This window comes from Adiantum capillus-veneris, chromosome 17 (assembly GCF_014529385.1).
Source record: "Adiantum capillus-veneris isolate H3 chromosome 17, ASM1452938v2, whole genome shotgun sequence".
Taxonomy (NCBI): domain Eukaryota; kingdom Viridiplantae; phylum Streptophyta; class Polypodiopsida; order Polypodiales; family Pteridaceae; genus Adiantum; species Adiantum capillus-veneris.
In genome coordinates, this window is record NC_140947.1 from 72,475,563 (window position 1) to 72,547,651 (window position 72,089).

At 45.6% G+C, this 72,089-nt stretch overlaps 1 protein-coding gene and 1 pseudogene across 1 annotated transcript; both read right to left on the reverse strand.

Annotated features, from left to right (window-relative positions):
• Positions 1–3,977: 3,977 nt before the first annotated feature.
• LOC147437465 (uncharacterized) lies at positions 3,978–9,237 on the reverse strand (annotated as a pseudogene).
• Positions 9,238–11,311: 2,074 nt separating this feature from the next.
• LOC147437466 (OVARIAN TUMOR DOMAIN-containing deubiquitinating enzyme 12-like) lies at positions 11,312–53,808 on the reverse strand. Its single transcript, XM_086487001.1, has 10 exons — positions 53,670–53,808; positions 53,339–53,577; positions 52,966–53,039; positions 52,812–52,866; positions 52,650–52,724; positions 52,331–52,404; positions 12,414–12,462; positions 12,251–12,335; positions 11,677–11,733; positions 11,312–11,578 (listed from the first exon to the last, which is right to left on the reverse strand). The coding sequence occupies exons 2-10, from the start codon at positions 53,540–53,542 to the stop codon at positions 11,523–11,525; spliced, it is 729 nt and encodes a 242-aa protein (XP_086343127.1). The 5' UTR covers positions 53,543–53,577; positions 53,670–53,808; the 3' UTR covers positions 11,312–11,522.
• Between the last annotated feature and the right edge of the window lie 18,281 nt (positions 53,809–72,089).

Sequence of the window (72,089 nt, forward strand, 5' to 3'; positions counted from 1 at the left end):
CCATGTTGCCCTCATGGTGTGCCTAAAGCCTATTGGTTGGCCTCCCAAGGGGTTCGATGGTAAATTAGTTAATTTAATTAATTGTTTTTGCATTTATCAAGTCCTCTCTCTCAAAGGGGAAAGGAGGACACTTGTCCCAAGACTACCTTGTTGCTTGATATGCATTTTGCATGTGATTGGTTGGGCTTGCAGGGGTCCAATGAGCTTCAAGCATGAGCTACAAGGGGGGGTCGACCAAAGCAACAAGAGAGATAGCTTGGGGGGTATACTCTCCCACACACACTCACATACACTCTCATTGTGTGAAGTGCAAATTGCAAGAGCTCCATCTCCTTCTCCAAGCTAGTAGAGAAGTTGAGAGCCTACACCAACACTCTTGGCTATGGAATGCAAATCCAACCAAGAGCCATGCTTCAATGCTTAAGCTTGTCATCTCCTCCATCTTCATTACTATGATATTATCTATGGTAGCAAGAAGAGTGATGATAAGTGAGGAACTATTTCTTTCTCCTATGGAATGATTCTTCTTCCTCTTCCCTACCTTTATTCCCCGCTAGCTCTCTCTACCTTCGAAGGTGTTTGAGGCCTTGGGACTGAGGCTTGGGATAGTTAATGCTTTTTGCAAAAGTCTATGTTATGCTCGTGATGCATGAAGCTTTTCATCTTCATTGCATCACTTAGATCATAATAAACACAAAGATTGTATTGTACCAAGTCTCTCTTTATGGGAGAATCTATAATATGAATGCCTATTGGAGAGGGGACCAACTCCGCATAAATCCGGTCCTCAACTAATGTCATGTTCTCTAAACTCTCTCTCTTGCAAAAGTATTGTTCATGCCAAGTTAACTAAGTACTATGTTTTATGTTGCTACCATCAATTAAGTTTCACCCTCTATGCTCTCAAAGTAATCTCACAAAAATGCTTTTTCTAAGTTTCCTAATTCCGCTACTCTCAAATTACATAGCCCATTTTCATTACACAATCAAATGAAGAATTGTTGGAAGGCATGGATATAAGGATAGTAGCGGGATCATCTACAAGCTATGCCCAATGAGCTTTAGTTGATATTGGGGCAAGAGTCAATGTTATGAACTACACCATATATTTCACAATGACAACAAAGGAAATGGAGCCATTGCGTATGAATTTAACAATTGCCAACACCTCTTTCTGTCAAACAATAGATAAAGTCACATAGATGTCACTGTGGATGGGATAGCTTGTCCACACCTATTCTTTTGAGAATGTGGTTGATAATGAGGTCAAGGAGAAGGGCAAAGAAGAAGCTTTGGTTTCTGAATAACATCTAAATTGGAGCAAAAGTTTAGCTTTTGTTATGCTCTAAAACTTGGATTCAATTCTATGCACTTCAAAGTGTGTAGCATGGGACTACGCTAGGTGTAGAACTTGTAGTTTCCAAAAGGTAGTATTTTAAACCTTAGGAAGGAGGAGATTTGAAAAGATGCTTTACGACTCAAAACTCTATTGAATTCCTTCACTATGTGATTCCCGTATTTAACTGATCTACCAATTATCGAACATGAAAAGAACATTGTCTTGTGCCAGTCTTTGTGTATTGTTATGTGTTTGAGAGAGCATTCATCGTTTCATGTTTTCAATATGAGGGAGATTGTGTTAATGTATTCATTGATGTTCTTCTCAAAATTTAGGAATTTTGTATTCCCGGACATTCTAAATGTGTATTGGTGTTCAATTGTGTATTTATGTGTCTAGCCTTCGAGGCAAGACACAATAGATAGCACCTTTGAATTGATAGGAAGAAACCTAATTCCATCATGAAAGTCACTTTTTTTGCTACCTAAATCATCCATTACAATTCATGATTGCCTAGAAATCTCACATTTAAAATGGTCCTTTACAATGAATTGAGTACAAAGAGAGAAAATAGGGTTCCAACTCCATAGGACCAAATAAGGGACATCTTGCTGATTTTAAGGCTAATATGAATGCTTCTTTTGAAATGTCATATTTGAAGCTTTTGCATCCTTATAGTGGTATACGGTCTAAGTAGTCTAATGGAGGTATTACTTTGTGTCAAACAAAGTACATTCAAATATCAATACGTAGATGTGGTCTTGAGAACTACAAGCCTATTGTTACTCATATGGAGAATGATGCTAAGTTTAGTCTCTTCATGATGCTAAAATTACTTTGATGTCAATCATACCAAGAGGTCCTTGGTTGACTCGGTAACACATTTATCATAAGGCTAGATGTTCAACATGTAGTCTCGTAGGTGAGCAAATGTACGCACGGTCTAGGGTTTAAGCATTGGAAGGCAATCAAATCTAGCTTTCGCTACTTAGTAGTACTGGGTTGTTTTATCCCAAGGGGGGGGTCATTTTGCCATTGGATATACATGCTTTTTTGCATTGGGTTGGATTGGTTCGGTTGTTATGATACACGAACCTGCTATCGGTTATAGTAGACAATTCTAGTTGTAAGGTTGATGTATGGCATCGTTTACAAGTTGTCTTAGATGCCTCATGGACTTACTTTGGTCTTGGATAACAATTTTGGACCGCTATCTTCAATGAGGCAATCAAATGGCATTGGTAGTTGTAAGGACCCCAATGTTCCATGCTCACACAAAGCACATTGAGGTGCATTTCATTATGTCGAAGAGACTCTACAAGGGAGGTCAGCACGACCTACGTGCCTATGTAGGACAGCCTACTGATCTTTTCACAAGCTTTGCCTCGTGACAAGTTTGAAGCTTTCAGCTTAGTCCCCTTTGTGCATTAACACACGAAGTTCTAGCACCCTTGCATACATGAGTGTCAACTCATGTTCATTGCATCACTCAAGTGGGATTTGCTACAATATTATGGTAGTGATTTGTGTGAACATGCTTATTACTTTTTCTATCTTTAGAAGGGTTTCTCCTTTGGCTTGTATATATGCCCATCATTCTAGGGATATCCTTATCTTTTATTAGCATACTCATTAGTTGAACTTCTCCTTCATCTTCTCCATTCTTGTGTGCATTCCTACAACCTCATTACCTCAGTGATGACAAAGAAGGACCTAGTGTGTTTCTTTAACCTGTAGAGAACACCTTCATAGATGAGCACATAATGCTATTCATCAAAATCTCTCGAGTACATGAGATCGAGCATGCGGTTAGGTTACTCAAATGAGAAAATGCCCCAAGCCAGCACGTGACATGCAAGCTGAGGTTTCACTGAATACAATGCAAAAGAGATGGTCATGCTAGAATCGATGAGCACACGCAATTAAGCTCACCCTCAAAAGTGATCAAAGACCTGAGGTTACGTACAACAAACACCTCACTATATGCTCAACACAACACAAAAGTTATGGCCAAGGTGTTGTCAGCTAATAAAATCAAGCACCTTATGAGCAAAAGAGTGCATCCCTCGCATGTTGGATTTATGCAAGGGAGGAATTTCGATGAAGCGATACTTGACGTAATTGGAGCTGTGGATTGGGCAGCAGAGCAAAACAATTACGATGTGAACCTTGAAGACTAAAACAAAAAGTAAGCTAGGATTTTTTCCTTACTTCGATAGAGAAGATGGTGTAGGGAAAGGGCATTTCCCTGAAGTCCAGCAGCTGCATGTCGACAAGCAGAGCGGGGAGCGTGAGCTGGCTTTCAGGGAAAGGGGTTTGGACATATGAATGTTTATATGGTGTGAACACTGCATTTGCAATATTACAGGTGAATGGCAGGTGCATCTCCAAAAAAGTTTAAGCTGGCCAGAGGATGCTCACTGGCACCATGACAAATTGACCTTGCGACAAACATTCACCACGAAATGTGGATCTTCTACTGCAGCCACTTATAATGTCACGAAGAGGGCCATTTGCAGGCCGGTTTTTTGTTGATGACAATGGTAACATAGTCAAATATGAGAGAGAGCTTAGCATCTCTAAAGCATGTCTAGAAACAGTTTTGCAAGTTTCTGGTCGAAGATATCCCTGCATGAAACAAATCCCTAAGCTCAAAGCTTTTGGTGGGAGTGATTGCCACGATGAATTACTACAAGCGATTGATGTGACTAAATAGTTGGGTTGCCTGGTGGGTTTAGAGGTAATTGCCGATCAACGAAGCAAAAGGCTCATTTGAAAGATGAGTCAAGCAAGAAGAGTTCCGTTCGGGCACATATTAATAGCTATTCAAAGTTCAGGTATAGTAGCATCTTAGATCACTTAAAGAGTTCCGGCGGCAACTGTCGATAAGAAGTCTTGGGCACTCATTTAGTTGGACAAACTATACTCAAAAAAGGATACGCACTAGTAGAGAATGGAAAGAAGGTGCACCCTCTGTAAATTGAGGTGCATTGCTCGCTGAATGATTAATGGTGGATAATGTCAAACATTGTCGGCGTGAGACAAATTAAACCCGAACACCTACATTATCTGGCATACCGTCAAAGACTGTATGCTGAGGAACCCTAAGGTACACATAGGTGATAGGAAGAAACTTGACAGTTCAAGCACCCTCTGTAAATTGAGGTGCATTGCTCGCTGAATAATTAATTGTGGATAATGTCAAACATTGTCGGCGTGAGACATTAGACCCGGACAACTACATTATCTGGCATACCATCAAAGACTGTATGCTGAGGAACCCAAAGGTACACATAGGTGATAGGTGTTAGGGCCCCTTGTCTGGCACAACGGGGAACCCACAGTACTCCAGCAAATGCCAATACACAAGGGCTTCTCGAGCCCGAGAGCAAACCGTGGCCGGGTCTATAGTGGCCGGCGGCACTAGAGGAGCCAACTAGGCTCAATCCAAAAAGGGAGATACAATCGGGTTCGGAGCCTCAGGCTCACCCGTATGGCTCACAACAAAAATGGGCTCGAGTCTCTGTCGAGAGACCAGCCGAAAGCTTCAGAACCGGCTCGACACTCTGGCTCAGCTGAGACCAGGTGGATATGCAATCATGCCTCGAAGGGCCTCGACGCTCTGGTTCAGTGGAGACCAGGCGGAGCAAAAGTTCCACAACCCACTGCGGGTAAGTTCAACTCCACAGCCCACTGCGGGCACCAACAACAATCCAAATGAATGTAGGGGCCTTGCGCCCGAAACCTTCCAAACTCTCCTGCGTGTCTGCTCCCTGATTCCAACCTGCCGTAGAGATAAAACAACCAAGCACGCAGTCCCCAACAAGGATGACCTGCGGCTACAATGGGCCCCACTCACTGGCGCTGTTCCTGACCTGCTCGCAACCCTTAAGAGGGGGAGGTTCTGCTTATTACCTGCATGCGTAACTTGTATGGATAAGGGCACAGCCCCTCTGTAGGCTGCCCCGCGTGCTGTACCTGCGCGTGTTGAGCACAGCCCTGTCAAGGCGCTGTATACAGTTTCCGAAAACAGCCCCCAACTGAGTAGGAGGCCTGCTGATTGAACTCGAAGCCCGTGCTGGAGGAGACGCGACCCTGAGGACTGCTGCCCCGGTCCTGTTTCGCTGAAGGTGCTCTCGGCTACCCCGCGTCCTATTCCTGAGTATTGATGAAGGGGCTCGTGGCTCCCGCTCTCGGGTAGCTCACCGCCAAGGCAACCCCGCAGGGTGCCAGCAACGCCCGCCTCTGAGCAGGCGTGGTAGTAGACAACCCGGCGCGCGCTCTCGCGGCCCAGGCTATGAAGCTTGCCTGTTTCTCTGTGTCGTAGCCCCTGAACCCGAAGGTTCGATAAAACTCGCTTATGCATGCCTTTGGGCCTTAATCCCTCAGGCGCCTCCAATTTGCCTTCACATCCAGCCTTATCACCTAATCCTCTTAAAGCCACCAAAGGGCGTTCTCGCGCATCAGCCCAAAGCATGTACTCGGTGCCCCTCTCCACTAAAGGGCCTTCCCACACCGGGGGCCTCTCGTCGGCTCGGAGCCCTCGAGGCCTCGGAACAAGAACTTGAGTTAGTCTCGAGAAGCCGAAAGGAGGTGGAGGGTCCGGGAATGCTCTCCAAGGAAGGGACCCGTAACACTCTCCCCCCCCCCCCAAAAAGGTTCGATGTCCTCATCGAGAGCATATACCTTGCCCAAAAAGCAATGTGCTTCATCCTCAGCACTTGGCTTACATCGTCCCGCATCACGCGCATGTACGAATCCCAAACTACTTCCTGATGTACTCGTCATCCAAGCAACCAGCCAAGGGAAGCTATTTGTCCCCTTTTTGTGCTGAACAGTCATATCCCCTTTCTTTGAGCCGTCCCCACCATCAGTTCTCATTGAACTATCGAAGTATCTCCTGACCTCACGGAGCTGTCCCTCGCTCCTCTCAGAACCTTCCCCGTTAGTGCGGCGTGGAGGAATCCACCGCGCATCTATGGCTGTTGGTAGCGTCGCCCACTGCGCATTCGTTCCTCCTTCTGGCATTCCCTGTGTAACTCTCCGCAGCATTTTCTCCCTGCTGAACTTCGTTCCCTTGCATCGATTTTCCTTGCAACATCTGTCGAGTACCAACCATGCTAGCAGCATGACCATAATCAGTGTGACCCCGCTCTTCACTTGGGAGCCCCACGCCCGTAGCCCTGCTAGCAATCCCGTCCAAAGATACCTGGCGTACTGCCCACTCTTCCATGTCCCGTGATCCCAGTCGAACCAGCAGCGGTCAAAATGTAAGAGCCTGAACTTAATCACTCGGCCAGCCCAGCTACCCGAATGAAAGGCGGGCTGGTGCTCACCGGAGCCCGCCTTCTCGCGTGGTGTATTTTTGTTGCATCCGCTCTCGGTGGACAGCTCACCTCGTCTAGAGGGCCAACCTTGGTCGTACACATCTTGCCTCATCCTGCTGTTTTTCTCACACCTACCTATCTCACCACGCATCTGAGTCCTTTGCTGGTCCTCCGACTCAGCCCGGCACATCCTGGTTGTGATACATCCCCGACTACTCGCTTTAGTCCTTGGCTGTCCAGGTGGGACCCAACGGCCATCCGTGGACCGCATTTGTGCCAGCCCTTGTTTTGCTATATCCCGCTTATCAGCACTAGCAGGCAGTTCCAACTCTTCTGTCTTAATCTTGCCTCGGCCCAGTATTTTCCAGTATGCTGTCAATTCAGCTCTTCCGCGTATTCCACAAGCGAAAACATCCCCGCATGGGTAATCTTCCCCCGGGTCCCACACGCATATTCTCACACCCAGAAGCTCTTTATCGGCCACGTTGACCATCTCGTAGGCCACAATCCCAAGCAACCCAGGTCGCCATACCCGACTCGGGCAGTCGCGCGTTTCCACAATCATCCTCGAGCCTCCACTCGGGACCCGCTCGACCAACGGGGCGAATAGGTGGGAAGGCATAGACCCTCGTCCTGCCATGTCAATCAATTTGCTGTCCTCTTCAATGCTACTCCCCGCAAGCATATTGTCCCAGTACCAGCAACTTAGCATAAAAAAATTTATGGGTCCCCTATCCCAAGGCCCCCACACCGTCTCATGTTTGGGCACACACTCGGCCCATCCTTGGTTACCTCCTTGCATCTTGCCTGGCTCTCTAGCGCAGGCTGCATTCGTTTGAACTCTCTCAACCCTCGAAGAGATCGCCCGCCGCATCGCAAGGCGTCTCGGGTAAAGGGGCGCCCGGCCCCCTAATTCCATTATCTCTGGCCCGTCAGGCCAGTCCAGGAAGCTCAAGTCTCCCACAAATGTGCTTCGCGCGCCTTTCACCAACTGGCCCCTCGTCGAGGGTAACATAGATGGGAACTGGTTAGCTCCGCCGTCTCCAGCCCCATGCCCGTGCGTCCTTACTAGGATCTGCTCTTCGCAGCCAAGATGTAACCCCGCGTTGACTGATCCTGCTGGCTTTACTTCAGCCAGCTCCTCACTCGCATTCAGCCTATAAGGCCACTTCGGAGACATTCCCAGCCGGATCTCCCTGACCCATGCCATGACCCAATCACCGTGCATTACTGTCAGTACATGCTTGGCTGAGCCTCGCACTTCAATGACCACTCGTACCCGACTCACATCCTTTATGTTCACTTCACGCCCAGGCGTCACAACCAACATGCCACATTCCAGTTTCACTATACCTCCTCTCACTTCTTCGCATACGTCTGGATTATCGCCACGGATTTCCACAATCCCCTTCTCGGGCAATTCGAAGGCAGTAGCCTGTAGGTAGCTACATGCCCCGTGTTCCAGCTCTCCCCTCTCGTGTGGGGGATAGGAGTCAACCGGGACCACCTGGTGCTCCTCCTCCATTTCTTCGAGGGCACAGTACCCATCATTCAAGTAAGGCTCGCAAGCCAACCACTCCCCACCCAGCAGGGTATGACCAGCATTACCTCCGGTAACATGCAGTAGCTTTTCCTCATAACGGGCCTCGGCATAGCCGGGAAACATTGCATCCAATTTCCTCGTCCACTCTTCTTCACTCATGCATTCTTCTCCTTCGTCCACAGGCGGGACATCCATACATTCTTCTCCTTCGTCCACACACAGGAGATCAGGTACAATAGGGGCTACCACCTGCCCCTCACAACCAATCACACTCAGCTGAGCGTTCGGAGCCATACAAGGCTCAGGCACAAGCATACCATCATCAAGCTTTCCATTCACACAATCGTGCACCACATTATACATACAATCCCCTCCGGAAATAGTCTCCTCGGCGGGAACTAAAGCTACACACAGGGAATCAGATACGATAGGGGTTACCACTTGCCCCTCACAATCAATCACACCCAGCTGAGTGTTTCGAGCCATACAAGGCTCAGGCACAAGCATACCATCATCACAATCTCCATTCGCACAATCGTGCATCGTCTCATACATCCAATCCCCTCCGGGAAGAGTATCCTCGGCGGGAGCCAAAGCATCAATTTTTTGTGTTACCTCACGGTCCAGCATACGAAGCATTCTCATCTCTTCATCGCGATCTATTTGTCCCAATACCGTTACCATCCCATCGTGGAGTGCCTTCCGCTCCAGCTCTTGTCTGTTCAACTCTTCTTGCATACCTTTCCTCTTCTTTTCAAGGACCTTCCTGGTTCGTCTTCTTCCTCGATGCATCTCTTCACAGTCCCTATCAAAACGCCTTTTATTCCTGTCACAAGTGTGATCCAGCCTGCATAACGCTTCCTTCACCTCCTTCCCATGGTTCACGCGCTCTTCCATTTCATCCTCACTCCAGGACAATGCTAAACACTTGCCCCACCTGTCCAACTTCTCGCACAATAGGCTCACCGCCATATCGAAGCAAAAAACTGCTGCTTCCACATCGAATCCAGCATTTAAAGAAGCCATTTGCCTGGCTCTGATACCAAATGTTAGGGCCCCTTGTCTGGCACAACGGGGAACCCACAGTACTCCAGCAAATGCCAATACACGAGGGCTTCTCGAGCCCGAGAGCAAACCGTGGCCGGGTCTATAGTGGCCGGCGGCACTAGAGGAGCCAACTAGGCTCAATCCAAAAAGGGAGATACAATCGGGTTCGGAGCCTCAGGCTCACCCGTATGGCTCACAACAAAAATGGGCTCGAGTCTCTGTCGAGAGACCAGCCGAAAGCTTCAGAACCGGCTCGACACTCTGGCTCAGCTGAGACCAGGTGGATATGCAATCATGCCTCGAAGGGCCTCGACGCTCTGGTTCAGTGGAGACCAGGCGGAGCAAAAGTTCCACAACCCACTGCGGGTAAGTTCAACTCCACAGCCCACTGCGGGCACCAACAACAATCCAAATGAAATGTAGGGGCCTTGCGCCCGAAACCTTCCAAACTCTCCTGCGTGTCTGCTCCCTGATTCCAACCTGCCGTAGAGATAAAACAACCAAGCACGCAGTCCCCAACAAGGATGACCTGCGGCTACAATGGGCCCCACTCACTGGCGCTGTTCCTGACCTGCTCGCAACGCTTAAGAGGGGGAGGTTCTGCTTATTACCTGCATGCGTAACTTGTATGGATAAGGGCACAGCCCCTCTGTAGGCTGCCCCGCGTGCTGTACCTGCGCGTGTTGAGCACAGCCCTGTCAAGGCGCTGTATACAGTTTCCGAAAACAGCCCCCAACTGAGTAGGAGGCCTGCTGATTGAACTCGAAGCCCGTGCTGGAGGAGACGCGACCCTGAGGACTGCTGCCCCGGTCCTGTTTCGCTGAAGGTGCTCTCGGCTACCCCGCGTCCTATTCCTGAGTATTGATGAAGGGGCTCGTGGCTCCCGCTCTCGGGTAGCTCACCGCCAAGGCAACCCCGCAGGGTGCCAGCAACGCCCGCCTCTGAGCAGGCGTGGTAGTAGACAACCCGGCGCGCGCTCTCGCGGCCCAGGCTATGAAGCTTGCCTGTTTCTCTGTGTCGTAGCCCCTGAACCCGAAGGTTCGATAAAACTCGCTTATGCATGCCTTTGGGCCTTAATCCCTCAGGCGCCTCCAATTTGCCTTCACATCCAGCCTTATCACCTAATCCTCTTAAAGCCACCAAAGGGCGTTCTCGCGCATCAGCCCAAAGCATGTACTCGGTGCCCCTCTCCACTAAAGGGCCTTCCCACACCGGGGGCCTCTCGTCAGCTCGGAGCCCTCGAGGCCTCGGAACAAGAACTTGAGTTAGTCTCGAGAAGCCGAGAGGAGGTGGAGGGTCCGGGAATGCTCTCCAAGGAAGGGACCCGTAACAATAGGAAGAAACTTGACAGTTCAAGAGCATCCATAAAAGCTTTCCTCATTGAAGCTGCTAGGCTAGCCCATACATTGGCTGTAAGCTCCTCAACTGCTAAGCTGCTCAGCAAGCTGAGAGATTAACCTCAAGGTGTTATACCTAAATTGGTACCATATATATCAAAAAACTTTACGTTAAAAAGATGCTCTTTCAGAATTCACATGGCTTCTCTAGCGTGCTATCAATGTGCCTGGCGACTTATCTTTTTAGTGAACTTTCTCCAACAAGGTGAAGGGTACTGCTGGCATTCTAAAACAAGGCATCCGTTTTCAGCCGAAGGAGAGAGAGAGAGAGAGAGAGAGAGAGAGAGAGAGAGAGAGAGAGAGATCCATCTATTGTCTTAAAACTTTTTGGATCGAAATAAGAAAAGCAAGTCACGGGCACCTTCCGCTGCCACAGGCTGAACCAAGGCTCAGCATACAGCCCCCTTGCTGCCCAAAGGCAGAACCAGCAAAGAAAATGAAAAGGACCCATATGATGCTCTTAAATGAAAACTGAAATACCAAAGACTATTTCAATCATTCAATGCTTCACATGCAAAAGTCAAATATATGCCTAACTCCTCTCTTCACTAAGGCTTGTTTTAGAAAGCCAAAAAGAGTATTGCCCATGATTGTCGAGAAATTGCATTGCAAAGGCAGCTATGCAATTCAAGTTAAATGCACTACCTGACTCTTTCCATGGTGCTTCCAAAAATCAATGAAGTTCTTTAGTAGATACATTCGTTACTTTACAAAAAGATTTAATGAAGTTGACATCTTTTGGTACAGATGCATTCAAAATATGAAATGGACAAATGGAAGGCCACAATGTAGATATGTACATACGGTGGGAAAATAGGAGAAGGCTCAATGTCAAGATCCACATGATACTATTTATGCAGTCTCGACTTCTAAAACAGCCAATGCCTTTTCTTTGGCTTTGGCATCTGTTGAATAGTAGCTGGATCTGAAATACAAAAACTAAAGATGTGAGAATGATTTCAATTGAAAGAACATGGTTTGTGAGCTTATCCCATAGCGATGACCAATAAACATCAGTCGTACCAGGTGCCTGATACAGAGAGTTGTAATGCACTTCTGACCAGAAGCTCAAGAAAATATCTGGAAGAAAAAGGACAGCTTTAGAGATTTATGAAATGAGTTTAGCTTTTGAATGCAATTGCATGCCTTATTCTTCCTGTCCCCCTTTTTGGCCTACATAAGAACCTAGTGAAGCATGGGACTCAGGGAGCGATTGTCAACCGTGGATAAAGCTTTTTTTTCCTTTTTCTGTACAAGGGGTGTTAACTAAGCCTCGTCTTCTGTATGTGTAGGCCAGTGTGAGAGACAGAGATGACATTTGTTTTCTATTTCTATAAAGAGGAAACATTTGAGTGAATGAGTAGTCAATCACACACACTCGTTCTCATCCTCTTTTGTAGACCATTGTGGCTTTTCACCTTCATACATGGTGCAGAAGCCAATGCTCTTTAATGTTTCTTTCTGCTTAATTTGTGGTGTCTATTATGCATGGGTACACCCCCCCTATTTTAGCCCTGCGAAGATGAAGATGCTCTTTGAGAAGTAGCACAAAGTAAGCTTTTTGAGTAAACGTCAAATCATAGCAACATTTCGATACCATTTCTCTGTCTTGGAGTTTTGGGCAAGATCTCTATGTATCTTGTGTCTTTGAATGAAGTAACCAAACATATCTTCATTCCAAACTGCAACAAAGAAGATATGAGATGACAAGTTAAAGATGACAACAAGACAGTTTGGTTATACGAGTAGAGTACACTTACCCAATCTGCAGCAGCCTGCAAAGTAACATGATCACCCCATTCCCCTAGTCTGTAAAAAGATATAATGCACATGTAAAAAATTTCAAACCAATGCGACATGATAGTAAACTTCAAAATGCTGTAAGATCAGCACAACATATGAACTCACAAAGCTTGCTGGAATTGGCTAAGGCAGCGATGACATGCATATACAACTAAAAGGGGTGCCTACTTTACAGGCCAGTGCGTCTGAGTGGGGAGCTCCACCCCACTATTGTCTCGTCTCAAGTGTTTAGTTCTCTATCACGTTCCAGTATTCCATAGTTTCAGTTCAGTTTGTGGTGGTGTTGTTCTGTTTCACTGCCTTGTCAGTGACTTGCCGGTTACAGTGGTATCTGGATTCTGAGCACCAGATGATTCTTCTTCTACGGAGAGCGTAATCCTATTTTGCAGCAACTAACCATGGATGCAGCAGCACCTCATGACCCTGAGGAAGAGTTCAAGTAAGTTAAAGAGGAAGAGAGAGTCAAAGTTGAAGAAGGTGGAGAAGTCAACGATGAGGAGTCTGCACACGAAGAGGAAGCCTGAAGGTGAGGAGGGCGGTCCTACAGCGGAGCCCGATGCACAACCTGATTCTCCATAGGCTCAAGAGAGAGCAAGGCAGGAGAAAGTGCAATTTCTCATGGAGCATGCACTTCATTATTCACAAGATCCTCAATAGGAAAAACATATGCAGGCTCAACCAATGAATACAATTCCTCACATGCAAAGGATCAGTCAACCCAAAATCAAAGACCAAAATGAAGGTAAAAGCAAAGACTTCCAGCAATAAGAAGGGCTCCAATTCAAAGACAATGGGGGGTGCTTTGGACTATATGGCATGGAAATGGACGCTTACGGACCTTAGGGCACTAGGATACGTGGTGCTTATGGAGTAAAGGTGCCAGGGCCCATGGGAAGGAGGCATGTTTAAAGATCATTATGGATACCTACAGGAGCTATGCCTAGAATGCACTATGGACGGATGCCTCCAATCTTTGGGTAGCAAGGGGAACAATCTTAGTCGGCCAAATATGTAAGATGATTTGACGCCTCGGCAGACTCAAAAAGATTGTAAAGAAGGCAAGAGCGTAAAGTTTGATGCTTTTCGGGCTCGATATGCAAGCAAAGCCTTGGCTTTTATTTAACGGTTCAATATAGCCTTTTCAAGAGGCAACTTTAGGGAAGCTTCCAAATTTAGGAGATGTGCTTCTTTTCTTGAGGAGGATACACAACCAACGGTGGCAAAATTATTGTTCTCTGTCCAGGCACCCTACACTTGGGTGGGTTTGAACAGTTGTTTTCTTCTCTTTGGTTGACAACAGCTTGGGGATGAATGAGTCCAACAGTCTTTTGATTTACAACAAGAGGTTTTGGAAAACTTTTCTACCAGTGACTTCCTTACAGATGGTCCCTCTTGAGGAGTAAATGGGGCGCTACAGTTGCAGCTTGCCTAAGAAGATGTCTGAAGTACAGGTCTACGGCATTCATGCACGGGATAGTAATACGCTACTCACGAGATCATTGACTTTTGCTAGCGCTGCATCGGGGATCAAAAACAGCTGATAAAGAGTCCAAGAAGGGTAAGAAAAGAGTCAAGAAGTCCTTTAAGGGAAAGCAGTCAGTTAAGCCTCAACTGATAGCAGAACAAAAAGCTGAATGGTACAAACAAGGGTTGTACTTCTGGTGAGATTGATCATATTGCATCGAAGTGTCCAAAGGAGGAGGAAAGTCTAGTGGACAAGCCAAAGACATCGAAGCCGCTGAGGAGCAACAAGGGAAGAAGGGAAAGACAAAGGCAAGATTGGTTTCTGATTTTATCGCAACGACACATGATCAAGAGGATGAGAGCGCTGAGCTCTGCATAGCATGGGGCAAAGTGCAAGATCAAGAGGCTCTGATCTTCATCGACGATGGAGCCAATGCCAACTTTATTTCACTAGAGATGGTGGCTTGACTAGGAGTGAAACCAGAAGAGATGAGGCCACAGATGGACGCAATTGTGGCAGCACCAAGGCATGCTATCACAATGACATCTTGGATAGGCAAGCTTCGCTCAAACTGTCAAGATTATGTTGGACAAGAAGACTTCCATATCAAGCTTCTTGAGGGCTGTGATGTTCTCTTAGTGTCACGTGCACATCTAACCCTATGTGTACGTGGACAAGCTACTTCATGACAAGGGTTTAGTTCAGTTAGCTTAGGAAGTGTTCTGGCACTTTTGTGAGTTTGTTCGCAGACCGTGCATGTCCAGACACTTAGAGTAGATGCATATCCTCTGGTTGCACAAAGCATGACCATCAGAACCCATCAGAAGCATTTTTACAGTGCATAGACCTATTTTCCCTATTTTAGTCAATTTTCACTTATTATTTTTAAGTGACTTTTGTTGGGAAACTGGGTAGGGCAATTTAGCAAGCCAGTATATAAGAAACCCTAACGCTAGCACTTTCTGGCAAAAGAGGCAGCAGGGACCAAGTGTCCAACAGAGCACCTTCTGAGCAAGAAACACCCCCCCCCCCCCCCCCCCCCCCCCCCCCGGGCGGAACTCCTAGCGTTTTCAGCCAACATACCAAAGAAGCCAGCATTTTTGCAGTTGCTGAAATTGCGATTTCAGCCTCAGTACAGCAGCGTTTTCAGCCTACTGAAATTGCAATTTTCAGCCTGCTGTCCAGCGTTTCCAGTCGACAAAACCAGCGTTTGTTCAGCAGATGGAACCAACGTTTTCAGCCCCTGAAACCAGCGTTTTCAGCCAGCCGTCGTCGCCGTCATCTCCGACTTAGAACCTCATTGCTTCGTAGCGTCAAGAACTTGCATCAGCATCTTGTAGAGATTTGTGCAATCAATAGTAGACCGCTCTTGCCATAGAGAGTGGGGCCTTCGGAGGAGGGTTTGACAACCTTCTGGTGTCGTATTCTTCTCTCTCTATCTCTTAGTCTCAGTACTTTCATGCACAGTGTTTACCCACTTTGTTTGTGATCATTTGCACTCTCTCACTAAAGGAACCGAAGGCTCTCCCTTCCATAAGTAAAAGGAATCCTTGAGCACAGTTTGGAGCACTCATCTTGAGCAAAGTTCAACATTCACATCCGCTGCACCTTACATTGGTATAAGAGCTTTGGCAGTGTTCTGTATCACTCAAGGAAAGAACCACAGAATTTTTTTTGCTTGTTGCGGTCGCAGGTAAGCCAAGTTCACTTGGGCGTGTCGATTCCTAATCGTGTTTTTGAAGAGTGACAAGAAACCCAAGAAAGAAGGGCTTGTCCAGCCTCCCCTTGTTTCTCTTTTCACTCATTGAGAGCGGAGCGTGCACTTAGTGGCCGGCCAATCAATGTGAGGTGGAAAAAAGCAACCTTGGTGTGAGCGCAAGGCCGCCAAGGGGTGCGCCCGCGGGAAAGAGAAGAGCTTGGGTAAGAGAAGATCCTTCTCTAACACAGATTGCAAGCTAAAGAAGAACCTCAAGACTCCAGAACCTCAAGACCCAAGAACCCAAGAACCACAAGAACCCAAGTTCCTCGTGAACTTAAGAACCCAAGACTTCAGTGTATGGTCATCACCCAAAGCAGAATGGATACTTTGCATGAAGGTGATGAGCATAAAAGTGGCGACGAATAATTTTCCCCACCAGGAGGTTTTTCTGACCCTCCCCCTTCCCCATCTACACCAAGGATTGCACCAAATCCTATGGAGGCTTTGGTCAAGATGATGATGAATATGATGTCACAACAAGAAGCGAATCGCGTTGCCTTGGAATGCGAAGCGCACTTGGCGGCCAAGGAACGAAAAGCAAGAAAGACAGCTATTGAGCGTGAGCGTGAGCGTGAGCAAGTGCACTTGGCGGCTGAGACAAACGATTGGCCTCGGAGGCAGAGCGTGAGGTACAGAGAGACCTACGCATGCAAGAGTTGGTCCGACAGGTTCTCACCTCGAAACCCGAGCCGGCCAAAGATGTTGGTAGTTCATCAAGTGGCACAAGCCGAGCTTCGGACTCCAACAACCCTGTCACCGAGAAGATCACGTTCAGTAAGTATGACGGTAAGATGGATGCTACGATTATTCATTCTTGGTTGCATCAATTTAATGCTTACTTTGCAACAACTAAGAAGACAAGGAATAGCAAGGTTTTGACGGCAGCTATGTACCTTGCCGGTGATGCCATTAATTGGTACCACGCATGGCAAGAGACACAGTTGACCACGCACCTAGAGGAAGCAGAGGGAGGCGTGCCCCTTTCCTTCAATTGGGCCAACTTTCAAGACAAGCTCAAGGCGCAGTTTATGCCACCACAAGACCTAGCACGGTAGAAAGACGATTGGCGCGGTCTCAAGCAAAACGGTATGTCCGTTATGTCTTTCTCTAATCGTGTTTTGCAGCTCGGCACCCAATTACGCAAATCGGATGATGAGCGCAAGGAGGCATTCCTTTATGGATTGGACGAGTATATCAAGTATGATGTCGAAGTACTCGATCCAATCGATCTCAACAATGCGGTAGCGATTGCTCTCGCACAGGAGATGAAGCACAACAAGGGAAAGCCTAAGGAAAACAAGACTTCTCCAAGTACCACTCAGACTTCTCAGAATGGTAAGAACGGTAAGAATGGTAACACTTCTAATCAATCTTCATCTAGTCTCTCAGAAAAGAACTCTCAAAATGAACCTATGGGTAAAGCACACACAATTGCTAAACCTAAGCTCACTCCATACGAAAAGGCAGAACAAGGAATTTCAGGAGGATACATCACGTCGGAAGAGCAAAGCACTTATTCTAAGGAAGGTCGTTGTTATCATTGTCACATCAAGGGTCACATAAAAAGAACATGTCCTAAGCTTGACTCTAATGAATCTAAAGAACCCACAAAACCCACTTCCTCTATCAATGCAATAAATGAGAACATGAGTGTGACCTAAGTTTCTCATGATCCTCCCATTGATGAGTCTCTCATTAAGTGTTATGGTCATGTGAAGGGTCAACGTTTTGTCATATTGTTTGACCCAAGCAGTATGTATGATGTGATTAGTGACTCTCTTGTCGATAGAGCCCGCTTGGAGGTTAGCAAGACATCTCCTTTCGAGGTGTCAGGCTTCGCTCCCGGTATGGACTCTCTCATCACGCAAGAGTGCCTTGATGTTTTGTTCACTGTTCAACAAGCGTCCTTCCGCAGAAAATTTGTAGTCTCTCTTCTCTCAAGATGTGATATGCTTTTAGGAATTCGATGGTTTCGTGAGCATAACCCTCTCTTTGATTGGGCAGCTAATACTTTCACTTTCTATGCCAAGAGTGACTCTCCCATTGTCTTTCGTGGGGAGCAAGTTGTTCATTCTTCATCTCTCATTTCTAATGTGCAGGCGAAGATTGAAAGGATTCAGGAGAAGGAGACTCTCTCAGTCTCGTCTTCTCCAAAGCACGACACAAATGATTTGCATGATAATGATGAGCATGATGATTTGTAGGATAAAGATGTGATTGTTCAGAAGAATGATGGGTTAGTGGATAATTTGTCTAGTGAAGCTAATCTCATTGCAGATTCAATAGATCACGAAGAACCAATCTTGGCTCTTGAGTCGAGGTCCAAAGAATCCCCACAGAAAGTATTATGTGTTCGAATGATTAGTCCGCACGCATTGTTGAAGTGTTTCATTCGTGATGCTTTCCTGTATTTTAGTCACCGTCCTTATGTGATCCCTTTTATTAGGCATGGCATATTGTACGTTGAACACGATTCACTCATGAATGAGCACGGATGTATGCGGATTACTCATGAAAAGATGAAATGTTTGCATTCAAGGAATTCACATTCCATGTTTCTTCCTTGGCATGACACAGTATCCGAAAGAGCACAAGAAGGATTGAGCATCAAGCATCGGCATTTCCATTGTGATTTGCCACAGTTTATTGATTTAGATCAGAAAGTCAAGATTCTATTCCATTGTTTCTGTGTGTTTGATGAATGGTTTGGCAGTCCGTCTCTATGTTCATCTACATTGCATGCACAGTCTTTAGAGAAGACTAGAATTTTATAGTCACTTTACATATATGGATATGTTTATGTTTTTGTGTTGGAAGTGGTTTCAGAATTTTCATCCTCGGAGATTCTTGAAGAAGGTAGACGCCTGACTATAGATGAAGTTGAAGCATTGAAGGAGCCACAGATGACTTTGTGTCGCTTTCGGCGCAGCCCAAAGAAGCAAGCGCTGCAGACCTTTATGAAGTTCAAGTATCGCGCGACCCACACATCAGGGTGGGCCGACGAAGAGTCCTTTCCAGGATTCCAGACGCTGTTGGCGATCTCCCGCGATGCCATACATTTCGGTACCAGTACCTCACTTTGAAAAGGAGGGGATGTCAAGTGCACATCTAACCCTAGGTGTACATGGACAAGCTACTTCATGACAAGGGTTGGGTTCAGTTCAGTTCAGTTCAGTTCAGTTCAGTTCAGTTAGCTTAGGAAGTCTTCTAGCACTTTTGTGAGTCTGTTCACAGACCATGCATGTCCAGACACTTAAGAGTAGATGCATATCCTCTGGTTGCACACAACATGACCATCAGATTTCCATCAGAACCCATAAAAAGCATTTTAACAGTGCATAGACCTATTTTCCCTATTTTAGCCAATTTTCACTTATTATTTTTAAGTGACTTTTGTTGGGAAACTGGGTAGGGCAATTTAGCAAGCCAGTATATAAGAAACCCTAGCGCTAGCACTTTCAGGCAGAAGAGGCACAGGGACCAAGTGTCCAACAGAGAACCTTCTCAGCAAGACCCCCCCCCCGGAACTCCTGGCGTTTTCAGCCAAAGAAGCCAGCGTTTTTGCAGTCGCTGAAATTGCGATTTTCAGCCTCGGTACAGCAGCATTTTCAGCCTAATGAAATTGCGATTTTCAGCCTGCTGAAATTGCGGTTTTCAGCCCTGCTGTCCAGCGTTTCCAGTCGACAAAACCAGCGTTTGTTCAGCAGATGGAACCAGCGTTTTCAGCCATGCACACCAGCGTTTTCAGCCAGCCGTCGTCCTCGTTGTCTCCGACTTAGAACCTCATTGCATCGTAGCGTCAAGAACTTGCATCAGCATCTTGTAGAGATTTGTGCAATCAATAGTAGACCGCTCTCGTCATAGAGAGTGGGGCCTTCAAAGGAGGGTTTGACAACATTCTGGTGTCATATTCTTCTCTCTCTTCTCTCAGTCTCAGTACTTTCATGCACAGTGTTTACCCACTTTGTTTGTGATCATTTGCACTCTCTCACTAAAGGAACGGAAGGCTCTCCCTTCCATAAGTCAAAGGAATCCTTGAGCACAATTCGGAGCACTCATCTTGAGCAAAGTTCAACATTCACATCCGCTGCACCTTACACTTGGGGATGCCTAGGGACCACAAGAACAGTGCGTAACTGGATTCTTGAGCTAGAAAGCTCATGTTGAAGGATAGTAAGGGAATGGACCTAGCCTTGGATGAAACATGGGGACGTTGGACAAAAGCCTAGGGCAGAACGCACGAACAAGACCGAGAACGGACGTGGATGAACCTAGAACGGATGGTGACGGACCTGGAACGGACAGGATGCTGGGTAGCAAGCAGGGCCACAAGGGGATGTCTCGGAGATGGTTCAATGGTTCAACGGGGATGGTGACGGAGATGGTTCAATGGTCAATGACCGCTTTCAGACGGTCGGAGAGTTTGAAAATTGGGGCAGTTTTGAATACAGCCCTTTAGGCTATTTCCACCAAGATTATGGGGGTTTTAGTGTCCATTGGGACCTCCCCATAGCCTACAAATGGGAGACTTGGCCCAAGCCTCCCCAAGCTACAAGCGCCCTCTCTAGTCTCTCATTGCTCAAGCTCTCAAGGCTCAAACCCCCTCTCTATTCTCTCTAACCCTCTCAAGGCTCAATCCTCTCTCAAGCTCCTTCTCTAGTCTTTTTTTTTTTGGAGCGAAAAGTGGGGCTTGTGACCTTAGGTCCATGTACAAGGAAAAACCCTAAAAGATATACAATGACATTATGTTGGGAAAATCCCATACAAACCATAGGATACATCAAGGGCTAAGATACTTTAATCAAAAAGTGGTGAAGAAATTCACTGGTTGTAAGAGACCTACACAAGTCTTCCAAAAGCTCAGACTGACTCTTGCAATGTAGCGTACCAAAATCATTGGCATCCACTCTAACATGAATGGATGTTGTACCCCAAAAAAGGATGCAGATCTATGGCACAAACCAAACTGTAAAAGAGGTAGAAGGGACCCAATAATCATCCACCCACCACAAAGCCAAGGAAAGGTACCAAGAAAACATCTCTAACACCAAACCAACTTCCCCGAGGCGTCACTTCAGACTCTCGTACCAAATCAACTTCCCAAGGCGTCACTACAGACTCTCAACATATTTGCAGACTGTTTGATATCCATGTAGTAACTTGCCTCAACAATCGTCTGCTCTTGTATGATATTCTAGACTGCCCCCCTCATCCAAAAGATATCCTCAAGTAAAACCCGCACCCTAAATCTGATCATAGGTACACTTCGGACCGCTAAAGATCTAAAACCCTCTTGAAAACTGCATGAAAAACATGCACATAGTGGTCCATTCCTCAATGAAACCTCTAAAAATCTCCAAGGACCACACGAAAAGAAATGGGCAGGTAAGATTTCAAATACTGAGACATCTACTGGTTATGCAAAACCTACTGAATAGTCCAACTCCTCATCAAAGTGAGGAGACTCTGTAACAGACTTGGACACTCCAAGTCAAGAATCTACTGCAACAACACCAAATATCCACTTCAAAACAGTTCACAGTTCACAATTTATTCGACCCTGGCCCGGCGGAGTTCCGTGCCTAAAGATATTGGCCCCAAAGATTGGCGCCCCTTTCGGTATTTCTTTTTGTATTAATCTGTGTTCAAAGTACAAGAATGCGGGCAAGCGCTCACACTCAGACTCTACGTCCAGATGCTCTGAGTTGTGAGAGACCTGCTCACATATTTAAAGGTTACAAGGGGTGCTAAAAGCAAAGCCCAAAAGCTTTAAAAGCTGAAAAATAAAAAGCTTGTAAAATAAAGCAGTTCCACTTTCTCTCTCAAGCTCTCTCTTGAGCTCTTGGATAAAGCTAAAGAGTTCCCCTCTCTTTTCTCTCTCTATTGCGTAGAAAAAGCACATCCAACAGCGTTGAAAAAGCATCGCCCAAAAGCTGCCAGAAGTCCGCAATCAGCGCCATAAAATGCGGAGGTCCGTACACGCTGCCACGTGGCATCTTTTCTGCAATTTTTGGACCTACCGTACAGGCCTACCACGTTAGCACACGCCATTCTCGGGAACTCCAGCCATTTCACATCATCTGCCAGAGTATGTGTATGTTGGGCAGCCACGTCATCACTTTGTGACATACCCCCCTCTTGAAAGCATTGTAATCGCCCTAGATTACGCCTGCAAAATAGACAGAGGCCATAAATTGTCTTAGCAGACACTGACTGTTAGTACCTACGCACTAGGAACACACATCTAGCACATGTACCAATCGATAATCACATCACATGACATCACTCGACATGACATGGCATCACATGACATTCAACATTCATTTGGATCTTAGACCATGATTTATCAGCAATGTAATTAGCAATCGCTCTAGATCCAGTCGGGACCTCATCGATGCCCGATTGACTAACCCCTATTGCAACCATGTCTATTCGAGATCAATTAGACCAAAATGCTGCAGTCATTTCGTCTATCAGTTCCTGCACTTTAAAACAAGTCAAGAACAACTCAGTTTCATATTCCGGAATTCCATTTTATAAAGTCATACAGCAGAATACTGTCAGCTCTCAGTATCCCTGAAGCTCAAAGAGACATTAGTGACTCTAGTATTCTAAAAATCAAGGCATCTGTTGACAAAGGAGTGGAGTAACTCCCCTCTTGTGCATCCCACTGCACCAGATCTGCGGCCAAGTTGAATTCTGGGTTCCATTTGGAGTAGACTATGCTAAACCAAAAGCTTCGAGGTAAAGTTTCACAATCTGAGGAGTTTCTGTTAGGTCCTCCTCCTCCATCCACTTCGCATCCAATGCAGGATAGTTCTTGAATTTAAGCAAGAACCGCCTTCTTACTTTACCCCTATTCTTTGTGTCCTTATGTGCCAAAATCTGTTCAGGAACAAGGATCTCCTCGTTTTCCTCCACTTCGGGTTGCTCATCGTGCTCCCCATCTTCAGGCACATCACCTTTAAAAGGTTTCAAGAGACTCACACGAAATGCATTGTGAATCCTTCAAGTGTTAGGCAGTTTCAGTCGGAAGGAGACATCATTGATCTTTTTGGAGATCTGGAAAGGTCCATAGTATCGCATACTAAGTGTCACAAGACGGGCACCACGTGCCAATAGAAAAGAACGGACTGAAGAGACTTTTAACACTTCAATAACAATTGAACTGAAAGAGAGAGACGACACGCGACACGGAGTGGCGGAATTCCACCCCAGAGAGTATTGGCCCCAAACCTTGGCGCCCCTTTCGGTATTTCTTTATAATGCATCAACACAATATAAGCCGGTACTCCAGACTCTGATCTTCTCCAGGAAGCATCCTAAAGAATGATCCCTAGCCTCATATTTAAAGGCCCTTGGCTTGAAAAGCAATTACAGTGAAAAGCCTTCAAAACTCAAAAGCATCTGGTTTAAAAGCAATGCTCAAAAGCTGCCAGCGTAAAATCTGGAATTCTGTACAGCTGCCACGTCAGCAGTCAACGCAAAACGTGGAAATCCGTACAGCATGCCACGACATCAGCCAGCGTGATTATCGAAAATGTGCCACGTCATCAGTCAGCTTCGCGATTGCTTGTGTGTGTGTGTGAGTCCTACTTTATTTTAATTCTTTTTGTCACTTGGGGCCCCATCAGATGGGGTCCCCATAAGTTGGTAGGACTTCTTTTGTTACTCGTTCTTCTTAGGGTTTAGGCCCCTCGGCCACATCTGTAAGTTGGCTCCAGTCTTTAGGCTTTGACACGTCAGCAGTTTGTTACATTTCCCCTTCTTGAAAGAGAGTAATCGTCAGCGATTACAGCATATCTGCAAAACAACTCAAGTTAGCTCAAAAATTTCCGAGGGACAATCAATTTGCTCTTTTGATCAAGGAGTTAGCTTCTCCTTTCGGTTGTTTTGATCAAGGAGTTAGCTTCTCCTTTCAACTGTTTTGATCAAGGAGATAGCTTCTCCTTTCGTCCAGATCAGAAGTCTTGATATTCCGGCGTAGTAAAATTAGCCATCACACCCAGACTGTACTGACCTTCCACGGGTGTCTTGATGCACTAAAAAATTACATACCCAGGCAATCTCATCCAATTAGGAATATTCAGTAATTGGCACATCACAATGCAACACAAATGCTCACATATGCATGTTACAAGACATAGAAACATAAAGCCGCCGATGAACACTCCCCCCGCAAATAACCATCCAGGTCCGGGCCATGAGCTGTTCAACGACTCCCTCATCACTCCTCCCGCAAATAACCTAAAAAGGTATGGGCCATGAGATACATAGGCCTTTTACAACCAAACGCCCCCCAGACCGCAGCCTGCGTCGTTTGGAGGTGCTGAGAGTAACCACTGCTCAGACTTCTTAATACTCCCCCTGTAAATAACCACAAGGGTCCGGGCCATGAGTAAAAACAACAATACTCCCCCAGTAAATAACCACAAGGGTCCAGACCATGAGTAAAAACAACACTTTTCAATCATTCAATACTCCCCCCGCAAATAACCACAAGGGTCCAGGCCATGAGTATGAACAAGCATTCTCAAACATCTTTTCTCACTACTCCACCCGGGAGTAAAATCACCAATCATTGAAACCAATATTAAAACCAGAGTCAAACGATTCAAATCGGCACCAAAACAAGTTCAAAACAGATAACATCCATTTCAAACAAATTCCAAATAGAAAGTCGAGCTCGCTACTGCTGCCCACCTGCGCACGCCTAGCTTCACCCCCCCCCCCCCCCCCCCCCCCCTGCCTCTCCCCACTCCCCCGCTGCCTGTCATCCTGCGCCGCCCCCTGCCTGCCCGCGCTGCCTCCAACCCGCCCTCTGCCGCCCGCTGCCTACCCTCTACCGCCCGCTGCCCGCCCTCCGCCCCCCCCCCGTCACCCCCTCCTCCTGCTGCCGCCAGCCTTCCCCTACCCCCCCCCCGCCTCGGTTTCTCCTCGTCATCCGCTGCAGTTCGGCCTCCTCGGCATTGCTTCGTTTTTGGGGCAGTGTCTCCTGCGCCTGATTGCAGCGTCCGCCCGTCGACCTTTTCTTACAACTCAGCAGTAGACACAGATGGAGGCTCCAGCTTCGCCACAGAGGGACTCGCCAAAAGCCCCCTCGCCCGACCCCGCTGAGCCCACCATTCGACTTGCTCTATCGCTCGCCACAGAGGGACTCGCCAGAAGCCCTCTCGCCCGACTCCGCTGAGCCCACCATTCGACTTGCTCTATCGCCGAGCGACAGAGCAAGCGAGCCTAGCCGCTGAGGTAGAGCGTTTGCAGGCGACTTCGGTCATCTGCAAAATTCTCGGCACCCGTCCTAGCAGAGGAGAGCTGCGAGACCTTCTCCAGGCCCGCCTTCTCGCCGAGGTGGGCAAGATCTTGGATGTCTAGATTCTCGGACGGGGGTACTACCAGATCGAGTTCGAGACCTCCGAGATGGCTTCCAAGGTCATAGCTATGAGTCCACTGGCCATCCGAGCATCACGCGCCCACTTTCGACAGTGGCGACATGGTTTTGACCCGACTTCGAATGTGCTAGTAGAGGAGGCAGACACCCCATCTCAGTCTGCTTTCCGGATTTACGGAGGGAGTACCTACCACTTCTTTCCAGGATTGGCTCCGCCATCGGGACTGTCCTAGAGACACCTCGTACAGCAGCATTAGTAGCTGCCAAGGCGGCAGGCATCCCCTCAGTTCGAGTTTTGGTCAGAGATACCCACACGCTCCCGAAGGTCATCCTTCTGCCTCAGGTGAGTGGGGTTGGTTTAGACAGAGTGTGGAGTACTCGGGCCTCCCGAACCAGTGCTTCATTTGCAGACAGATGAGCCACCTAGCGAAGGCCTATCCATGGAGGAGGCCACGACCTGCATCTCAGCCTCAGTCTCAGCCTCAACCCCAGCCTGCCAAGGCTGGGCCGCAGCCACAGCCAGCGGCACAGCGCACAGATTCAGAGCCACCCTCCGAGCTTGGGGCTCCAGCGGAGGAGGGGTGTCAACAGGCCCGTGGCCGTCGACACCAGGGGCCACAGCGACAGCCTGGCACTTAGAGTGGCCCTCAGGTGCCTACTCAGCAATAGTGGGTTCCCACGAGGAACCGCTTTGGTCCTCTTGAGCAGGAGGAGCCCCCTACGCCAACCTCCACCTCCGCTTCACCCTCGCCAGTCGCCCCCCCTTCAGAGTTCCCCTCCTCCTCCTCATCCTCCCCCCTGCCCCTTGCTCCCGTCCACTCCCTTCCTCGCCCCTCTACCTCTTTCGCCACACCCCGCTCCACTTCCCCTCCGCCCCCCCCCCCCCCCCCCCCAAGCTCCTTCTGCCCCCCCTCTTGCTCCAGTTCCACAGTCGACTCAGGAGACTGGTCCCTCGCCGGCGGCTAGGAGATCTCTTGGCAGCGCCTTTGCCACGAGTCGCCTAGCGAGAGAGGGTCAGCCCTTCTTGCGGCCCCCTCTGCAGATTCAGACATCTTCCCTTGCAGCTATCCCTCGTGGTCTGACGAGCATTGACCTCCGACGCCGCTGGGATTTCTTCGACTACGGGTTCACTCGCTTTCTCGGCGATTCCGCAGCAAACCACGAGGCAGCCTACTTCAGGGTCCATGCTTTGTTCCTCCCCGCTAGGGGGACAGAGGCCTGGGACTCATCAGTTGGTTTCTCCTTCCCCCTCTGTGGTAGGGCCGAGAGAGTGGTCCCTCGACTCAGTGGTGGGATGGTTGCATACACAGGTTCTCGAGTTCTCTCACCACATGGGAGAACTTGGAGTTACAGATTTGTTGCAGACTTTGTGGCCACTGGCCAAGTTTGCGGTGACACCCCTAGACTCAGCAGGATGTAGGCACATTGTGGTGTACTTTTTTGCTGATACGCAGTGTTTGCCTTGCTATGTATACGTGTCACCAGGAGGCGTATTTTTCCTATTGCCTTTCGTATATAAGTACTAGATATTTTTATTTATTTTATTTTTACTTGTTTTCCCCGAAACCCTTGAAAAGGTGCAAGTGGACATTGCATGGCCAGTGTGAAACGGCTGCGGCCGAATAGGTTTCTCACAGCGGGAGTCTGGGTTGGTAAGTCTGGGACTGGTCGGGCCAGTTAACACTGAATTCTGATGAGTATGGAAGCATGTGTGCGCCAAATGAAATATGGGCCACTCGGAAAGTCACTTATAACTTTATAAGTCAGTGGGAACTATAGAATTAACTCAAAAGGGGCAAACTGGACACATGGCGGCTCCAAGCAGTTTTGCCACTTCCAGCATGAAGAGGGGGCGCCCAATTTGAGAGAGGAGGCTGATTTTTGATCAGGAGTGAGCTACAGTGTGTGTGTGAGTAGTGGGTGCAGGTCTACAGCTTTAATGGAAAGCTTGCCTTCTCCTCTGTCTCATGTAGCGCGATGATTTGCTCTCGTGCATCTCTCTCTCCCCTTTTGCACATATGGTAACGCCCCACTAGTTGGGCTACTCAGTTGAACATGTACAGTTCTTGGGGTTTATGCGCGTTTGCCAAGGCAAGAGCCTTCTGAACAGGAACCGAATTAGCTAATTGCTAATCCCCCATAGGTACACACAGTTCCATCGCGAAAGATTGCGAGTTCGGAGAGTTTTCTCGCGTGAAAACTCGTCCAATTCACAAGGGAACTGTCCCATTGCGTGCGGGAGCCCTTGGGACATGCGTAGGCGTGTTCGCTCCGCTAAAAACGATCCGAAACAGCAAATTACAGCCTGCTGTGTTTTTCTGCAGGTTTAGGGTTTCGCACCTAAACTGCAAGGGAACACCGGGGGAGCCTCGTGCGAGCCTTGGGATGCATGTACAGGCTTTTGGGCACCCGGCAGTGAAAAACAGGGAATTGCAACCCGCTAAATTTCTGTGACAGCTCACCAGAAAGCTTCCAGATAGCGAGGGAATCCGTTCTAGACAGGTGTTTTTGACCTACAGGAGTTTTTGCGCCGTTATGCTGCCAAAATCAGGTCGAAAACCTGCGTTTTCAGCCCTCGCCAAGTTTGGACAGCTTTGTGAAAGCTTGTGCGAAGTGGTCGGATCGTCTACTTTAATTTGAATAAAGAAATACAGAAAGGGGCGTCAGTCTTTGGGGCCTACAAGGTGTCGGTCTCGTGTGCACAGTGACATTCTAGTCGCTGGACGCAACTGTGTTCTCTTCCCTTCTCAGTGCTCTGTGTAAAGTTAACAGGTAATTGAAATAGTACCGCCCTCTACGTTGTACAGGCCGGTTATATGGTTCCATCGACGGGATAGTCACTTTTTCTTCAAAAAGTGCAGCGTGGATTGTTGTGGGTGAAAGCAACACAGAGCTTGTCGATATGGCAGAGAAGAGAGACCAAGTACCTGAAGAGGGATCTTCCTCACATGGCACGGAGAAAGTTCCTTCAACTCTTCAAGAAGAGGATAGGTTGTTTAGAACTCAACTGCGTTGTTGCATGGACATGTTTCAGTAGTTGGCTAACAATCCAAGGATGCAAGAGTTCTTACAGGCTCCGACAGAGGGTTTTCAGCCTCCTACACAGGGCATGACTGAGCCGTTGCAGGAAAAGGAGATTTCCAATGCGCAAAGGACTCATGATGCTCGAGGGAAAGTCCATGTGGTTGAGCAACTAGCGGTGTCCAATGATCCAAAGCAACTTGCTTTAGCTGGACAGGAACCGTTTGTGAATGGTCAAGGGAGTAATGAACACGCTATGCGTCCGACCCTTCCATTACCTAATACTTATCCTGGTTATTTTGGAGGTGGATCAGTGTTTCAAGCTATGGCTGGACCTTCCACAGGTTATATGCCAGGGAATGTGTTCGGGACAATGCAAACAAGCATGGGTAACCCTATGTACGCGAACATGGGTGTCCAACCAGGTTTTCAGGGTGCCTATAGCCAGTTTCGAGTGCCTGGAACACAATTTGGTATGGCTGGTTTTTCGCAGCCATACGTACAAAATGCAGATATGACAGGGAAAACAGTTGATGCGAGTGCTAGAATGAACAGTCATGGAGCACCACTGTTACAGGCACCTGTTTATGATAATGTGGCTCCTTTGAGTCAGCCTAAGGATTACAAGGAAGGTGGGCAGGGAGTGAAGTTTGAAACTTTTGGAGGAACTGAGGATCAATTGAAGGCTTTGACCTTCATACAGCAGTTCGATGCAGCTTATGCTTGAGGAAACTTCACGGAATCTTCAAAGATACGTAAGGCTGCCACTTTCTTGAGAGGGAATGCGCTTCAATGGTGGACCGCATTGTTGAACCAGGGTCAAGCCCCAACAACGTGGGTCCAATTCAAACAGCTTTTTGCGCTTGCATAGTTGACGAACACTTTTGAAGTGGATGTGATGACAGAATGGCACGAGTTGAATGCTAAACAGTGTGCGAACTTGGAAGAGTACAATAAAAAGTTTTGGGCCGCGCTGTTGCTAGTGACCTCTTACAGGTTTGTGCCATTGTCAGAACAGATTAAGAAGTATTGTTGTGGATTGCCCAAGAAAATCAGGGACTACTGCACAAAGACTACTATCATGAATATGTTTCAGTTGATAGAGAATGCAAGAGTGGCCAGCAATCTGTCGAAAGGAGATTCCGATGGATTTAATAGCCACAAGAAAGGGTCCCAGGGCAAACAGTTTTCAGCCAAGGGCAATGTTGCAGCAAAGCCTTCTGAGCCTCCCACAAAGAAGCCCTCCATTGAAGAAGGTGATGCGTCCAAGAAGCAGTCTAAGTCTTCTTCGGGAAGAGGACAAGGACAAAAAAGGCTTTTTTCTGGCAAAACCTTTGAAGAAAGGAAAGCTCTTAGGGAGGCCAAGAAATGCTACATTTGTGAACAGGAAGGACATTTTGCAAATGAATGCCCACAGAAGAAGTAACAGGATAAGGATGACAAGTCAGACCATAAAGGGAAGAAGCCAAAGCCAAGTGCAGGACTTGTTCCAGATTTGGTTGGAGACCGGCCAAACACAGATGCCACGGAGTTGTGCAGAGCTTGGGGCAAAGTTAGAGACCAGACAGTGCTGGTTTTCTTTGATCCAGGAGCCCGTGCAAATTTCATATCACCAGAATTGGCATCAAAGTTGGGCATTCGTGCAGAGGAGATGGGTATGGCAGGGGAAGCAGGTTTGGCATGCCCAGGTCATTCAGAGCCCGTTACTCCCAATTTGGGGAAGCTTCGTCTGCACATTCAGAGTTATGTCGATGCGGAAGAGTTTCATATTATGCCACTTGAGGGCTGTGATGTGTTACTGGGTATCCCATGGTGTTACAGGTTGCATGCTATGATGGATACTTACAACAAAAAGATTACCCTTGTACATAGAGGAAAGACTCATGTCCTTGATGTAAAGCTTAAAGGCGAGTCTGTTCCAGTTGTTTCTGCTTCTGCTATTTCATCTGTAATAAAGAATCATCTTTCTGCGTACTTGATCTTTGCAAAAGAAGTACCTCAAGTTGTATCTAATTTGTCTACCTTGGATAAAGATAGGTCAACTTTTTTGAGTGGTTTCAGTGATTGTTTTTCGGACTCTTTGCCAGGGGAGTTACCTCCTGAGAGACCTGAGGATCATACTATAGATCTTGTGCCAGCTTCTAGTCCACCGAATAGACCACCATACAAGGTGAGTGCAACCCAGCAGAAAGAGATTATGAGTCAGGTCAACGAGCTTTTAGAAAACGGGCTGATTCAGCCCAGTTCATCCCCTTTTTGTTCGCCGGTACTCTTAGTGCAGAAGAAGGATGGTTCATGGCGCATGTGCATTGACTATCGCGCCTTGAATAAGAATACTATCAAGAACAGGTTCCCCATACCGAGGATAGATGACATTCTTGATCGGCTTGAGGGAGCGTCATTGTTTACAAGAATAGACCTAAAGAGTGGCTACCATCAGATACGCATTAGGCTAGAAGATGTCGATAAGACTGCGTTCAGGACAACATTTGGTCTCTATGAGTTTCTTGTTATGCCATTTGGTCTCACAAATGCTCCGGCCACGTTTAATAGAATGATGGACAGAATTTTTAGACCACATAGAAACTTCGTGGGTACCTTCTTTGATGAGATGATTGTCTATTCGAAGTCTGAAGAGGAGCATAGGGATCACTTGACTGCAGTTTTCAATGAGTTACGTAAGAACAGGCTACTCATTAATGCGAAGAAGAGTGAATTCTTTTTGCAAGAGATTCACTTCCTTGCGCACATTGTTTCAAAGGATGGGGTACGCATGGATCCCGCTAAAGTGGAAGCAATTAGATCATGGCCAGATTTGAAGTCCGTACATGACATTCGAAGCTTTCTAGGCTTATGTTCCTACTACAGGAGGTTCATCCAAAATTTTGCTAAGATTGCTTCTCCACTCCATGCACTACAAGGAAAAGGAGTTACTTTCAAGTGGACAGCCAAGGAAATTTTAGCGTTCAAACACTTGAAAGAGAAGCTGACTTCAGATCCGGTTACCATTTTGCCAGATCTTTCGAAACCTTTTGTGGTTCAGTGTGATGCATGTGGCCATAGTCTTGGTGCAGTTCTAATGCAGAATGGCCGAGTAGTCGCATATGAGAGCAGAATTCTTTTGAAGACTGAAAGGAACTTGCAAGTCTATGAGAAAGAATTGCTGGCAATAATTCATGCTCTCACTAGTTGGAAACACTATCTGCTAGGGGCTGATTTTGTTGTCCAAACGGATCATCAAACCTTGCGATATTTTCTCACACAGACGAAGTTGTCTGAGAAGCACATGCGATGGGCAAACATCTTGTCAATGTTCCATTTTCAGATTGTGCATGTGCAAGGGAAAAAGAACGTGGTGGCTGATGCGTTGTCACGAAAGCCCCAAATTTCAGCAGTGTCAATTCCGTACCATTGTGAACTAGACGAAATGAAGACACAATATGCTGAAGATTCAGATTTTGCAAGGATCTATGACCAGCTTGTTGATGGGCAACATCATGAGCACTATATGCTTAAGAATGACTTTCTCATGATGCATGGAAAGTTATGCGTTACCAAACAGTTACAGCCCAAGATTTTGATGGAAAGTCATGCTCCACCTTATGTTGGGCATCGTGGAATTGATGCGACAGTGAAAGGGGTTGAGGCATTCTTCTATTGGCCAGCTTTACGTCAAGATGTTGACACATTTGTAAGATCATGCTTAGTATGCCAAAAACTCAAATTTGACAGACAAAAGCAACCGGGATTGTTGCAGCCATTGCCGATCCCTGATAGACCATGGGAAAGCATAGCAATGGACTTTATCTTTGATCTTCCAAGGACGCAAACAAGCAATGATGGGATTTGGACTATCATTTGTAGGTTCAGTAAGCAGGCCCATTTCATTCCTGTGAGGAAGAAGATAAAGCCAGAACACATGGTCAAGATATTTATGAGCAATATCTTTAAATATCACGGGATGCCTCAGTCAATTGTCAGTGACAGGGATCCACGTATGATGAGTCTTTTCTGGAAGGCATTGTTTGAGAGCATGGGCACTACGCTAAAGTTCTCTTCTTCGTTTCATCCGCAAACTGATGGACAGTCAGAAGAGGCAAATTCTACTGTTCTGGACCTGCTCAAATGTTATGTGTCAGAGCACAAGGCAACTTGGGAACACCATCTTCCATTGGTTGAATATGCTTACAATAACACTGTGCATACGTCAACAGGTAAGGCACCATTTGAGATAGTGGAAGGAGGGAAGAAAGTCCCGCCCATTTTGCAGACTAAGGACAAGATTTTTGAGGCAGACAAGTATGTGCAAGATATGGATGAAACATATAGGAAGATAAAGATTGCTCTTGAGAAGACTCAGGCTAAGCAAAAGAAAGCTGCTGATCGTCACCGTCGTGAACTTGTATTTTCACTTGGTGATTGGGTGCTTTTGCGCTTTGAAAAGGCCAGGTTAAGGAAAAGGAAAGGCAAGGAATGCTTTGTTTCCAAAGCTCAATATGCGATATTATGGTCCTTTTCAGATTTCAGAAAAGATCAGCGATGTAGCTTACAGGTTGAAGCTACCCGAAGGCTGGAAAATACATAATGCTTTTCATGTCAGCCTTCTAAGACCCTTTGTTGGTGATGTGCCAGAGAATATGCTTGATGAGGAACAACCCGAAGTGGAAGAATTGGATGAAATCCTTGTTCCTAAACAGATATTGGCACATAAAGAAAGAAAGGTTAGAGGAAAGGTTGCAAGACGCTATTTGGTGAAGTTCAAGAACTATCCATCGTTGGATGCCAAATGGATGGAAGAGTATGAATTGGTTGATTCACCTCAGCTATTCCAATTGTATCTTGAAGCCTTTCAGATGGAACCCACAGTGACTTGATGTAGACTTTTTGGAGCAAGGCAAGAGCATGGTTCATGATGCTCAAGAGAGTAGTTAAGCAATTGTATCTACTCTTTCCCTACAGAATTTAGCTAGAGAAGTTTGTGCTTGAGAGTACACTAGAAGACTTCTATGCTTGATATATGTGTCGTAGCCAGGTTGGTGGGATTGTATAATCGTCCAACGCTACATTTCCGGAAGCATGTATATCTTGGATTCCCATCATAGAATATATGTGATATCAGGAGATACCGCATGTATTATTGGCATGCAAGCGAGATCGCTTGCAGTATTTCAAGGGTGGGATGTGTCACCAGGAGGTGTATTTTTCCTGTTGCCTTCCGTAAATAAGTACTAGATATTTTTATTTATTTTATTTTTACTTGTTTTCCCCGGAACCCTTGAAAAGGTGCAAGTGGACATTGCATGGCCAGTGTGAAACGGCTGCGGCCGAATAGGTTTCTCACAGCGGGAGTCTGGGTCGATCAGTCTGGGACTGGTCGGGCCAGTTAACACTGAATTCTGATGAGTATGGAAACCTGTGTGCGCCAAATGAAATCTGGGCCACTCGGAAAGTCACTTATAACTTTATAAGTCAGTGGGAACTAGAGAATTAACTCAAGAGGGGCAAACTGGACACATGGCGGCTCCAGGCAGTTTTGCCACTTCCAGCATGAAGAGGGGGCGCCCAATTTGAGAGAGGAGGCTCATTCTTGATCAAGAGTGAGCTACAGTGTGTGTTGGAGTAGTGGGTGCAGGTCTACAGCTTTAATGGAAAGCTTGCCTTCTCCTCTGTCTCATGTAGCGCGATGATTTGCTCTCGTGCATCTCTCTCTCCTTTTGCACATATGGTAATGCCCCACTAGTGGGCTACTCAGTTGAACATGTACAGTTCTGGGGTTTATGCGCGTTTGCCAAGGCAAGAGCCTTCTGAACAGGAACCGGATTAGCTAATTGCTAATCCCCCACAGGTACGCACAGTTCCATCACGAAAGACTGCGAGTTCAAAGAGTTTTCTCGCGTGAAAACTCATCCAATTCACAGGGGAACTGTCCCATTGCGTGCGGGAGCCCTTGGGACACGCGTAGGCGTGTTCGCTCCGCTAAAAACGATCCGAAACAGCAAATTACAGCCTGCTGTGTTTTTCTGCAGATTTAGGGTTTCGCACCTAAACTGCAAGGGAACACCGGGGGAGCCTCGTGAGAGCCTTGGGATGCGTGTACAAGCTTTTGGGCACCCGGCAGTGAAAAACAGGGAATTACAGCCCGCTGAATTTCTGTGACAGCTCACCAGAAAGCTTCCAAATAGCGAGGGAATCCGTTCTAGACAGGTGTTTTTGACCTACAGGGGTTTTTGCGCCGTTATGCTGCCAAAATCAGGTCGAAAACCTGCATTTTCAGCCCTCGCCAGGTTTGGATAGCTTTGTGAAAGCTTGTGCGAAGTGGTCGGATCGTCTACTTTAATTTGAATAAAGAAATACCGAAAGGAGCACCAGTCTTTGGGGCCTACAGGGTGTCGGTCTCGTGTGCGCAATGACATTCTAGTCGCTTGAGCAACTGTGTTCTCTTCCCTTCTCAGTGCTCTGTGTAAAGTTAACAGGTAATTGAAATAGTACCGCCCTCTACGTTGTACAGGCCGGTTATAATACATTCATGAGGACTCCTGGACAGAGGAGGTTGCTTTACGCACGGTTCGCTCTGCTTGGGCTTGGGCTAGGCACTCACTGCAGTCTCGCCTATCTAGAGGACGCTCGGATGCGGATTACTCCCCATCTAAGCCAGCCTCGAAGATAGACCGTCTTGCTGCTGCGGCAGCATCTGTTCTCTCTCGCTCCCCATGAGGATCGTCTCGTGGAACGTGCAGGGACTAGGTGGGCCCCAGTTTCAGCGACAGCGGGGCCGATTGCGTCAGGAGCTTCAATGTTGCCTTGTGGGAGGAGAGATTGATCTCCTTATGCTTTAGGAGCACCATCTGTCTGAGAGCCGCATTCGGCAATGTGGTCAGATTTTGCGTGGACGATATGATACCTTTTGGTCAGCTGCTTTTGGACCTGGAGGCATCCAGGGTAGGGTATGTATGACTATTGCGGACTCATTGCAGCAGGCCATTGTGGGCAACGGGATTATTGTGCCAGGCAGGGCTCAGTGGATTACTATGCAGGTTCAAGGTGGCCTTGTGGGCTTCCTGAACATCTATGCGCCCAATGTGGCGAGTGCTCGTGCAGAGTTTTGGTCACAGATTGTTGAGTCTTTGCCACAGGCTGACCATTGGTGTGTAGGAGGGGACTTCAACATGTTGGAGGACCCTTCTAACAGGATTGCAGGCAGCCATGCTACTGTGCATGGAGTCGAGTTAGCAGCTTGGGAGAGGTTGTGTATGACTTTGAGGATCTCGGATACATGGCAGCACTCTGGCTTTGTGAGGCCTCCAGCGAGTCTTGCCTTCTCTAGATCGGACCGCAGAGTGGGAGAAGTGAATCTATCGCGGATAGATCGCTTCTACACTAGTGACCACTTCAATGACTTGGGGGGATCAGTGGGCATCCTGGCAAGGACATCCTTCTCGGACCATGCACCAGTGATCCTCACAGTGGCAGATAGGCAGAGGAGTGGGAGCATGATGCTTCGCATCCCAGAGCGGGTCTTGTTGGACTCAGCACTCAGAGAGAGGGTAGAGGCTCTCTGGACAGAGGGCATGGACAGCCAGGCTCTACCTACAGACAGAGTGGCCTTAGGCCTAGCTAAGCTTAGCCACTTTTTTCTCAAGGAGTCTCTGGCTCGACGGGCTGCAGCGAGAGAGGAGGAGCAGCGTCTCAGACGAGGCATTGCTTCACTACAGAGGATGCAGGAGCAGCATCCAGACAGTCCATGGTTGGAGGAGCAGTTACAGCAGGCTCGACAGGAGCTTGCTTGCACAGAGGAGAGGCGTCATGAGTTTGCCTTTCACCGACAGGCATCTTAGTGGACTCAGGTGGGTGACAGAGTGACAGGTGCTTTTTTTGAGACAGTGGGACCTCGGCACTCGCATGCCAAGGTCAATCAGTTGAGGAGACCCGATGGGTCGGTTGTTTGTGAGCCCGAGGATATGCGTGCAGTTGCTACTGACTTTTACAGTGAGTTACTATCGGCTAAGCCCCAGTCAGAGCGGCAGGATGCATGCAGGGAGCAGGTTTGGGCACAGATGTCTTGTCTTGTGACTGAGGAGATGCGCCAGAGGCTAGAGATGCCTCTTCAGCTTGAGGAGCTGCACACAGCTTTCAGGGCCCTCCCTCGTGGTAGCTGTCCAAGTGAGGATGGGCTGACTCCCAGCTTCTTCTTGGAGTACTGGGACCTGCTTGGCCTAGATCTTTGTAGTGCCTTTCAGTACATTTTGCACACAGGAGTGATGCCGGATAGCATGAGTGAGGGCCTGATTTACCTCATTCCAAAGGAGGGTGGCTCCTTGGATGAGATTCGACAGTGGCGCCCCATCACCATCCTCAACTCGGCCTACAAAATTCTTGCCAAGGCTCTGAGTTTGAGGATTCAGCCACTTTTGGAGAGCCTTAAACATGGGACTCAGACAGGTTTTGTCAAGGAACGCAGTATCCTTGACAACATCTTCACTTTCTGGGAGGCCTCTGCCCTGGCACGGCTCCGTGGGGAGGACCTTGTGATTCTTCTTCTCCATTTTGAGAAGGCATACGACAAAGTTGACTGGGACTTTCTAGAGGGCACTCTACGCAGGATGGGCTTCCAGATGCTTGGATCAGAGGGGTGTCAGCTTTGTACAGACAGGCTCACAGTCAGGTGCTTTTGGCAGGAGGTAGAGGTGAGCGCTTCATGCTCACACGATCAGTCAGACAGGGTTGTCCTCTTGCCCCCTTTCTCTTTCTGTTCTATGCGGAGGCGATGAGCAGATTTTTGGTGTCACAGCAGGTTGGTCTGAGGGGCTTAGCACTTCCTATTCGGGGAGATGAGCTTCTAGACGCTGAGTTTGCCGACGACTCAGCCTTGTACTTAGCCAGGAGGCCAATCTACACAGATGTGAGCAGGCTTTGGAGACCTTCTGTTGTGCATCGGGCGCACTGATCAACTGGAGAAAGACAGTGGCTTTCTCAGTTGGCAGTGCTCCTGTGCCAGAATGGAACTTAGCCAGGAGGCCAATCTACACAGATGTGAGCAGGCTTTGGAGACCTTCTGTTGTGCATCGGGCGCACTGATCAACTGGAGAAAGACAGTGGCTTTCTCGGTTGGTAGTGCTCCTGTGCCAGAATGGATGCCAGGAGAGGGTTTCAGGTGGATTCCCCCAGGGACTGCTGGTCGGTACTTGGGTTGTCCGGTTGGTTTGGACTTGTCCCCCGAGCAGCAGATTGCTCCTCTTCTCCTGTCCATCAGGAGAAAGCTGTTACATTGGAGCTCAGTACGACTTTCGCTGGCTGGTAGAGTAGTAGTTGCCAACCAGGTGTTGTTGGCGACTATGTGGTACATCACTTCTTGTTGGATCTTCTCGAGTTCTCGAGTTCTTGTATCAGCCAGGTAGAGAGGCTGATCAGGAAATTCCTTTGGTCAGGTCGTGACACTCAGATTGCCCAAGCCAAGGTGGCTTGGTCGGTCATCACACTTCCTTGTTCTCAGGGAGGGCTTGGGATCATTGATCCAGCACAGCAGAGCAGAGCCCTTCTTGGGAAGTTCGTCGTCAAAGGACTTCTTCCACGCGAGGAGCCCTGGAAGGAGTTCTTGCTGCAGAGGCTTCGTGCTAGGGTGCCTCAGTCAGGAGGCCCTTGGCAACCTTCGACCAGATGGATCTTTACAGAGTTGCGCCGAGTTGGTTTGAGCAGGAGACTGGAGGACCACTTGGCTGTGAGTTTGCTTCGATCTTGGGAGCTCTAACGGCGTGGCCTAGAGCAGAGACAGCCGACGTGCACGGAGGAGCACCTACGGCAGCCCCTCGTCTGGAACCCATGGTTAGCACTCAGAGAGGCCACTTGGTTGGAAGTCGGCCTCATGTTTCTTGGGGTCCCATGGCAGCAGGTCCAGCGCGCTCCCTAGGTGAGTGGCTAGAGTTCACAGGTTTGTCAGAGGAGGTGCAGGGTTTCCAGCTACAGGGCATGAGAGGGGTGCAGAGAATGTGTCAGGACATCTCATAGTCAGTTCCAGCTGAGTGGCTCACGCCTCTCGAGCCAGTAGCACCCCGATGGATGGGAGCCTTCACCCGACTGGAGGTTCCCATTTCAATGAGGGCCTGCTTAGAGACTGTCCCAGCCTTGTTCTTCGAGCTTCAGGGTGGGGGACGACTACAGCGAGTTGCAGTAGAGGCCCCGCAGGTAGCAGAGTGCTGTTTCCAGAGGATCCGAGTTGTGGGCATCTGTGGGAGGACTTGCGTCATAGACCCTGACCCAGCAGCTCTTGAGACTGGACACTGGAGGCTATGGGCTTGGGAGTGTTGTCCACTGGCACGAGTACAGTGGGATCCTGGTGAGTGGCTATGGAGGGACCCCTTCTCTTCTGCAAACCGCCCAGGAGTCCCCTTCTTTCAGTACACTGTTCGGCTTGGACGTCATATACTTGCAGCACAGAGAGAGGCCCGCCCCGCTGCAACACGTCATTGGCAGGAGGAGGGCCTCACAGTCGAGTTCTTGGCAGCCTTTTGGCAGCGGCTGTGGGACTCCAGACAGCCGAGGCGTGTCACTTTGTTTCAGTGGCTGGTTGCACACAGAGCCACAGCAGTAGGGAGTTGGCTTGTGCATAGTGGTCTCTCGGCCGCATGTGCAGCCTGTGACCAGTTGGTGGAGAGTCAAGGTCATTGTCTTTGGGACTGTCCCTCGACCCAGCAGGTGTGGCTAGGAGTTCTTTGGCTGATGCCTGCTCTCTCCACGGCTCGACAGTACACTTGGGGGGCAGCGGCATGATCCACACTCACGGGCCCGGCACTTCAGTTTGAGCTATCTTCCACCAGCAGGATGATAGTGATGTAGGGGGGGCGACCTACACTCCAGCCTGCTACAGAGCTTACTCCACAGGAGTGGTGCAGCGAGAGAGAGGATTGTTGGGAGCTCATCAGTGGCCTGACACTTTGGTTCATCTGGCGGGCCCGCTGTTTCCGCATCTTTGAGGCTCGCCCTGTGCCACCAGCAAAGATTGTTCGTGACTTTTGGCTAGAGCTGATCCATACTCTCAGAGGACAGCTTGAGGGACTACAGGGTAGCTCCGACCGCATGCGGGAGCCCCGCGAGGCTTTCCTTCGACTCTAGTGCCCTGGGCCTTTCTACACCATAATCCAGGGGGTGCTCATATGGCACTACTGTCCACCTGTGTGGCTCTTCCCTCCTCTCATCTCTTGATTTAGCCTCATTGTATATATGCTGTTTTTTCATTGGGAGAGTCTCCCCATCATGCTTGTTGTAGCCCTCTCTTGCAGAGGTGGATGTAGCCCTATGGGCAGTTTTCATTAACTAATAGAAGGATCTTTTTCTCGGGAAAAAAAAAACAAATTCCAAACAGGATCACCAAACAAGTTCTCAAACAGATTTCAAACTTAAAAAGCAATCTAGACATCAATCGAGCTCGAAAAGTCGACTGACTTTTCCATCTTGAAACCTGCACCACAAATTAGGGTTAGGTTCCTTCCATAAGGTCGTAGACAACCACAGCATAATCCATCACGTCTTGGACAGACAATGTTCGTCTGGCGGCGATGGTAGTCCCAAGACATAACAATCGCACCGGACCTCCAAGGTCGTCTGCTCGTGAAGAGACACCTATTGAGAGATGTCGAGAAAATTTCAAGTTATAATCTGCTAGGGTTTCCATGGCAAGCATTTCAGGATACCCCACTCTGCCAGAAGTTGCACTCCGAAGGAAGATGTCAGAAACCATAAAACTTCGGGCAAAATTTTTCTTGAAAGCTTGCCAAGTGCTTGGAAGTGTGCGGCTTGGTAGCTGTAGACATCAACATCTGCATGGCACTGCTTCTGAGAAAAACAGTGACTCGAAACAAACATGGATCCTTCTCTTGTAAGTGATCTTTATGGCTTATGCCATGTACGACATGAGCGGTGAAGACGGAAGCGCGCCTGATGCGCGATGAAGTAAGGGTAGGAGTGCTAATAAGTCCGGGTTGGAGGGCGAAGATACCTCGAATAAAATTCCAAAAGCTCTGTCTGCTCTTTTGTAGGACCGGTATGCTTTCAAAATTCCAAAAGCTCTGTTTGCTCTTTTGTAGAACCAGTATGATTTCAGAAAAGCACACGCCTGATGCTCTGAATTTTTTGTGGTCGGGGCGACACACACAATCTGCTCAGGCCATAGTTTCTTGGTAGGTCATTACTTTACCTTGCTCTCAGGGAGGGTTGGGGATCATCGACCCAACACGGCAAAGTAGGGCCCTCGGGAAGCTCATTTTCAGAAGTCTCCTACTAGGGGAGGAGTCCTAGAAGGAGCTGAAACTGCATCGGATTCATACCCGGGTCCCACAGACAGGCAGCCCTTAGAGCCCCTCCAGCCGCTGGATCTTCATAGAGTTACGCAGAGTAGGTTTGAGCACGAGACGGAAGGACCATTTTTCTTTGAACCTGCTTCAGTCTTGGGAGCAGCTGCAGAGGGGCCTTGAGCAGCACCTACCCACGTGCATTGAGGAGCGCTCGAGGCAGCCACTTACATGGAACCATTTGGTCAGCACACAGCGGAGCGACATGGTTGGTAGCCGTCCTCATGTCTCTTGGGGTTCCATGGCACAGGGCCTAGCCCACACTTTTGGGGACTGGTTACAGTTTACAACACTTCCCGAGGAGCTGTAGAGTCTTTAGATGTGTGGCATGATGGGAGAGCAGAGCATGTGTCAGGATATTGTAGAGGTTATACCAGCAAAGTGGCGCATCCCTCTTGAGCCGACCGCTCCCGGCTGGATGGGGGCTTTCACCCACCGGCTTGGAGGTCCTCATTGCAGTTCCTATACAGATGCAGATTTCTGCGTGTTCTTTGAGGTTATTAGAGAGGGTCGCCTTCAGAGGTGTGCCAGAGTGTTGCTTTCAGTGGATCCGAGTTGTGAGCATCAATGGGAGGACTTGTGTAATAAATCCTGACCTGTCAATTTTTTAGACAAGACATTGGCAATTATGGGCTTGGGAGAGTCACCCTCTGATTACGTGTAATGGGACCAGGGAAATGGTTTCGACAGGATCCCTTTACCCTAGCCGTTCACCCAATGAGCCTTTTTTTAGTACACAACTCTTAACTAATATCAAGTGAAACCAGCCCGTAGGGCGGTAGACGTTAGCTTTCACCCGATTCTTCAACACTTGACTTTACGACACAAAGCAATGACTTAAAAGGAACCTGTAACTGAGACTGAATTACACTTCAAGACAAATAGCACGGCCAGGAAGCTAGAATGCTTCCAAGCAGACAGCGACATCTGTAGGCCCCAAAGGTTGGCGCCCCTTTCGGTATTTCCTTATTCTTTAACAGAGGGAATAAAAGTTGTGGTTCCCTACAAGCTGCCCCGCACAATCTGGGCTGAATTCCGTCTGTTCTGGCCGGATTTCGGCAGCATAACTATACTAGAACCCTTCACAATCAATATCCCCACGCATTAGATGACTTTCCCGATGCATACAGACACTTTGCAAAACCTGGCGAGAATCTGCAGCACGCTGAATTCTCTATTTTCTGCCCCGAAAATGCGCCAAATAACCTGTACAGCGGTCCCCTCGCGTCCCCGAACCTCCTGGGGGCATTAGGGTCCGTTTAGGGCCGAAACCCTAAACCTGCAAAAATATACAGCAGGCTGTAATTCCCTGTTTTGGGCTCCATTTCGCGTGCCGGTCGCATCCGCAGCAAGTCCTCGAGCTCCCGCACCTGTAGGGCTACTTGCCCTTTGAATCGGACGAGATTTCGCATGTGAAACCTCTCCGAATTCACCTGTACCTGCGGGGGATTAGCCGCTAGCTAATCCAGTACCTGTGCAAGAGGCTCTTGCCTCGGCAATCGCGCATGAACCCACATAACTGTACATTGATCAAATGAAAAGCCCACTAGTGGGGCATAACATACTGCTCATAGGGGAGAGAGAGAGCAGTGCGTAGCGTGCAGGGCATCACTCCTGGCACCGTACTGTACATAAAGAGGGAAAGGAAGCACTCCATAGCTCTTGCAACCTGTTGCAATCCACCTACAGCTGAAAATGGCGCCCCCTTCTTCTTGTAGACTCCCCTCAAAGTGGCAGAAGTGCTCACAGAGTGACACCTCGCCCAGTTTCCGACTTTGGCCAACTTGGCTAAAAATATCTCAATTGGTGCGTCAGTTGACTTGGCAGTAGAGCAATAAAATATTCTCCTTGTCACTCCAGAGCTAATGACACGAACACATTTCACGGCCCAAAATAGCAGTTCCCTAAATTTTAGGAGATGCTTCCACGGCACTCACATTGGTCATCTCACCATCAATCACCACTGGAACCACATCGGAAAATGCAATGTCGGCCAGCTATCAGGTGATTTACACTCGTAGCCCCACCGTGGCTAACCTTAGTCCATTTGCTCAACTTCAGTGCTCATTGGCCGTCTGGCCTAGACTCTCACTGTCCGCCTCACACCATGCAACTCGAGCATTGGCATTTCCAGAGGGGTGCTTCAAAACAAGTCAAATAAAATTCCCCCAAAAAGAAATCAACAAGTAAAGTTGCCACAAACTCGTGACATACCCACCTCTTGAAATCGCGAACGTCCTCGTTTGCATGAATATCAATCCATTAGTGTATACAGCACTTCGTGGACACCGTATCACGGCTGTCAACCTTTTAGTGTGTACACACATGGTTAACATGGTACGAGACATACATGCTCATAGTTAACACTCTTGTGTATTCAACACTTGTTAACTCATGTATGGTCTACCTCTGAGACTGTTTCATCGACATAGCGGACAGCTTTCACACTGTACCACTGGCTTTAATAGAGTCCATAACTTTTAGTACACTTCGAATCCTTTCAAGCATAATAAACTAGCAGTTTAAAAATGCGTCAACATGTACTCATTAGAAGCAATTGTTGTACTCTTGACAACTGACAAGACATACTTACTTCTATAGCACTGAACAGACCTTTGGACAAAACTTTTATTTCCCCAAGGGCAATTGTCAAGCAGGGTACACTTCTATTGCACTAAATCCATAGATACATGAGAAGTGCTAGCTCCTGGATCACCCCCCTCTAGCATAGGTCTCTTTCCTTTTGACTTGGTATGCAAAATAGGAGGAACTTTCACATGACCTTCGACAATTTCAAAAGGTGCTTTGCCTATTGAAGAATGCACTGTGTTATTGTACGCATATTCAACCAACGGCAAATACTGCTCCCACTTCGCCTTGTGCTCTGACACATAGCACTTAAGCAGATCCAAGACAGTAGAATTGGCCTCTTCTAACTGCCCATCTTTCTGTGGATGAAACGACGATGAGAACTTAAGCGTAGTGCCCATATTCTCAAATATGCCTCTCCAGAATAGACTTGTCATCCGTGGGTCACGGTCACTGACAATCGACTATGGCATACCATGGTACTTAAAGATATTGTACATAAAGAGACGTGCCATATGATCTGGTTTTATCTTCTTCCTAACAAGAATGAAATGAGCTTGCTTGCTGAATCTGCAAATAATGGTCCAGATTCCATCATTCCCTGTCTGTGTTCTTGGAAGATCAAAGATAAAATCCATAGCTATGCTTTCCCATGGTTTATCTGGAAACGGTAATGGCTGTAACAGCCCTGGTGCCTTTTGCCTGTCAAACTTGACCTTCTGGCAAATCACGCATGCTCACACAAAGGCATCCACATCTCTCCTCAAGGTAGGCCAATAAAAGAATGTCTCAACCGCTTTCACTGTAGCATCTATACCACGATGCCCTGCATACGGTGGGACATGACTCTCTACCATGACCTTATGTCGCAATGGCCTAGTGACACGGAGTCTGCCATGCATCATCATAAAACCATCTCTGAGGAGGTAGTGCTCATGACGTTGTCCTTCCTGTAACTGTTCGAAGATCCTTGCAAAATCTTCGTCATTTACATATTGTTCCTTCATGTCATCAAGCTCGATGATAAGGAATTAACAGAGCTGAAATTTGTGGCTTTCTTGATAACGCATCAGCCACAACATTCTTCTTGCCTTCCACATGCACAATTTGGAAGTGAAACATAGAGAGAATGTTTGCCCATCGCATATGCTTTTCCGATAGCTTTGACTGTGTCAGAAAGTATCGCAAGGTCTGATGATCTGTTTGGACAACAAAATCAGCACCCAGCAGATAGTGTTTCCAACTTAAGAGGGCATGAATCACAGCCAGTAACTCTTTTTCATAGACCTGCATGGTCATCTCTGGGCCTTGCAAGATTCTACTCTCATAGGCTACTACCCTGCCATCTTGCATTAGCACTGCACCAATGCTACTGCCACAAGCGTCACACTAAACCACAAATGACTTCCTGAGATCTGGCAAAACAATGACCGGATCTGAAGTCATGTTTTCCTTTAAGAGATTAAAAGTTGAAATCTCTTTCTGGGTCCATCTGAAAGTGACCTCTTTCTTTTGCAAAGCATGTAAAGGTAAAGCAATCTCTGCAAAGTTGCGAATGAATCTTCTGTAGTAAGAACATAGCCCTAAGAAGCTACGGACATCGTACACAGTCCTTAAAGCTGGCTATGTCTTGATTGCTTCCACCTTTGCAAGATCCATTCGGACACCATCCTTTGACACAATGTGTCCGAGGAAGTGGATCTCTTCCAAGAAGAACTCGCTTTTCTTGCCATTGATGAGCAATCTGTTCCTGCGCAACTCTTCGAACACAAGGGTCAGGTGATGCCTATGCTCCTCTTCATTCTTCGAGTAGACTATCATGTCATCAAAGAATGTGCCAACAAAGTTCTGATATGGACGGAAGATCCTATCCATCATCCTATTGAACGTAGCAGGAGCATTCGTAAGACCAAATGGCATCACTAAGAACTCGTAGAGACCAAATGTGGTTCTAAACGCAGTCTTGTGCACATCCTCAGGCCTAATTCGAATCTGATGGTACCCACTTTTAAGGTCGATCCTACTGAAAATCACCGCACCCTCTAGGCGGTCAAAAATATCATCAATCCTTGGAATAGGAAACCTATTCTTGATGGTATTCTTATTTAACGCACGGTAGTCAATACACATGCGCCACAAGCCATCCTTTTTCTGTACTAAGAGCACTGGAGAGCAATAGGGTGACGAGCTAGGCTGAATCAGCCCTTTCTCTAAGAGCTCCTCTACTTGGCTCATAATCTCTTTCCGCTGCGCCTCACTAACCCTATCATGTCATCAAAGAATGTGCCAACAAAGTTCTGATATGGACGGAAGATCCTATCCATCATCCTATTGAACGTAGCAGGAGCATTCGTACGACCAAATGGCATCACTAAGAACTCGTAGAGACCAAATGTGGTTCTAAACGCAGTCTTGTGCACATCCTCAGGCCTAATTCAAATCTGATGGTACCCACTTTTAAGGTCGATCCTGCTGAAAATCGCCGCACCCTCTAGGCGGTCAAAAATATCATCAATCCTTGGAATAGGAAACCTATTCTTGATGGTATTCTTATTTAACGCACGGTAGTCAATACACATGCACCACGAGCCATCCTTTTTCTGTACTAAGAGCACTAGAGAGCAATAGGGTGACGAGCTAGGCTGAATCAGCCCTTTCTCTAAGAGCTCCTCCACTTGGCTCATAATCTCTTTCCGCTGCGCCTCACTAACCCTATACGGTGGCCTATTTGGTGGGCTACAACCTGGCACCAAATCAATCGCATGATCCTCGGGCCTCTCCAACGGTAGTCAAGACGGTAATGAATCAGAAAAACAGCCATTAAACTTTTGCAAAAATGCTAGCCTGTCTTTATCTAACACAGATAAATTTGAATGGCAACTATCTGAAACATCACGTGCAAAAACCAAGTACGCAGAAAGACGATTCTTTATTGCAGAAGTGATAGCAGAAGCAGATACAATAGGGACTGACTCTCCTTTTAGCTTTACATCCAAGATGTGAGTTTTGCCCCTATGCTGTACAGTGATCTTTTTTTTGTAGGCATCCAAGACTCCATGCACTCGGAACATCTACGGGATCCCCAACAAGACATCACATCCTTCCAGTGGCATGATGTAGAACTCTTCTGTGTCCACATACGACTGAATATGCAGACGCAGCTTTCCAATGATGGGAGTAACGGACTCTGAGTGGCCAGGACATGCCTATCCTGCCTCTGCGGTATACCCCATCTCTTCAGCTCTGATGCCCAGCTTCATAGCTAATTCTGGCGTGATAAAATTCGCTTTGGCACCTGGATCAAAGAAGATAAGTGCCATCTGATCTCTAACTTTACCCCACGCTCTGCATAACTCACTGGCATCTGTACCAGACCTGTCGCCCAACATGTCTGGTACTAAACCTGCCGAGGGCATAGGCTTCTTTCCTTTCCTGTCCTCTTTGTCATCTGAGTCAGCTGGCCTTTTCTTTTGTGGACAGTTGATTGCAAAATGACCAGTCTGCTCGCATATAAAGCACTTGTTTTCAGCCATCAAGACCGTCTTTTCCTCGGACGTCTTACGCATAAAAGGCTTCCTTTTCTGCTTCCTTGCCTGTGCTCTAAAAGTCTCGGCTGAACCTTTGCCTTTATTGAACCTAGCTGGCCCCTGGAACGCTTCAAGAGCCACTCTCGTAAAGGGCTGCTTTGCTGAAATTTTCTTTTGCTGCCCTCCTTTCTCATTGCTCGGAAACCCACTGTCTTCTCCTTTCAACAAGGCAAGACCAGTGTTAGCAGCTTCCATAAGCTGAGTGAGGGTAGCTACTCTATTCTTGGTACAGTAATCGCGAAGCCCTTTAGGCAACCCACAACAGTACTTCTCTATCTGCTCTGTCAATGGCACAAATCTATAGGAGGTCACTAAGAGTAACGCTTTACAGAACCTCCTATTGTACTCCAGCAAGCTCTTGCATGTAGCCGAAGTAAGCTGGTGCCAATCTGTCATGACGTCAGCTTCAAATTCATCTGACAGCCAAGCAGATGCAAACATTTGCTTGAAGTAAACCCAAGTGGTGGGTGCCTGTCCTTGCATTAATAATGTCGTCCACCATGTGAGCGCATTGTCCTTTAAGAAAGTGGCAGCTTTCCTTACTTTAGAGGCCTCCGTAAAATTCCCCCCTGCATAAGTTGTATCAAACTACTGGAGGAAAGTAAGAGCCTTTGCTTTATCCTCAAAGCCACTAAAGGTGCTGAACTTCACAGCTGCACCTCCTTCTTTGTATGGTTTTGGCTTCTCTATTGGCCCCAAATTGTCATAGGGAAGCGTGTGCAGCATGGGCACTGTAGTAGGGACCATCTGTGCCCCTTGGTCATTGAGATTCTGCATCAAAGGTGCCATATCTAGCTGCTGTCCAGAAAAACCAACCATGCCAAAATTGACCTGTGACACCCCAAACTGGCCCTGATTGCCCTGAAAGCCTTGCTGCATGCCAATGTTACCATACATGAGGTTTGGCGTCATGCCATGCATACCCCCAAACACTGTTCCAAGCATGTACTGCTAGTTTCCAAGCGCATAACCAACCATACTTTGGAACACGGATCCACCCCGAAATACCCAGGATGTACCGTGGGTGGTGGAAAAACCTGACGCATCGCCTGGAGACTGGTTCCCTGTCCATTCAATGCAACATTTGGACCCTGAAAGGTGGCAGGCTGAACTGGCAAAACCTGTGGAGTAGGGATCCTCCCCACCTGTTCATGGACAGAAGGGACCTGTGTAGGAGCCTGACGTGACTCCGCAACATGTGAATGCTCCCTATCTTGCTCAGTCACATGGGGAACCTGGGCTTGAGCCTCAACGGGCTCTGTACGCTGAGGGAATTCCCTTGCCTGCTGTGACTTTAATGGTGCTTGCAGATAATCCATAAACCTAGGATTCTGCACCAACTGAGTGAAGACATTCACAGCAGCAACTAATTGTGTCCTGAACGCATCCTCTTCAAAGTGCCCAGTCATGAACCCTTGAGCCTGTTCTTGCTGTGCATTCACACGAACAAAGGGCGTAGATAGTGGCAGTCGTGAACTCTCGCCAACTTCATGCTATAAAGGAATAGCCTGTCTACCCTGGGAAGAGGAACCCTCTTCTCTAGCATTGTCTGTCCTGTCAGCCATAATGTAATTCCAAGTTCCTGTGCTTTGTGTCTTCGCCGCAAACCAACCAAGGTTCACTTCTTAAGGGAAAAGTGATCTTGTCCCGGCAACGGAACCATGAAACTGGCCCGTAGGGCGGTAGACGTTACCTTTAACCCGATTCTTCAACACTTGACTTTACGACACAAAGCAATGACTTAAAAGGAACATGTAACTAAGACTGAATTACACTTCAAGACAAATAGACGGCCAGGAAGCTAGAATGCTTCCAAGCAGACAACGACACCAGTAGGCCCCAAAGGTTGGCGCCCCTTTCGGTATTTCTTTATTCTTTAACAGAGATGTGGTTCCCTACAAGCTGCCCCGCACAATCTGGGCTGAATTCCATCTGTTCTCGCCCGATTTCGGCAACATAACTGTAGTAGGACCCTTCACAGTCAATATCCCCACGCATTAGATGACTTTCCCGACGCATACAGACACTTTGCAAAACCTGGCGAGAATCTGCAGCACGCTGAATTCTCTGTTTTCTGCCCCGAAAATGCGCCAGATCACTTGTACAGCGGTCCCCTCGCGTCCCCAACCTCCTGGGGGTATTAGGGTCCATTTAGGGCCGAAACCCTAAACCTGCAAAAATACACAGCAGGCTGTAATTCCCTGTTTTGGGCTCTGTTTCGTGTGCCGGTCGCATCCGTAGCAAGTCCTCGAGCTCCCGCACCTGTAGGGCTACTTGCCCTTTGAATCGGACAAGATTTCGCATGTGAAACCTCTCCGAATTCACCTGTACCTGCGGGGGATTAGCCGCTAGCTAATCCCCCGCATGTGAAACCTCTCCGAATTCACCTGTACCTGCGGGGGATTAGCCGCTAGCTAATCCAGTACCTGTGCAAGAGGCTCTTGCCTCGGCAATCGCGCATGAACCCACATAATTGTACATTGGTCAAATGAAAAGCCCACTAGTGGGGCATAACATACTGCTCATAGGGGAGAGAGAGAGCAGTGCGTAGCGTGCAGGGCATCACTCCTGGCACCGCACTGTACATAAGAGGGAAAGGAAGCACTCCATAGCTCTTACAACCTGTTGCAATCCACCTAAGGCTGAAAATGGCGCCCCCTTCTTCTTGTAGACTCCCCTCAAAGTGGCAGAAGTGCTCACAGAGTGACACCTCGCCTAGTTTCCGACTTTGGCCAACTTGGCTAAAAATATCTCAACTGGTGCGTCAGTTGACTTGGCAGCAGAGCAATAAAATGTTCCCCTTGTCATTCCAAAGCTAATGACACGAACACATTTTACGGCCCAAAATAGCTGTTCCCTAAATTTTAGGAGATGCTTCCACGGCACTCACATTGGTCATCTGACCATCAATCACCACTAGAACCACACCGGAAAATGCAATGTCGGCCAGCTATCAGGTGATTTACACTCGTAGCCCCACCGTAGCTAACCTTAGTCCATTTGCTCAACTTCAGTGCTCACTGGCCGTCCGGCCTAGACTCTCACTGTCCGCCTCACACCATGCAACTCGGGCATTGGCATTTCCAAAGGGGTGCTTCAAAACAAGTCAAATAAAATTCCCCCAAAAAGAAATCAACAAGTAAAGTTGCCACGGACTCGTGACATCAAGTCTTGACGGACCATCTTTACTCTTCACTTTCCTTTCCTTGTGCGTTAGGAAGTCCTACGGCACCACACCTTCTAAAGGTCTCAAGAGACTCACATGAAAAGCATTGTAAATCTTCCAAGTATCTAGAAACTTCAATCGAAAGGATACATCGTTATCTTTTCTTGAATCTAGAAGGGCCCATAGTATCACATATTAAGCTTTGGGAAAAGCCTCTCCTTATCCTTCCTCTTTTGTAGGCATCCTTTCTCAAACCGAAGTAGCACCCATTCATTTTCCTTTTCTTGAATCTAGAAGGGCCCATAGTATCACATATTAAGCTTTGGGAAAAGCCTCTCCTTATCCTTCCTCTTTTGTAGGCATCCTTTCTCAAACCGAAGTAGCACCCATTCATTTTCCTTCAACTGCAAGTTGCGTCGCTGTCTGTCTGTTGCCTTCTGCCTGAGACTTCTATAAGGCCTCTTTTACTTGGCAAAAGCAATATCTAGATCTTGTGTGTACTGATCTGCTTCAAAAACCTTGTCCTCAGTACACATAATAGGTGGAACCTTTCTACCACCCTCGACAATCTCAAATGGCGCCTTCCCCATAGACGTGTGAACAGTGTTGTAAGCAAACTCCAGCAAAGACAAATACTTCTCCCATTGAGTCTTGTTGTCAGAGATAGGCATTCAACAAGTCCAAAGCCACTGAGTCTCCGCAATAGATGTGGCTTTGCACGATGCATGCAACTCACGATGTAGGCCCACGATGCATGCAACTCTCACGGTGTTTGGCACGGATTGGAGCCCTTTGGCTCCATATGAGTGGCTCCTGACTGCTAAGAAGATGCAAACGGTGCGGACCCGATGTGCTACCAAAGATGTGTACAGATCAATGACAACATGATTCCCTTTTTGGATAGATGGAAATCTCCAAGGAGATGGGTGAGATGGTTGTCCAAACAGTGCAAAGACTTGAAAGGATAGGTTGATTTGGATGTCGCCTTCCCTTGTCTTCAAAGGCCGCTAACAAATCTTGATACTCACAATCAACATCTTCACGTTTCCAATGTATGTCTACAACGATGCAATTTGTAGAAGTTATGATTGCAAATATCCACACAAGGCCTCATTATGTCGAGTTGGTCTAGCGCTCACACCAAGGCAACTACCCTCTCGCAAGCGCACTACAACTACAACCCGCAGTATGCAGTCTTTGTATTTCCTACAATCAAGGCACATGATCCTACGCACAATGGCACGTTCTACAATTCCCGAAGTGTCCTTGCGCGAAATGCTGAAACACACACTCAAACACTAGGGGAAAAAAAAAATCTCAAGGATAAGAGGATTAGTGTGAAAACAAAGCTATGATACCAAAGTCGGATGCATAGGAATTGAAAGAATATGTAGAAGCGAGAATTCACACTGAATGCAACTTTGCGTCGATGGTTTCCTTCAGTTGAGAGAGAGAGAGAGAGAGAGAGAGAGAGAGGCACCGATGGGGTCCCACTCCACACCGTTATCAATGTGGTACTTGCTTTAGATTGAATCAATGGAATGTACACAATGCAATACCTCAATGCAAAACTCGATTCACTACGAATGGATGATGTAGCCATAATAACTCTTCGAGATGAAGCGCCTCCGGGCTAACTTGATGCACCTTCTGGATCCGCCTCGATGTGGGTTGCGGATGGCCATCATTGGGTAGATCTCGGGCTGATTTGCACACCCAATGTGAGAGCGAACAAGGATTAAATGCTGGCTGCAAAAGCACCGAGCTGAGACCTAAACGCAGCAAACTTGTAGCAAGAAACCAAGCTGAGAATGCAGCAATGCACGAGCATATCGCTTTGTCGGTTTGTGACCCTTCACATTACATAAAAATTGACGATAGGTCCATATACAAGAAATACGGGAAAAACCATGAAAGATATACAACGAAAATCATGGGGGAAATCTCATACAAACCGCAGGATACATCAGGAGATAAGATACTCTAATCAGGAAGGGGTGACGAAGCCGTCTTGGCCATGAAAAGAAATGGGCAAGCAAGATCTCAAATACCAGGATCTGCCTCTGATTGCTGGTCTTGCTCCGTCTATCTATCCCGTTGCTTTGGAACATCCTCTCAACCCTAATAGTAGAAACGGCAAGAAGGGGTATATAAGTTAGAGTGATATCTGATTTTGTGTCACGTTCGATCATTTGCGAGCTTCGATAATCAGATTTCCCTTCTTTCTCAAATGAGAAGGAAGAAAAAAAGTATGCCTCAAGAGTGTAGGCAGCACCCATAATGATGGATACGGCTAATCTGTTACAATCGTTGGGTCTTCAATGAATGGAAAATACTCATTCGTGGTTAAAAAGAGCTCAAAGAGAATGCAAAATAATACTACACCAGACTAAAACTTTGCAACAGTAGTTGGGTAGGTGTACATTCAATAGCACAAACACAGTTACTCTTTATCTTTGAGAAATCTAGAGAAGAAACTATTAAAGCTATCTAGAAGACATCCTATGGTGTAGTCTACTTCATGATAAAATAGTATAAAAATTTGTGCAACATACTTCTTCATTTTCCGTACATAATCACTATACTTCATAGGCACATATTCCCGATACAAGTCCTTCCATGCTTTTAGCTTTACCTCGCAAACAAAACCCAAAAAACCCACCTTCAGTAATTTTAAAAAAGAACACCTTAACAACTTGTAGAACGAAAAATAAAGAAGGCATGCTTAATGATACAACTGTATACTTGGAAGTGTGGTTAACAAAATCTATAGGGTTACAAAGAATAGCACTCCATGTTCGAAATGCATTTGGTAGCATTCTAGGTGAGGCTACTAAACAAATTCCTGTCTCAATAGCTGACATTACAACTTACTTGATGATGCACATGCTTTCTAACAGACTTATGCTTCTCTGGGGTTCCATAGAGCTGATCAGAAATGGCACGAAACTGTACAAAGTAAAGCATAAGTTATCACTCTTGCATGAAAGCATACAAACTTTATCAATTTAAAGATATGATATAGTAAAGAATTACTTGGCAATTTCCATCGCCAGACATCCTTCGTTCTTGAAGCCCATACTCATATAACCTAGAAGAAAGAAAGATATGTTATCAAAAAAGAAAAATTGAGGCGGGGGGCGGGGGGGGGGACAAACGTAAGGACGTGAAACAACATAGGATCTGACACCTTTCTAGTAGCCTTTGGTGATCAGTTTCAGCCTCGGTATAAGTTGGAATTGATCTATTTACACGAGGGATGTGCTGTTAACAAAGATAACAATAAACATGAATAATTAAATTAAGATGAGGGCATGAATTGTGAATCTCTCTATCTAGTCCATTGTTAAAAATTGGGTGCGCCTTTGCAGCTTTGTGGAGCTACTCGTGCAAAAAAGAGGGTCTAATGTGGCCATCCTCAATTGACTTATGAAATAGATGTTCCAGGGTAAATGGAAAAACTTCTATGTAAATACATATTCAACGTTCCTATAATACGTACATGGTACAAATTCTATTACTCCAACATCCTCCATCGAGGGCCAGGTGAAGGGCATACTAACCGGAATGGAGCTTAGGTGAGATAGGCGCTTGCCAATAGCAGCATCACCACCATTGGAGAGTTCTTCTGTAAGAACTTGAGCTATCATAAGGTCGTCTTCTGTGCTTTCCCGAGCACTAACTTCCGAGCTTGAGCTAGCTATGTTCCGATGGGCAGACCCATTCTCATGGCAGCTTGAGGCTGCTCTGCCACGAAGCCAATCCATATCTGGGCCTGAGGAAATCTCCTAAAGTGAAGACACTGGTATTACACAATCCCCAAATTAGTTTTTAGTACCCATTATCGATCTGGAATACAGAAGGAAAAAAACAACATTATTCAGTGATCTGCACCTTGTGGTTTCTTCCGTCTCGAAATTTGGCTATGTATGCGATATTTTGCGAAGGAGATGATGGGTTGCGATTGCAAGAAAGTGCGTTAACAACGGTGCACTTCGAAGGAAAACCCAGATAGGATGAGAGAATTCGGCCCAATTGTTCGCGTTCACGGTGGAACAAGAGAATACAACCTTGGGACAGGTCCGACAGTTGGGCAGGAACAAGCTTCGAGCCACCGGCCCACCACTGCAGCGTGCTTGCAGGCTCGACAGAAGAAGGCTTCAACGCAAACTTTACATCATGACATGGAAACGTGAGCATCTCATCATCCTTCAGGCACTCACTATGCCAGGTGGCACACAATGAAGTGTCGTAAAACTTTCTTCTCGTATGCATGTGTGGCATAAAAAGTAGTCTTGCTTTGGGGCCTTGTCATAGGAGTTCATCTAAGAGGCCCATGTCACACCATAGCGGGCAGACAGCCCTCGGCTGATGTGTAGCCAATCCCTTCCCTCGCTTTCCTTGTAGCATGTCACACCAGGGCGATGGACATGCTTTGTTAGCTTACCTGGCATTATGTTGAAGCTTGCAAAATGGGCGGGGGGGGTAAGGTCGTCCAGCATCACCCAAAGGGTGTTGCAGCCAATCATTGCTCGCGAACAGCCTACAAAAGGTGTGCAGGCTTTTTTCATTGATGCCGCTTTGTGTGACTTCAAGTTTCAGTGGGCACTTGAGAAGATCCTGCTTTCACAAGCACGGAGGTGCCAGCTCAGATGTGACTATCAGTCATGTCTCACTCCACCCTTAATTGATGCAAGTGGTAAATAGAGTCATATTAGTTAATGTGTAAATAGGATAGATACGGGCAAGTTTCTCAATAAGTTTTTTCTAGACAAAAAGGATGAATCAAAATAAACATGGAATATCTACACATTGGTGAAATGAAAGTCTCAAATTATTATAAAAGCACATTGCAATATGATATAGCACTAACCTTGTGAGTGTTGTCTTTACTTGAATAAGTTTGTATGTAAAAATCTTGCCTTTGAAAAGCTACGAAAGGAAAAGCAACATGCAAGTGAAACATTTTGTACAAAGAGGATTTAAAAAAAACATCAAAGAAATAGATAGTGTACGGTCGATGTGAGTGCCATACAGAAGTATGGTGGAGAGTTGGCACACTGTCTCTCCAAAAACAGATGTCATGTTCTACGTCGTAGTCTATTTCCTACAACATACTCATGGTATTCAAGAACTCCTGAATTTATCTCTGGTAATTTGGTGGCACTGCAGTTTAGTCACTTTGTTTTCAATGGGCATTTCACTACAATCCAAAATGATAAAGAGGTCCAAAGGTGAAATCACAAAAAAGATACAAAATAGCTATCTCCAATAGTTAAAAAGTCCAACATAAGTGATATATCACTGCACATCTAATCTACAATAATGGAACTCCTCAATTAGGCACCACACTCAACCCTTCACTATGGCTAGAAAAATTAAAAAGAGGTATGTTCGGTTCACTATCTCTAGGACTCTTTGATCGTAACCTTTAAGGAAAATCAAATCAATAAAATGAGCACATTTGACATATATGTTGAGCAGAATATTGCCAAGCACAGCATGTTTCTCCAACAAATCCCATCATGAATTCTCTCACCCATGTGAAGGTCTTGCATAAGGCCATATACGTTCAAGGTGCAAGCATAGGTGATTACATTTAGAGAAAGGCTATCCCTTTGCATCTACTTTAAATACCCCTACGCTTCCTACCATAGTCATGTTCGGCATATCCTTCAATCAACATCATTAGGGACTTTTTGTACTTTTGTAGGGCCTCCATATTTTGCATACATACATACATACCAAAGAATTGCAAAGCACAAGATGTTTCTCTATCAGCCCCTTTCTACAAATCTCATGTCTATAATCCATGTAAAGTCCTTGTGTATAAGCCACATGCCTTCAAGGTGCAAGCATAGGTGGCTGCATATGGACAAAGGCCATCTCGTCACATCCGATTAAAACCGAACACAGAGTCACAACCATCTTTGGTATACCCTTCATCAACATCTCAAAGCTTTATTGCCAAAGTTGTAATGGAATTGGCCTATTTAATTTGAGAGTAGCAAAAATTAATGAGAATACTTTTGAGAAATTACTTTGTGAGCATAGCGGGTGAACATAATTGAAGATAGCAACATAATCATAGCAATTAGCTAAGTTGGCATGAACAATACTTTTGCAAGAGAGAGAATTTAGAGAACATGACAACATTTGAGGACCGGATTTATGTGAAGCCGGTCCCCCCTCCAATAGGCATTTGTATTATGATTTCTCCCATCAAGAGAGACTAGTTACAATACAATCTTTGTGTTCCTTATGACCTAGGTGATGCAATGAAGATGGAAAGCTTCATGCATCACAAGCATAACATAAACTTTGAAGAAAGATTTAACTATCCCAAGACCTCAAACACCTTCGAAGGTGGAGAGAGCTAGCAGGGAATGAGGGTAGGGAAGAGGAAGAAGAAACATTTCATAGGAGAAAGAATTAGCTCCTCACTTATCATAGCTCTTCTTGCGAGCATACGTAATAGCATAGTGATTAAGATGGAGAAGATGGCAAGCTTAAGCATTGAAGCAGGGCTCTTGGTTGGATTTGCACTCCATAGCCAAGAGTGTTGGTGTAGGCTCTCAACCTCTACTTGCTTGGAGAAGGAGATGGAGCTCTTGCACTTTGCACGATGCACAATGAGAGTGTGTGAGGGAGAGTATACCCCTCAAGCAACCCCCTAGCTTGCTTTGGTCGAACCCCCCTTGTAGCTCATGCTTGAAGCTCATTGGACCCCTCCAGGCCTAGCCAATCACAAGCAGGAGGTATTACAAGCAACAAGGGTAGCCTTGGGACAAGTGTCCCCCTTTCCCTTTGAGAGAGAGGACTTGATAAATGCAAAGACAATTAATTAAATCTCCTAAATTATCATTGGACCCCTTGGGTGGCCAACCAATAGGCTTCATGCACACCATGAGGGCAACATGAGGAGGAACTTGACAAGTGTCCCTTTTGCTTTGTTTGTACCAAGCATACCTTGTGTGAGTGTGTGCGTGTTCTCTCTCATCCCCCCTCTTGTAGGGCTCGCCCCCTCCTTGTAGGGATTGAATCTTGACTTTTTGACACCTCAAGCCTCTCAAGCTTAGGCCCAGTTCCCACCACAAGCTTGGCCCTTAAGCACTTCAAGTTTGAGTTGGGTTCTCACCTCAAATATAGGCCTAGCATCTCAAGCATGACAACCACCTCAAGCATCTCAATCATCAAACACCTCAAGCATCTCAAGCACCTCAGTCATCAAGCACCTCAAGCACCTTAGTCATCAAGCACGACAAGCACCTCAAGCACCTTAAGCTTGGGCCGGGTTCCCACCTCAAGCTCAGCCCTAGCTTACCTAAGGTCAAAGGACTTTTACACTAACTATTGGAGGTCTTCAATGAAGCTAACCCTAAGGTCTTATGCTCCATTGATTAACCTTGCTCTTTGATAGACCATCTCTCATTTGGGCCCCTTTACCATTGGCCCCGTGTTGAGATAGATCTATAAGCACATGTCTATATCTTAACCGGTGTTCTCGTTTATTCTCCCACATTAAATGATCAATTTAATATGAGAAAATCATTTGGATTGGTTATATATTAGATTTTATGACAAAAGTCATGTTGGGCATATCCTCCGATCAAGACGTTTTGAGAGACTACATTTTAGATAGAAAGGTTGTGCGTGTGGAAAGGCAATCAATTTTCAGCTAGTTGAAAACCACACAACCATGTGCTGGGGTTTTAGGCCAATTAGGCCGCACACCCACTAACCCATCACTAAAATAATTCAGTAATTGGTTTAATCAAACAATAAGGAGTGGATGAGTATTCTTATCACCCTTCGCGCCACCACATGGTGTGTGTGTCTTCTCCTTCCCGCACACACTCACACATGGTATCAAAGCTATGGTGATGGCGGTTCTCCCCCCTCCCACATACACATGAGCTCCCTCTACCCACTAGCAAACTAAGGCTTTGGTGTGTGCACAAACAATTAGAACTCTATGTGAGCTTGACAACACACAATGATCAAAGTAAGCGACGGAAGAGGGCTCGTGGAGAGAGAGAGAGAGAGAGAGAGAGAGAGAGAGAGAGAGAGAGAGAGAGAGAGAGTTTTATATATGAAATATTTACATAACACATGAGAAACTTGTACAAAGACCTTTGTCAACAATTATAATACAAAGACATGTATTCCTTTGGACAGTGTACCCAAAAAAATTACATCTTCAGTTACAGGCCTAAGATAGTAAAATGGTCCTGTAGAGTAAGATAATTGCAGGTAACTGGGGCGACCTAGTTGTCATCCATGTCACCAAGGTACTAAAGAAAGGAAAAACCATGCTATTAGAAAAATAGTGATGTGTAACAACTTTTGGTATTTTTTTCCTCATGGATCATTAGTTCCATACTAAATTAAAACCTTTGTTCGAAAAAAAGGGGGGCTAGCAAAGTGTTAGGGTCGTAACAGATATTTGTCAGCTACACCATATGTAGCTCGATTACCTTTATCCAAAATAGTATGCTCAAGCATTTGCGAGCCTGAGCATTTGGCCTACTAGTGTCAAATGTAAAAAAATTAAAACTTTATGTGACGTTACCGCAAAAAGGCAGGAGTATGCTACAAAAACCTCTCCTTAAGCCAATGAGAAGTTTACACCATACATTGGTTCAATTAGACACCCAAAATCGTCCGCAAAGGCTATCAACTCCAACACGTTATTATGCCATCTCATTGCTCATACATAAGAGTAATTTACTAAGTGAATGTATTATTGGAGTTGTAGTATACCCTAACCATCAAAAGACCTGCAAAACAATGATTAGAGTCAGAAGTTAGCACCCCCAACTTGGCACCCACATCCGAAGGCCAAACAGGGCTTACTATAGATTAGACAAAGTGGTCAGTTAAGGTATGCCATACATAGATCCGAATAGAGTCAAACAAATGTACCCATCAAAAGATCTGTAAAACAATGATTAGAGCTAGAAGTTAGCATTACCAACTTGGCACCCGCATCCGAAGGCCAACCATGGCTTACTACAATTTATACATATACGGTATGCTGTACATAGAGCCAACATACAGCTACGGTATGTCGTACATAGAGCCAACACGTTATTTTTCCATCTCATTGCTCATACATAAGAGTAATTTACTAAGTGAATGTATTATTGAAGTTGTAGTATACCCTAACCATCAAAAGACCTGCAAAACAATGATTAGAGTCAGAAGTTAGCACCCCCAACTTGGCACCCACATCTGAAGGCCAAACAGGGCTTACTATAGATTAGACAAAATGGACAGTTAAGGTATGCCGTACATAGAGCCGAATAAAGCCAAACAAATGTACCCATCAAAAACTTTGTAAAACAATGATGAGAGTTAGAAGTTAGCATTACCAACTTCGCACCCGCATCCGAAGGCCAACCAGAGCTTACTACAAATTATACATAGTGGAAAGCTACGGTATGTTGTACATAGAGCCGAATAGAGTCAAGCCAATGTACCCGATACCAAGATAGTGAAGCATGTTGTGCTCAGATTAGTTTCCTCAGCCATAAGTCACGCATAGCAATCTCAGCAAGAGCCCCATATAGACCAGTTAAACATGATTATTTATGTGAGTTAACAAAGTCTTTGGTCAGTCAAATTAGAAAGAATGATCCCCAACAAAGGATTAGCAAGCAAGAGAACCATTTTTTGTAGTTCAAACATGAGAGTGCTTATCACCACGGACCATAAATACCATATTTGTTGAAACATTTCCCTAATAAGACACATACCTCTGTAAATTCAGCAACAACTTTCTTGTTGGGGGCCATCATATTGAAAATAACAGAGTTGAAGACCGAGCATGAAGTCAATGTAGAGCACCCACAGAAAAAAGAAAAGCAGTTTGCAGTATGAAAACTAAGTGAGCATTGGGCTCACCTTATATTGTACAGGAAGTTGTCGCATGCCACTTCTAGCGGCCATGGAGCGCATGTTGGGAAGTGTAGATCCGGGAAGATAGATGCTATTTGTGTTGCCCGCCAAATCAGCCAAGTGTTGTGCGGCGGTTCCAAAGTCATGAACCCTAGCGATACAGAGTGGGGGAATGAATCTCACTCGCAGAGCATTCTACAGAGTCCACAATGAGCCTAATTTTGGCCAAGCAGAGCAGTACGTGAAAAAGCTTACGAGCATAAAAAAGGTTTCAGCCTTAACAGAAGTCCAAATGCGGCCCATATCTTTTTAAAACGTTAGCTAGCATCTCATGCATTCCATAATTGCTACCTTAAAGCCACGTGGTGGAGGTATGGTAAAGAGGCATTCAACCAATTTCTTAAGCCCTTAGTTTTATCCAATTCACATAAGGTATGGTAAAAAGTATCCTCTAGCTTATGAAAGCATGGCACACATCTTTACCAAATGAAACGAGAGAGAGAGAGAGAGAGAGAGAGAGAGAGAGAGAGAGAGAGAGAGAGAGAGAGAGAGAGACCCACCCTTACCCAAGGGAAGGTGGGGTCATCACCAAGTGGTGAGACCTCCCCTACACCAGCATGCTAATGCATGAGTTTCAAGAGTTCAGCAATGGTTTCCTTGTTAGCCATGCAGAGAGGCCAAGAATTCTTCGTGAGAAAATTCCTAATGGTACCAAGTAGTTCTTTTGTGGCAAACCCATTAGCTTTGATTTCTTAATTAGATGGCAGATAGCCTGAAAGGCAATGAAAGAGTCCATGGATGAGTACATATAAGATATACCATGCTGAGACAGGTGTTTAATGCCACCTTATGTGGACGGTTACTTTTCCTTTTGACACATTCAATCTGTCCCAAGCCAAGATTATCTCTCTTCCAGGATAATTCAATAGCAAAATCACCAGTTAGTGGGGAAAGAAGTTTTAGTTTAAAGTTCAAAAAAGTTATTACAGTTACAAAATTATGGTTACCAATGCTGATACAATCCATGAATGTGGGTTCAATCTTAGGATTGTCGGTATATGTTAGCAGCAAGCTAATGCGGACACCATTTTTTGGAGTTCCCCTTGTAAAACAATTATTATTTTGATAAATCGGGAATCCTATTTTCTTGGTAAACTTTGTAATTAATGAGCCGGGGCTACAAGTTTCCAGATTGTATCAGCTAGTCAATTCCTAGCTTTGGTAGAACTCCAGATTATTAGTTATGACCACTCAAAAACCTTGGCTAAGGTATAAAAAAGCCAATTTTTGTAAGTTTTTTACAAGTTTTTTGGATAACAAATAGACAACGTGAGCTAACGGCGCCCACTTCTCTCCTTCTCGCACTTCCTACTTCCTCCCTGGTTGTCACATTGCGATTGTGTTTGTTGCATTGCAACCGCAGGTAAGAGCTCTACGCATTGACGTAAGCCATTCATAGTATTTCGTAGCTTTTGGCATCTCCGACCCGTGGCCTAATTTCATCATAACTAAGAATTTACACTTTTAAATCGAAAACTAAGCATAGGCGGGGTATTGGGGCATCATTGCTAAGCATTTAGATGAAATCTGGGTCGAAAACAACTAGGTCAAAAATCGACCGCTGTTAATAATCGTGATGTTGGAACTTGACTTAAAGTGGGGTTTGAGGCCATAGGCATGTGTGCTTAGGTCTTATAAACTTGTCCTACATGTTTTGTTACGTTTGGATGTCATTTGATGCTGTAACGGATGTGATTTGCTTGCCGATGAGCGATTGGCTTTTGGTGATTTTAGTCACTTGAGTGTAGCCTAAGTTAGATGCGAGTTGTTAGTTGTTTTCCAAGAGATTGACAACCTCTTGTAGCCTCTATGCACTAGTCGAGTCAGCTTCATCCCATGGTTTGACAAATTAATTGTGGTTCTCGCTAATACTGCAATAAGATAGGATGGTGAGGTTAGACATGCATCCCCATTTGGCATCGCTACCGGGGACCAAATAGACTTAAACTAGAGAAAACACGAGCGTCTTGTGTAATTGTCTATTAACTTCCTCTAGGTTTACCTAGAGTAAAACTCTCTCTTTTAGAAACCGCATAGCTTAAGAGTGTCGTCTTTTGTTGTGTAGAGGTAGCTTGGAAGTAATCGTACTTGCTAAGTGCCTTTAGAACTATAGACTTAGATTATGAATTGGAGAATGATTGGTAGACGAGACAAGTCTTAAGATCAAGACTCTGAAAAACATAAAAAACACAAGGAAACGAGTGTTATGGACACTTTCCACAACCCCATTGCATGAGAAACCAGGAGTAGGATACGTAGGATCGGAGGTGGATTTCAGAACATTGCTTTCTCTGAAGGAATCAAGTGTGAGTTGTTATGTCAAGTTGCAGAATTTCACGTCTATGGCTAGAAATAGCTTGAAAAGACTCGAATTCACTTAATCCGACTGGACAGTAAGCCTAAGAGTTGTCTGAACCAGTGGGTAAGCTCAAAGACACTTCGAGGTAAAATTTCAAGAAGTTGACCAAAACTCAGATTATTTACTTTTTCTTGATATTTTAGTACAAATTAAGTTTTGACTTGATTTATAGGCTTAAAAAACATCATAAAAAGAGTGTCTTTGAGAAAATTGCAAAAAAGTGCTCATTTCAAGCCTCAAGTTAATAATCGCGATTATTAACTTTTTGCTCTAAATTGGCCAAGGTTCATACCATTGACTCATTGCATGTGTACAAACAACTTTTGTAAAGGCCCAAAAGATTTGGATGACTAAATTGACAAAAAACTGGGTAAAAACTAAAGTTTGTACTGACTTTTTGAATCTTGAGGATAAATTGGGGAAAATTTGTCCAAACTTGTTGAAAACTGATCCATAGGCTTATATTGATGTGATAAACATGTGTACATGCTTAGTTGACCAAAAACTTGCAAAATTTTGGCAAAAGTAAATAATCGCAATTATTTACATCTGCCCTGTTTTTAAAATTTTTTGACCAAGTTGGCATACGATTATCTTTACCATGTTGTAATAAGTCCACAAACCAAATTTGGTAAGATTTGGATCACTGGATTGAAAATTGTGACTAAAATTGCAAGGTTAGTCTGCGGACCGATAATTGATGACCATTTGACAAAAAATTGTCCAAACTTGATGAAAATTGGCTAGTGACCTTAACTTAAGGTGCTTAACAGATCTGTGTTAAAGTTGGGACAAAAATTTGCAAAAAATTGTCATGAGTAATTAATCGCGATTATTTACATCTGCTTCAAAACTTGGTGATTTTGCAAATTTGAGTATACCTTAAGGTCAAGAACATCAAGTAGACCCCACAAAACAATTTTGGTGAAATTTGGACCACAAAAGTGAGACTTAAGCCAGATTCTCGAAATCAGAGTCTACGGACACGGAACAGTGGGTAACCTTGATCAAATTTTTTCCAAACTTGTTGAAACTTGTCCAAGGGCTTTAACAAGTTGTATACTTACCAAACCTATCAAAAAAGTGCAAAAACTTGACAAAATTAAATAATCACGATTATTTACTTCTACTATCCAGAGACTTCAATTTTGACTTTTGGGCTTATACAGTGTTAGACCAGCATAAAATAAGGCCATAGGGCAATTTTGGGTTCAATCAGATCAAAATTGGTACAAATACACTGAGTTCACAGGTTGCAGGTTAGACCTTGATTTTGCTAAAGCTGAATCTGAAAGTCAAAATTTTGACTTCCATAGCACGAATTGAAGTGATATACAGAGACCAATCACGAGAGTTCTCAAGAGTTATATTGTCCTTATAGAAAAATAGTTAATTTGATTAATTTTGTACAGGAATCACGTTGCAGACGAGGCATCAATGGCTTAACAAAAAGTTGCAATTGAATCGAGTGGAAATTGACGACAAGTCAATCCAAGCTAAGTACTCTATCCAAGGCTTCATAAGTCTATTAAACCTTAGATCTGGTCGTGTACTAGGAAATCAAGGCCTATTCGGAGAAACCACCACTAGAGTATCCACCGAAGAAAGCGTAAATCAAGGCAATTCCTTGCACACAATTCTTGAAGAAGTCTCGGACACTTTTTCAGATTCAACATCCGAAATGTCTTCTTACTCGACTCACTCGGAAACCGGAACGACAATGCGCTATAAGCATATACTCTCTTTTTACAAGACTAACCGTCATGGAGCCCAAGTTTACTTGGATCCTAACGAAGAGTATGCTATTTGCATTGATGACCATGGTATTGAGTTCGAAGAAGAGGTTAAGGCAAACAAACAAGAAAAAATGTACATGGATCGAAACAGAACTCAATATGTACAAGTCAAAAATCCTGATGTGGTAGACAAATGGGGTTATAAGTAAACACTATAATCCCATATATGTCAACAAAATAAGGACCACCAACCTTGGAATTCGAGGGATATGATCAAGTAGATTTAAAGCCTTTCAAACGGCTTAGTACGGATAATCCTAGAATCGGAGTCTATTGTTTGGAAGATAGAAACATAAAAGACCTTTTGTGGACTTCTCATGCTAGACCAGGACACTTAACGGCCATGAAGATCATCTATATCTTCAAGATCAAAGATAAGGGATCTGCGGATCTACCAACTTATCTGTTTAGGGATTGTTATAACAACAACTTTGTTATGATGACTCCTGAGGAGGTAGAACAAACCAAATACCAGGGGTATTCCATACGAGATTGGATATTGAGTCAAGGACCAGAAACCACTCCAAGAGACGAACATCATGAGAGATCATCTGAGAGTAATGTGAAGAAACCAGAAACCACCTCATCACGTAGAAAATTGGGTGACACTAAAGCCAGTCCAGGGCTACATGAGTCACTATTTCCAACAGACTGATTTGAAGGACTCGGAACAGAACCAACTCCCAGAAGACCTGGAGTTGAACCAAATAGACGTGTCAGTCCAGTTGATTTTCAAAAATGGGTCAGAAAATACAGTGGATCAGGGGATCCCTGTGACCACTTAGCAAGCTTTTAGCAAGTGCTAAGAGCAGAGCGTATATTCGATTTCCATACTCAATTCGAGGGGTTTGGAATGACATTAGAAGGAAAAGCTTTGACATGGTTCCAAAACATTCCACCAAGGTCGATCATAGACTTGAACACATTAGCTCAAGGATTTGTAGCTGCTTGTTCTAAAACGGGGATTAAACATAATACGGTAGCTCAAAACTACAGCTTTAAACAGAAACATGGTGAGTTTGTTAGGGATTGTGCAACTCGAATGAAACAATACATTGCCAGATGCCCAGAGATGGAGATACCTGCAGAAGAACGACTTGTATCCTTGTTTCTGGAGGGACTGCTAAACAAAGAACTTCATGCTATACTCTATAGTAAAAAGCATACAACCCTAGAAGTGTGTGTGTCTAATGCTATTGACCTAGGAGGCAATTGTGAGATCTTCAATGAAGAGGATGTCCCTAAGGATAACCAAAGCGAGAAGACAGCATCCACAAAACCAGCACAAGTGGGAACGGCTACTGCGGCACCACTCTCGGCCATCAAAGATATGTTAAAAAGGATGAATGACATGATGAACAATATGCAAAAAGCACCTATGATGAGAGGACCATGACAAGGGATACCTCCACAGGGACAACCAATTAGGCCACAAAAATGGTGTCCAATCGAGGGTAAATGGACCAACCATGAGACCCACGAGTGCTACTTCAGACCAAAGTATGATGGGAATGTTTAGTACGTGCCCATGAGGCCCCAGGGACAACCCATGTACAGATATCAGCTTAATATGGCCCAAGCTCAAAGACCACCAATGGGTATGGAAAGACTCAACCTTTGTTGGGACAACAACCTCCATATCCAGGACATAATGCGGTGCCTGTAAAGTACATGCACTCAAAAGGAGTCATAGATGAACAAGCATTAGTGCCTGTTACACCCTATGCAGAGCCTAGTCCATCTACAGTAATGGTAGAGGGAGAATGGTATATTCCACATCGACCACCAATGGAAGAAACCATGACTTATGCTCCACCAGAGCTCGCGCCAATGTATTATGTAGCTAATCAAGGTGTTAGACCTCCCATGGGAAGACCCATGATGAAGCCCCGAACAAGAAACTGTCATAATTGTGGTGCTAATGACCATTGGAAGAACGAATGTCCAGAGCCTGACAAAAACCTTAAACCAATTGAAGCCTATTGCATACAATGTTGCAAAAAGGGAGGACACTTTCCGGAAGATTGTCCTAAGAATCCTTTGAACAAGGGAAAAACTGTAGTAAACGTAGTCCAAGTGATGCCTAGTAGCTCATCAAAGAGTGAACCGATTGTTCCAATCAAGGTAATCACTAGAGCCCAAGCAAAGAAAAAGAAACACAATTCCTTTGATGATTCGGAGAACACGAAAGTTTCTTCTCAAAGAATCAAAAGGAGTAGAAGCAAAAGATATGAGATGAGAAAACAAAAACAACGGGTTGAAAACGAAAAGAGAGCAAAAATGCTATCTTAGGACAAGTTGAAAGAAACTGACAGTGAATTCAAGGAAACAACCGTGAAATCTGGAGGATCCATTTTGGTTGATAAAATTTTTGAGCCTATTAATGCTGCCTTGGAAGCTTACCAAGCAGGACTTAAAGCAAGCCAAAACATGGAAAACAAATCCATCTCCAGATATGGAAGCAGCGAAGCTGGAAGCTTATCAAAACTTGGTAAGAATCATGCAAGAAATGCTGGATAAACAAAAATCCAAGCTTGAAAGTATTGCAAAATCGGAAGAGCTTGCGGTAGAAGAAACAAAGCAAAATCCGATGTGGTGGCAGAACCCCACCTTGAAACAAATGAACCAGAGCTCATAGACATCGAAGAAGCCTTAGACGGAATTCCATTCGTAGAGGAAGACTGGCCACGACACTTATGGGAAAAAGTAAGAGAGATCAATGATGGGAGCCTAACTTTAAGGTCAGGTCTTATAGAGGAAGTTTGGTTAGATAACCTACCATCTGATATGAACATGGATTTACAATCCTTGTAGGAGGGGGATTGTGGATCGGAGGCTTCAGGAATATCTAAACCAATAACATTAAAGACATTACCTTCTTACTTGGGAGATAATGAAGATGAATCCATCATTTGCAAGACCACTCAAGTAAAAAGAGCCAAACAGATCCTAGAAGTAGACAACATTCATTCAATCACGTCTACACCTATCCAATGCACTCTTAGTTTGGGAGAACTGTTGAAACTCAGGCCATACTTATGGAACGATTTACAAAAAACCCTAGAGAAGGTGGGGATAACGGGGTTAATCTCTAAGAATTTGGGAAAATTGAAAAATGAAATGGAAAACAAAGAGATTCGATCAGTTCCTATGAACAAGGTCGGAGAATATTATGAAGGGGAAGAAAGAAACACTACCCTCCTAGTGAAATATAATGACATTGAAACCATGGCAATACTGGATAGTGGGGCTGGCATAGCCATAGCCACTAAAGCAGTACGGGAATCCTGGGGACAACCAGCCATTAGACAAATGCGAATGAAATTGCAGTTGGCTGATGGACACATTGAGAGACCACTAGGGCTACTAGAAAAAGTGATAGTCAACTCCCGTGGAATTGAATATCAACACACTTTTGCCATAGTAGACTTTGGGAAAAACTCAACTATGAAATCATATTGGGAAGACCTTTCATGCAACAGGTATAGCTTATCCAAGATTGGGGAAACGACTATTTGTACTTGAAGTAGGTGGGATCTATAACAACAGTCAATCTAAAAGATCACACCTATAGAGATGTCTTGAAAACATCCATCCAAGAGTTTGATTCAGTTTCTTCGGCTGAAACTAGACTCCCATCTTGGTTAAACAAAGACACTCCTATTTGGATGTGCGGAGCTTCAAAAAATGGAAGCTTAAGATGAGAGGAATGTATCCTAGAAAGGGACTGTACAGACGAAGCCTACATACCTGAACCCTTTCCAGAGCATTTATTTGAACCATTCGAGTGGACTCAAATTTTAACCACAATGGATGTATGTGTGAATACGTCTATGCCTACTCAATTTTGCAATGAGGATGGCTACGACATAATTCCCATCCAAATGATGTCAGTCCTTAACATTGAAAACAAAGATAAGGAAACAAAGGACTTGATGAAAGCTCAACAAGTCTTTTCTGACCTCTATTACGATGCAACTGATGAGTTAGATGAACACTCAACTACCTCAGAAGATTCGGGGTCAGAAAAAGAGCATACGAGAGCTCAATTACTGGGAGGGGAGGAAACGTTTTTTGACTTTCCAAACCAGAAATCAAGAAGACAAAAATGGTATAGAAGAAAGAGAGACACCAAAATCGTGAAAACACTACCTATGCCATCAGTCTCCAGTAAAACACAATTCCTGATGCAGATAGATGCTAATGATTGTGTCAAAGGACAAAATAACGGGCATATATCCTTCAAACAGAAACTCAAAAATGTCCCAGACATCGAGAAAAGCAAGGAAGGGTACTCACAAAGAACATCGGGATAAAAAACCACTCACGACCAGAGTCGAGCGGAGAAAGAAATATCAAGAGTTGAAAAAAGCTCTAAAGGAGATATACACAATCGAAATGGAAACCACGGAAGAGGATGTAATGCATGTTCCATCCCATTACAAAAAGTATACTCTCCAAGATCGGAAAATCATAATTGAACAACTTGTTAAGGAACTACGAAAACAAGGCGAGTCTTACGAAGGACCTGAAAACGCTAAAAGGGTAGACTTGACTGAACTAGGAGAAGAGCCTAGACCGGCTTACATTGCAAATGACCTAACAGAAGAAGAAGAAAATCTTTTGCTAAGCTTGTTAAAGGAATACCGGGATATCTTTGCTTGGTCTTACAAAGATCTCAAGGGTGTCGATCAAGAAATCTGTCAACATACTATACCCATGAGAGACGATGCGAATCCAAGTAGACAGAGACCATACACTTATAACGAAACATTTGCCAGAAAGATAAAAGAAGAGATTGAAAAACTGAAGGAAGCTGAATTCATTTACGAAATTGAACACACAGATTGGGTGTCTCCAATCATGGTAGTACCTAAGAAGAATGGGAAATTACGAGTGTGTGTTAATCTCAAAAAAGTGAATGCAGCTACCATTAGAGACAACTTTGCTCTTCCAATAACTGAGCATGTTTTAGAACGAGTGGCAGGAAAAGAAGCCTACAGCTTCTTAAATTGTTTTTCGGGATACAATCAACTTTTGGTTGACCCAAAAGATCAGCATAAAACTGATTTTGCAACAAAATGGGGTGTATTTAACTATCGGGTTATGCCGTTTGGGTTAACTAATGCTCCAGCCACATTTCAAAGATTGATGAGCCATGCTTTCAAAGAGTATCTTCGGAAATTCTTGGAAGTATACATGGATTATCTATGTGTACATTCATCAATCTGGGCTTGTTAGGATTAGGGTTGCAGAGAGACTCACACAGCTTGGAGAAGACGAAGGAAGCTCAAGGCACACAATGGAGAGTGTGTTACTTAGTGTGCAATGGAAAGATAGATAGCCCTAGAGTGATGGGCATATATACAATGCACGGGGGAAAAAACCTCCTAAAGAGGGAAAAAATGTCCCAATGGTCCTAGTGTGTTCACACACATCACTACCACATGTGTATGGTAACAAATCCCCCCTGGAGTGATGCGGTGAACGAGAGCTGGCACATGAGTAAAGGGAAGTGCCATGCCCTAAGGAAATGATCAGTCCACAAAGGGGAGTAAGCCCAAAGCTTTGCGGAAAGCTTCAAGCTTCTCACGAGACAATGCCTTTGTGAAAAGATATGTAAGGTTGTCCTGTGTTGGCACATAAGCCAAGCTGATCTCTCCTGCTGAGAGCCTCTCCCTGACATAGTGGTAATGCACCTCAATGTGCTTTGTGCAAGCATGAAAAACTGGGTTCCTCGCAACTGCCAATGCGCTCCGACTATCAGTGTAGATAGTGTTGGCAGTCCAACACCCAAATCAGCCATAAGGCGTCTGAGCCATACACACTCAACCATAGCTGTGAAGATTGCCCTGTACTCAGCCTCACAACTCGAAGTGGCCACAGTAGGTTGCTTCTTGCTCAACCATGATATACATGAACTACATGGCATGAAACAAAAACCACTTGTGGACACTCGCGTGTCAAAACAACCAGCCCAATCCGAGTCCGAAAAAGCATGTAAGTATGGCGGCAATGATCCCCCCTTGGGATAAAACAAGCCAAGATGTAAAGTGCCACTAAGGTAGCGAAAAATCCTCTTGACAGCTTGCCAATGCTTAGACCCTGGGCTATGCATAAATTTGCTGACTTGTGAGACTGCAAACTGAATATCTGGCCTCGTGTTGCATACATAAGTGAGGCAGCCAACAATAGTTTGGTAAAGAGTGACATCAGCAAGATTGCCAACATCATGTAGACTCAACTTCAAACCTGTTTCCATCGAACTGGCAATAGGTTTGCAATCCTCAAGTCCAAACTTACAAGGCAATGTCTCTATGTAACTTTTCTGACACAAGGCAATACCACCATCACACTACTTAAACTGTATACCCAAGTAATGATGCAACAACAATATTTCATCTTGAAAGTAGCATTCAAGTCAACCTTAAATTCAAAAATATGTCTCTCATTTGGTCCAGTGATCAGCAAATCATCCACATAAAGAACCACAATGAGAAGTACATCACCCTCACGCTTTACATACAATGTGCTTTCTCTTGGACTGTTACGAAAGCCTCGTTTAACCAAATGAGTGTCAGCTTTCTCATACCAAGCACGAGGAGATTGCTTCAACCCATACAAAGCCTTCTTACGTCTACACACTTTGTCCTCTTGTCCTTTTATGACAAAACCGCGAGGCTGCGTTACATAAACTTCCTCAAATATGTCACCATTCAAGAAAGCAGTAACAATGTCTGATTGATGTACATCCCAACCAAAATGAGATGCCAATGCACATAGAAAATGCACAATAGTCATACGACAAGTGGGAGCAGAAGTCTCTTCATAATCTATGCCTTTTTGTTGTGCATAACCCTTTGCAACAAGTCGAGCCTTATGGCGATCGATCCACCATCCGGCTTGCATTTCAACTTGTAAACCCACTTCGTACCAATGGCCTTTTTGCCAGGAGGCAAATCACATAAAGTCCATGTGTCATTTTTTATAAGTGCATCATCTTCTGATTGCATGGCAGCCATCCAATTTTCTGAATTTTGTGCTTCATCATAAGACAAAGGCTCCTCAACATCATGTAAGCTAGACACAGCCAAAGCATAACAATCTGATGCATAAGATGCATGGCGAGAGCCTGAACAAGTACGACTAGACAAAGGTGCATCCAATTTACTGTCACGCAAAGTGTGCACCAGCCATTTTGATGTACATCTGCATCAGTAATAGGCTGATCTGTAACATTTTCAGAAACCCCCATAGGTTGTACTTTTGCGTCATTGGAAATTACATTTGTATTTCCACCACTAAAAAGAGGCAACAAAGTGTCATAAATGTCCTGTGAGCTTACATTACTGTCTCTAGTACATGACAGCAAGGGCTGAACAGAATCTTCCACAAACACAACATCCCGTGAAACCAGAATACGCTTTGTTTGTGGATGATATAACCTATAACCTTTGCTTTCAGCACTATAACTAACAAAAATACATTTGACAGCCTTATCATCCAATTTTCTGCGCTGTGTTTGTGGCACCAAAGCATATGCCAAACAGCCAAAAACACGCATGTGGTCAATAGAAGGCTTTCTATCATGCCATGCTTCATATGGAGTAATAGACTGTGAAGCTTTCGTAGGACACCTGTTAAGTACATAGGTGGTACACATGATGGCCTCAAGAATGCGGCAAAGCTTGACTTTTGACCATACATCGTGCCATTTCCGTCAGTGACCTATTTTTCATCTCAGCAACACCATTTTTCTGAGGTGTATAAGGCACTATACATTGGTGTTTTATCCCACGACTAGCGAGAAATGCATTAAATTCATGAGACATATACTGCCCTCTCGATCGGAATGGAGGGTGCCCATAGTACATTTCGAGACATTTTCAGTCATAGCCAGAAATTGTTTGAAGCACATAAAAACTTCGGACTTCGCTTTAAGCGGAAATACCCATGTATGCCTGGAGTAATCATCAATGAAAGTCACGAAGTAAAGGTAATTGCCCAAGGACGGAGTTTGCATGGGCCCACAAACATCACTACACACAAGCTACAACCTGCATGTGGCCCAAACTGAACCATCCTTTGGAAACTTAGAAAGCTGCATCCTACCCAAAATACAGCCTTCACAAACATGTTTTACAAGTGCTTCAAGAGGCGGCAAAGAAGCAACCTTATCAGATTTCTGCAAACGCAGCA

What these genes read in the sequence shown, in the direction of transcription:
- LOC147437466 (XM_086487001.1), bottom strand. Translation starts at nt 53,542, where the DNA reads ATGGATTGGCTTCGTGGCAGAGCAGCCTCAAGCTGCCATGAGAATGGG. An exon ending in CTCACCTAAGCTCCATTCCG is followed by an intron (nt 53,040 to 53,338) that starts GTTAGTATGCCC and finishes CTTTGTTAACAG; the next exon opens with CACATCCCTCGTGTAAATAG. An exon ending in GAAAGCATGTGCATCATCAA is followed by an intron (nt 52,405 to 52,649) that starts GTAAGTTGTAAT and finishes TGCGAGGTAAAG; the next exon opens with CTAAAAGCATGGAAGGACTT.